The sequence below is a fragment of the Narcine bancroftii genome, chromosome 4 (assembly GCF_036971445.1).
Source record: "Narcine bancroftii isolate sNarBan1 chromosome 4, sNarBan1.hap1, whole genome shotgun sequence".
Lineage (NCBI taxonomy): Eukaryota > Metazoa > Chordata > Chondrichthyes > Torpediniformes > Narcinidae > Narcine > Narcine bancroftii.
The window spans coordinates 161,535,384-161,607,063 of NC_091472.1; positions in this window are offsets into that span (position 1 = coordinate 161,535,384).

Here is a 71,680-nt window from a genome sequence, read left to right on the forward strand (position 1 = left end):
GGAATCAGAGGCGGGGAAACAGAGGCGGGGAATCAGATATGGGGAATCAGAGGTGGGGAATCCGGGGCAGGGAATCAGTGGCAGGGAATCAGACGCGGGGAATCAGAGGCGGGGAATCGGATGCCGCAATTCAGAGGCGGGAAATCAGAGCTGGGGAATCAGAGGAGGGGAATCAGAGTTGGGGAATCAGAGGCGGCGAAGCAGATATGGGGAAAATGAGGCGGGGAATCTGATATGGGGAATCAAAGGCGGGGAATCAGATATGGGGAATCAGAGGCTGGGAATCAGAGGGGGGGAAACAGAGGCGGGGAATAAGATATGGGGAATCAGAGGCGGGGAATCAGAGTTGGGGAATCAGAGGCAGGGAATCAGATATGGGGAATCAGAGGCGGGGAATCAGAGGCGGGGAAACAGGCGGGGAATCAGATATGGGGAATCAGAAGTGGGGAATCAGGGGCAGGGAATCAGTGGCAGGGAATCAGAGGGGGGGAATCAGAGGCGGGGAATCAGAGTAAGGGAATCAGACACGGGGAATCAGAGGCGGGGAATCAGAGATGGGGAATCAGAGGCGGGGAATCAGAGGCAGGGAATCGGACGCCGGGAATCAGAGGCGGGGAATCAGAGCTGTGGAATCAGAGGCGGGGAATCAGAGTTGGGGAATCAGAGGCGGGGAATCAGATATGGGGAAATAGAGTCGGGGAATCAGATATGGGGAATCAGAGGTGTGGAATCAGAGGTTGGGAATCAGAGGCAGGGAATCAGAGGCGGGGAAACAGAGGCGGGGAATCAGATATGGGGAATCAGAGGTGGCGAATCCAAGGCGGTGAAACAGAGATGGGGAATCAGGGCAGGGAATCAGAGGCAGGGAATCAGAGCTGGGGAAACAGAGGCGGGGAATCAGATATGGGGAATCAGAGGTGGGGAATCAGGGGCGGGGAATCAGTGGCAAGGAAAGAGCTGGGGAATCAGAGGTGGGGAATCAGAGCTGGGGAAACAGAGGCGGGGAATCAGATATGGGGAATCAGAGGTGCGGAATCAGGGGCGGGGAATCAGTGGCAGGGAATCAGAGGCCGGGAATAAAAGGTGGGGAATCAGAGCTGGGGAATCAGGGGCGGGGAATCAGTGGCAGGGAATCAGAGGCCGGGAATAAAAGGTGGGGAATCAGAGCTGGGGAATCAGAGGCGGGGAATCAGAGTTGGGGAATCAGAGGAGGGGAATCAGATATGGGGAAACAGAGGCCGGGAATCAGAGGCAGGGAAACAGAGGCGGGGAATCAGATATGGGGAATCAGAGGTGGGGAATTAGAGGTTGCGAATCAGAGGCAGGGAATCAGAGGCGGGGAATCAGAGGCGGGGAATCAGAGGCAGGGAATCGGATGTGCGGAATCAGAGATGGGGAATCAGAGGTGGGGATTCAGAGGTGGTGAATCAAAGAAGGGGAATCAGAGGCGGGGAATCAGAGGCAGGGAATCAGATGCAGGGAATCAGAGGCGGGGAATCATAGCTGGCGAATTAGAGGAGGGGAATCAGAGTTGGGGAATCAGAGGCGGGGAATCAGATATGGGGAAACAGAGGCGGGGAATCAGAGGTGGGGAAACAGAGGCGGGGAATCAGAGATGGGGAATCAGAGGTGGGGAATCAGGGGCAGGGAATCAGTGGCAGGGAATCAGACGCGGGGAATCAGAGGCGGGGAATCAGAGGCGGGGAATCAGAGGCGAGGAATCAGAGGCAGGGAATCGGATGTGCGGAATCAGAGATGGGGAATCAGAGGTGGGGATTCAGAGGTGGTGATTCAGAGAAGGGGAATCAGAGGCTGGGAATCAGAGGCAGGGAATCAGACGCAGGGAATAAGAGGCGGGGAATCATAGCTGGCGAATTAGAGGAGGGGAATCAGAGTTGGGGAATCAGAGGCGGGGAATCATATATGGGGAATCAGAGGTGGGGAATCAGGGGCAGGGAATCAGTGGCAGGGAATCAGAGGCGGGGAATCATAGCTGGCGAATTAGAGCAAGGGAATCAGAGTTGGGGAAACAGAGGCGGGGAATCAGATATGGGGAATCAGAGGTGGGGAATCAGGGGCAGGGAATCAGTGGCAGGGAATCAGACGCGGGGAATCAGAGGCGGGGAATCAGAGGCAGGGAATCAGACACGGGGAATCAGAGGCGTGGAATCAGAGATGGGGAATCAGAGGCGGGGAATCAGAGGCAGGGAATCAGTGGCCGGGAATCAGATGCTGGGAATAAGAGGCCGGGAATCAGAGGTGGGGAAACAGAGGCGGGGAATCAGATATGGGGAATCAGAGGTGGGGAATCAGGGGCGGGGAATCAGTGGCAGGGAATCAGAGGCCGGGAATAAAAGACGGGGAATAAAAGCTGGGGAATCAGAGGCAGGGAATCAGAGGCAGGGAAACAGAGGCGGGGAATCAGATATGGGGAATCAGAGGTGGGGAATTAGAGGTTGCGAATCAGAGGCGGGGAATCAGAGGCGGGGAATCAGAGGCAGGGAATCGGATGTGCGGAATCAGAGATGGGAAATCAGAGGTGGGGATTCAGAGGTGGTGAATCAGAGAAGGGGAATCAGAGGCTGGGAATCAGAGGCATGGAATCAGACGCAGGGAATCAGAGGCGGGGAATCATAGCTGGCGAATTAGAGGAGGGGAATCAGAGTTGGGGAATCAGAGGCGGGGAATCAGATATGGGGAAACAGAGGCGGGGAATCAGAGGCGGGGAAACAGAGGCGGGGAATCAGGTATGGGGAATCAGAGGTGGGGAATCAGAGGCAGGGAATCAGATGTGCGGAATCAGAGATGGGGAATCAGAGGCAGGGAATCAGAATCAGAAGCAGGGAATCAAAGGCCGGGAATCAGAGGCCGGAATCAGATGCTGGGAATCAGAGGCCTGGAATCAGAGGCGGGGAATCAGAGGCAGGGAATCAGATGCGGGGAATCAGAGGCGGGGAATCAGAGCTGGGGAATCAGAGGCAGGGTATTAGAGTTGGGGAATCAGAGGCGGGGAATCAGATATGGGGAAACAGAGGTGGGGAATCAGAAGCGGGGAAACAGAGGCAGGGAATCAGATATGGGGAATCAGAGGCGGGGAATCAGAGGTGGGGAATCATAGGCAGGGAATCGGATGTGCGGAATCAGAGATGGGGTATCAGAGGTGGGGAATCAGAGGTGGTGAGTCAGAGATGGGGAATCAGAGGCGGGGAATCAGAGGCAGGGAATCAGAAACGGGGAATCAGAGGCGGGCAATCATAACTGGCGAATCAGAGGAGGGGAATCAGTGGTGGGGAATCAGAGGCGGGGAATCAGATATGGTGAATCAGAGGTGGGGAATCAGAGGCGGGGAAACAGAGGCCGGGAATCAGATATGTTGTATCAGAGGTGGGGAATCAGAGGCGGGAAATCAGAGCTGGGGAATCAGAGGCGGGGAAATCAGAGTTGGGGAATCAGAGTCCGGGAATCAGAGATGGGAAATCAGAGGAGGGGAATCAAATATGGGGAATCAGAGGCGGGGAATCTGAGTTGGGGAATCAGAGTCCGGGAGTCAGAGATGGGGAATCAGAGGCGGGGAATCAAATATGGGGAATAAGAGGCGGGGAATCAGAGGCGGGGAAACAGAGGCGGTGAATCAGATATGGGCAATCAGAGGTGGCGAATCAGAGGTAGAGAATCAGAGATGGGGAAGCAGAGGTGGGGAATCAGAGGCGGGAAATCAGAGCTGGGGAATCAGAGGCGGGGAATCAGAGTTGGGGAATCAGAGTCCGGGAATCAGAGATGGGGAATCAGAGGCGGGGAATCAAATATGGGGAATCAGAGGCGGGGAATCAGAGGCGGGGAAACAGAGGCGGTGAATCAGATATGGGGAATCAGAGGTGGCGAATCAGAGGTTGAGAATCAGAGATGGGGAAGCAGAGGTGGGGAATCAGATGTGATGAATTAGAGATGGGGAATCAGAGGCGGGGTATCAGAGGCGGCCAATCAGAGGCGGGGAATCAGAGGCGTGGAATCAGATATGGGAAATCAGAGGTGGGGAATCAGAGGCGGGGAAACAGAGGCGGGGAATCAGATATGGGGTATCAGAGGTGGGGAATCAGGGGCGGGGAATCAGTGGCAGGGAATCAGAGGAGGGGATTCAGAGGCGGGGAATCAGAGGCAGGGAATCAGACACTGGGAATCAGAGGCGGTGAATCAGGGATGGGGAATGAGAGGCCGGGAAACAGAGGTGGGGAATCAGAGACCGGGAATCAGAGATGGGGAATCAGAGGCGGGGAATCAGATATGGGGAATCAGAGGCGGGGAATCAGAAGCGTGGAAACAGAGGCGGTGAATCAGATATTCGGAATCAGAGGTTGCGAATCAGAGGTAGAGAATCAGAGATGGGGAAGCAGAGGTGGGGAATCAGATGTGATGAATTAGAGATGGGGAATCAGAGGCGGGGTATCAGAGGTGCCAATCAGAGGCGGTGAAACAGAGGCGGGGAATCAGATATGGGGAAACAGAGGCGGGGAATCAGAGGCAGGGAAACAGAGGCGGGGAATCAGATATGGGGATTCAGAGGTGGGGAATAACAGGTTGCGAATCAGAGGCAGGGAATCAGAGGCGGGGAATCAGAGGCGGGGAATCAGAGGCAGGGATTCGGATGTGCAGAATCAGAGATGGGGAATCAGAGGTGGGGAATCAGAGGTGGTGAATCAGAGATGGGGAATCAAAGGCGTGGAATGAGAGGCAGGGTCAGACACGGGGAATCAGAGGCGGGGAATCAGATGTGGGGAACCAGAGGAGGGGAATCATAGCTGGCGAATCAGAGGCGGGGAATCAGAGCTGGGGAATCATAGGCGGGGAATCAGATATGGGGAATCAGAGCCGGGGAATCAGAGGCGGGGAAACAGAGGCGGGGAATCAGATATGTTGGATCAGAGGTGGGGAATCAGAGGCGGGGAATCAGAGCTGGGGAATCAGAGGCGGGGAATCAGAGTTGGGGAATCAGAGGCAGGGAATCAGATATGGGGAATCAGAGGTGGGGAATCAGAGGCGGGGAAACAGAGGCGGGGAATCAGATATGGGGTATCAGAGGTGGGGAATCAGGAGCGGGGAATCAGTGGCAGGGAATCAGAGGAGGGGATTCAGAGGCGGGGAATCAGAGGCAGGGAATCAGACACTGGGAGTCAGAGGCGGTGAATCAGGGATTGGGAATCAGAGGCCGGGAAACAGAGGTGGGGAATCAGAGACAGGGAATCAGAGATGGGGAATCAGAGGCGGGGAATCAGATATGGGGAATCAGAGGTGGGGAATCAGAGGCAGGGAAACAGAGGCGGTGAATCAGATATTGGGAATCAGAGGTGGCGAATCAGAGGTAGAGAATCGGAGATGGGGAAGCAGAGGTGGGGAATCAGATGTGATGAATTAGAGATGGGGAATCAGAGGCGGGGTATCAGAGGTGCCAATCAGAGGCGGGGAAACAGAGGCGGGGAATCAGAGATGGGGAATCAGAGGCGGGGAATCAGAGGCAGGGAATTGGATGCCGGAAATCAGAGGCGGGAAATCAGAGCTGGGGAATCAGAGGAGGGGAATCAGAGTTGGGGAATCAGAGGCGGCGAAGCAGATATGGGGAAAATGAGGCGGGGAATCAGATATGGGGAATCAAAGGCGGGGAATCAGATATGGGGAATCAGAGGCTAGGAATCAGAGGGGGGGAAACAGAGGCGGGGAATCAGTGGCAGGGAATCAGAGGCCGGGAATAAAAGGCGTGGAATCAGAGCTGGAGAATCAGAGGCGGGGAATCAGAGTTGGGGAATCAGAGGTGGGGAATTAGAGGTTAAGAATCAGAGGCAGGGAATCAGAGGCGGGGAATCAGAGGCGGGGAATCAGAGGCAGGGAATCGGATGTGCGGAATCAGAGATGGGAAATCAGAGGTAGGGATTCAGAGGTGGTGAATCAGAGAAGGGGAATCAGAGGCGGGGAATCAGAGGCAGGGAATCAGACGCAGGGAATCAAAGGCGGGGAATCATAGCTGGCGAATTAGAGGAGGGGAATCAGAGTTGGGGAATCAGAGGCGGGGAATCAGATATGGGGAAACAGAGGCGGGGAATCAGAGGCGGGGAAACAGAGGCGGGAAATCAGATATGGGGAATCAGAGGTGGGGAATCAGGGGCAGGGAATCAGTGGCAGGGAATCAGACGCGGGGAATCAGAGGCGGGGAATCAGATGCAGGGAATCAGACACGGGGAATCAGAGGCGGGGAATCAGAGATGGGGAATCAGAGGCGGGGAATCAGAGGCAGGGAATCGGATGCCGGAAATCAGAGGCGGGAAATCAGAGTTGGGGAATCAGAGGAGGGGAATCAGAGTTGGGGAATCAGAGGCGGCGAAGCAGATATGGGGAAAATGAGGCGGGGAATCAGATATGGGGAATCAAAGGCGGGGAATCAGATATGGGGAATCAGAGGCTAGGAATCAGAGGGGGGGAAACAGAGGCGGGGAATAAGATATGGGGAATCTGAGGCGGGGAATCAGAGTTGGGGAATCAGAGGCAGGGAATCAGATATGGGGAATCAGAGGCGGGGAATCAGAGGCGGGGAAACAGGCGGGGAATCAGATATGGGGAATCAGAAGTGGGGAATCAGGGGCAGGGAATCAGTGGCAGGGAATCAGAGGGGGGGAATCAGAGGCGGGGAATCAGAGTAAGGGAATCAGACACGGGGAATCAGAGGCGGGGAATCAGAGATGGGGAATCAGAGGCGGGGAATCAGATATGGGGAAATAGAGGCGGGGAATCAGATATGGGGAATCAGAGGTGTGGAATCAGAGGTTGGGAATCAGAGGCAGGGAATCAGAGGCGGGGAAACAGAGGCGGGGAATCAGATATGGGGAATCAGAGGTGGCGAATCAAAGGCGGTGAAACAGAGATGGGGAATCATGGCAGGGAATCAGAGGCAGGGAATCAGAGCTGGGGAAACAGAAGGGGGGAATCAGATATGGGGAATCAGAGGTGGGGAATCAGGGGCGGGGAATCAGTGGCAGGGAATCAGAGCTGGGGAATCAGAGGTGGGGAATCAGAGCTGGGGAAACAGAGGCGGGGAATCAGATATGGGGAATCAGAGGTGGGGAATCAGGGGCGGGGAATCAGTGGCAGGGAATCAGATGCCGGGAATAAAAGGCGGGGAATCAGAGCTGGGGAATCAGAGGCGGGGAATCAGAGTTGGGGAATCAGAGGAGGGGAATCAGATATGGGGAAACAGAGGCCGGGAATCAGAGGCAGGGAAACAGAGGCGGGGAATCAGATATGGGGAATCAGAGGTGGGGAATTAGAGGTTGCGAATCAGAGGCAGGGAATCAGAGGCGGGGAATCAGGGGCGGGGAATCAGAGGCGGGGAATCAGAGGCAGGGAGTCGGATGTGCGGAATAAGAGATGGGGAATCAGAGGTTGGGATTCAGAGGTGGTGAATCAGAAAAGGGGAATCAGAGGCGGGGAATCAGAGGCAGGGAATCAGAAGCAGGGAATCAAAGGCGGGGAATCATAGCTGGCGAATTAGAGGAGGGGAATCAGAGTTGGGGAATCAGAGGCGGGGAATCAGATATGGGGAAACAGAGGCGCGGAATCAGAGGCGGGGAAACAGAGGCGGGGAATCAGATATGGGGAATCAGAGGTGGGGAATCCGGGGCAGGGAATCAGTGGCAGGGAATCAGACGCGGGGAATCAGAGGCGGGGAATCGGATGCCGCAATTCAGAGGCGGGAAATCAGAGCTGGGGAATCAGAGGAGGGGAATCAGAGTTGGGGAATCAGAGGCGGCGAAGCAGATATGGGGAAAATGAGGCGGGGAATCTGATATGGGGAATCAAAGGCGGGGAATCAGATATGGGGAATCAGAGGCTGGGAATCAGAGGGGGGGAAACAGAGGCGGGGAATAAGATATGGGGAATCAGAGGCGGGGAATCAGAGTTGGGGAATCAGAGGCAGGGAATCAGATATGGGGAATCAGAGGCGGGGAATCAGAGGCGGGGAAACAGGCGGGGAATCAGATATGGGGAATCAGAAGTGGGGAATCAGGGGCAGGGAATCAGTGGCAGGGAATCAGAGGGGGGGAATCAGAGGCGGGGAATCAGAGTAAGGGAATCAGACACGGGGAATCAGAGGCGGAGAATCAGAGATGGGGAATCAGAGGCGGGGAATCAGAGGCAGGGAATCGGACGCCGGGAATCAGAGGCGGGGAATCAGAGCTGGGGAATCAGAGGCGGGGAATCAGAGTTGGGGAATCAGAGGCGGGGAATCAGATATGGGGAAATAGAGTCGGGGAATCAGATATGGGGAATCAGAGGTGTGGAATCAGAGGTTGGGAATCAGAGGCAGGGAATCAGAGGCGGGGAAACAGAGGCGGGGAATAAGATATGGTGAATCAGAGGTTGCGAATCAAAGGCGGTGAAACAGAGATGGGGAATCAGGGCAGGGAATCAGAGGCAGGGAATCAGAGCTGGGGAAACAGAGGCGGGGAATCAGATATGGGGTATCAGAGGTGGGGAATCAGGGGCGGGGAATCAGTGGCAAGGAATCAGAGCTGGGGAATCAGAGGTGGGGAATCAGAGCTGGGGAAACAGAGGCGGGGAATCAGATATGGGGAATCAGAGGTGGGGAATCAGGGGCGGGGAATCAGTGGCAGGGAATCAGAGGCCGGGAATAAAAGGCGGGGAATCAGAGCTGGGGAATCAGAGGCGGGGAATCAGAGTTGGGGAATCAGAGGAGGGGAATCAGATATGGGGAAACAGAGGCCGGGAATCAGAGGCAGGGAAACAGAGGCGGGGAATCAGATATGGGGAATCAGAGGTGGGGAATTAGAGGTTGCAAATCAGAGGCAGGGAATCAGAGGCGGGGAATCAGAGGCGGGGAATCAGAGGCAGGGAATCGGATGCAGGAAATCAGAGGCGGGGAATCATAGCTGGCGAATTAGAGGAGGGGAATCAGAGTTGGGGAATCAGAGGCGGGGAATCAGATATGGGGAAACAGAGGCGGGGAATCAGAGGCGGGGAAACAGAGGCGGGGAATCAGATATGGGAAATCAGAGGTGGGGAATCAGGGGCAGGGAATCAGACACGGGGAATCAGAGGCGGGGAATCAGAGATAGGGAATCAGAGGCGGGGAATCAGAGGCAGGGAATCGGATGCCGGAAATCAGAGGCGGGAAATCAGAGCTGGGGAATCAGAGGCGGGGAATCAGAGTTGGGGAATCAGAGGCTGGGAATCAGTGGGGGGGAAACAGAGGCGGGGAATAAGATATGGGGAATCAGAGGTGGGGAATCAGGGGCGGCGAATCAGTGGCAGGGAATCAGAGGCGGGGAATCAGAGGCGGGGATTCAGAGGCAGGGAATCAGACACGGGGTATCAGAGCTGGGGAATCAGAGATGGGGAATCAGAGGCGGGGAATCAGAGGCAGGGAATCAGACGCGGGGAATCAGAGGCGGGGAATCAGAGCTGGGGAATCAGAGGCGGGGAATCAGAGCTGGGGAATCAGAGGCGGGGAATCAGAGGCAGGGAATCAGACGCGGGGAATCAGAACTGGGGAATCAGAGGCGGTGAATCAGAGATGGGGAATAAGAGACGGGGAATCAGAGGCAGGAAATCAGACACGGGGATTCAGAGGCTGGGAATCAGACGGGGGGAATCAAAGGCGGGGAATCAGAGCTGGTGAATCAGAGGCAGGGAATCAGAGTTGGGGATTCAGAGGCAGGGAATCAGATATGGGGAAACAGAGGCGGGGAATCAGAGGCGGGCAATCAGAGGTGGTGAATCAGAGATGGGGAATCACAGGCGGGGAATCAGAGGCAGGGAATAGAACGCGGGGAATCAGAGGCAGGGAATCAGAGCTGGGGAATCAGAGGCGGGGAATCAGATATGGGAAAACAGAAGCGGGGAATCAGAGGCGGGGAAACAGAGGCGGGGAATCAGACATGGGGAATCGGATGCGGAGAATCAGAGGTGGGGAATCAGAGCTGGGGAATCAGAGGCGGGGAATCAGAGTTGGGGCATCAGAGGTGGGGAATTAGATATGGGGAAACAGAGGCGGGGAATCAGAGGCGGGGAAACAGAGGCGGGGAATCAGATATGGGGAATCAGAGGTGGGGAATCAGAGGCAGGGAATCAGATGTGCGGAATCAGAGATGGGGAATCAGAGGCAGGGAATCAGAATCAGAAGCGGGGAATCAGAGGCCGGGAATCAGAGACCGGGAATCAGATGCTGGGAATAAGAGGCCGGGAATCAGAGGTGGGGAATCAGTGTCCGGGAATCAGAGATGGGGATTCAGAGGCGGGGAATGAGATATGGAGAATCAGAGGCGGGGAATCAGAGGCGGGGAAACAGAGGTGGTGAATCACATATGGGGAATCAGAGGTGGCGAATCAAAGGCGGTGAATCAGAGATGGGGAATCAGAGGCGCGGAATCAGAGGCAGGGAATCAGATGCGGGGAATCAGAGGAGGCGAATCAGAGCTGGCGAATCAGAGGCGGGGAATAGAGGTGGGCAATCAGAGCCGGGGAATCAGATATGGGGAAACAGAGGCGGGGAATCAGATATGGGGAATAAGAGGTGGGGAATCAGAGGTTGTGAATCAGAGATAGGGAATCAAGGCGGGGAATCAGAGGCAGGGAATCAGATGCGGGGAATCAGAGGCGTGGATTCAGAGCTGGGGAATCAGAGGCGGGGAATCAGAGTTGGGGAATCAGAGGCAGGGAATCAGATATGGGGAATCAGAGGAGGGGTATCAGAGGCGGGAAACAGAGGCGGGGAACAAGATATGGGGAATCAGAGGTGGGGAATCAGGGGCAGGGAATCAGTGGCAGGGAATCAGAGGCGGGGAATCAGAGGCGGGGAATCAAAGGCAGGGAATCAGACACGGGGAATCAGAGGCGGGGAATCAGAGATGGGGAATCAGAGGCGGGGAATCAGAGCTGGGGAATCAGAGGCGGGGAATCAGAGGCAGGGAATCAGACGCGGGGAATCAGAGGTGGGGAATCAGAGGCGGTGAATCAGAGATGGGGAATAAGAGGCGGGGAATCAGAGGCAGGAAATCAGACACGGGGATTCAGAGGCTGGGAATCAGACGCGGGGAATCAGAGGCGGGGAATGAGATATGGAGAATCAGAGGCAGGGAATCAGAGGCGGGGAAACAGAGGTGGTGAATCAGATATGTGGAATCAGAGGTGGCGAATCAAAGGCGGTGAATCAGAGATGGGGAATCAGAGGCGCGGAATCAGAGGCAGGGAATCAGATGCGGGGAATCAGAGGAGGCGAATCAGAGCTGGCGAATCAGAGGCGGGGAATAGAGGTGGGCAATCAGAGCCGGGGAATCAGATATGGGGAAACAGAGGCGGGGAATCAGATATGGGGAATAAGAGGTGGGGAATCAGAGGTTGTGAATCAGAGATGGGGAATCAAGGCGGGGAATCAGAGGCAGGGAATCAGATGCGGGGAATCAGAGGCGTGGATTCAGAGCTGGGGAATCAGAGGCGGGGAATCAGAGTTGGGGAATCAGAGGCAGGGAATCAGATATGGGGAATCAGAGGCGGGGAATCAGAGGCGGGGAAACAGAGGCGGGGAATCAGATATGGGGAATCAGAGGTGGGGAATCAGGGGCAGGGAATCAGTGGCAGGGAATCAGAGGCGGGGAATCAGAGGCGGGGAATCAGAGGCAGGGAATCAGATATGGGGAATCAGAGGCGGGGAATCAGAGATGGGGAATCAGAGGCGGGGAATCAGAGGCAGGGAATCGGACGCCGGGAATCAGAGGCGGGGAATCAGAGGCGGGGAATCAGATATGGGGAAATAGAGGTGGGGAATCAGATATGGAAAATCAGAGGTGTGGAATCAGAGGTTGGGAATCAGAGGCAGGGAATCAGAGGCGGGGAAACAGAGGCGGGGAATCAGATATGGTGAATCAGAGGTGGCGAATCAAAGGCGGTGAAACAGAGATGGGGAATCAGGGCAGGGAATCAGAGGCAGGGAATCAGAGCTGGGGAAACAGAGGCGGGGAATCAGATATGGGGAATCAGAGGTGGGGAATCAGGGGCGGGGAATCAGTGGCAGGGAATCAGAGCTGGGGAATCAGAGGTGGGGATTCAGAGCTGGGGAAACAGAGGCGGGGAATCAGATATGGGGAATCAGAGGTGGGGAATCAGGGGCGGGGAATCAGTGGCAGGGAATCAGAGGCCGGGAATAAAAGGCGGGGAATCAGAGCTGGAGAATCAGAGGCGGGGAATCAGAGTTGGGGAATCAGAGGTGGGGAATTAGAGGCGGCGAAGCAGATATGGGGAAAATGAGGCGGGGAATCAGAGATGGGGAATCAGAGGCGTGGAATCAGATATGGGGAATCAGAGGCGGGGAATCAGAGGCAGGGAATCGGATGCCGGAAATCAGAGGCGGGAAATCAGAGCTGGGGAATCAGAGGAGGGGAATCAGAGTTGGGGAATCAGAGGCGGCGAAGCAGATATGGGGAAAATGAGGCGGGGAATCAGATATGGGGAATCAAAGGCGGGGAATCAGATATGGGGAATCAGAGGCTAGGAATCAGAGGGGGGGAAACAGAGGCGGGGAATAAGATATGGGGAATCAGAGGCGGGGAATCAGAGTTGGGGAATCAGAGGCAGGGAATCAGATATGGGGAATCAGAGGCGGGGAATCAGAGGCGGGGAAACAGGCGGGGAATCAGATATGGGGTATCAGAAGTGGGGAATCAGGGGCAGGGAATCAGTGGCAGGGAATCAGAGGGGGGGAATCAGAGGCGGGGAATCAGAGTAAGGGAATCAGACACGGGGAATCAGAGGAGGGGAATCAGAGATGGGGAATCAGAGGCGGGGAATCAGAGGCAGAGAATCGGACGCCGGGAATCAGAGGCGGGGTATCAGAGCTGTGGAATCAGAGGCGGGGAATCAGAGTTGGGGAATCTGAGGCGGGGAATCAGATATGGGGAAATAGAGTCGGGGAATCAGATATGGGGAATCAGAGGTGTGGAATCAGAGGTTGGGAATCAGAGGCAGGGAATCAGAGGCGGGGAAACAGAGGCGGGGAATCAGATATGGGGAATCAGAGGTGGCGAATCAAAGGCGGTGAAACAGAGATGGGGAATCAGGGCAGGGAATCAGAGGCAAGGAATCAGAGCTGGGGAAACAGAGGCGGGGAATCAGATATGGGGAATCAGAGGTGGGGAATCAGTGGCGGGGAATCAGTGGCAAGGAAAGAGCTGGGGAATCAGAGGTGGGGAATCAGAGCTGGGGAAACAGAGGCGGGGAATCAGATATGGGGAATCAGAGGTGGGGAATCAGGGGCGGGGAATCAGTGGCAGGGAATCAGAGGCCGGGAATAAAAGGCGGGGAATCAGAGCTGGGGAATCAGAGGCGGGGAATCAGAGTTGGGGAATCAGAGGAGGGGAATCAGATATGGGGAAACAGAGGCCGGGAATCAGAGGCAGGGAAACAGAGGCGGGGAATCAGATATGGGGAATCAGAGGTGGGGAATTAGAGGTTGCGAATCAGAGGCAGGGAATCAGATATGGGGAATCAGAGGTGGGGAATTAGAGGTTGCGAATCAGAGGCAGGGAATCAGAGGCGGGGAATCAGAGGCGGGGAATCAGAGGCAGGGAATCGGATGTGCGGAATCAGAGATGGGGAATCAGAGGTGGGGATTCAGAGGTGGTGAATCAGAGAAGGGGAATAAGAGGCGGGGAATCAGAGGCAGGGAATCAGATGCAGGGAATCAGAGGCGGGGAATCATAGCTGGCGAATTAGAGGAGGGGAATCAGAGTTGGGGAATAAGAGGCAGGGAATCAGATATGGGGAAACAGAGGCGGGGAATCAGAGGTGGGGAAACAGAGGCGGGGAATCAGAGATGGGGAATCAGAGGTGGGGAATCAGGGGCAGGGAATCAGTGGCAGGGAATCAGACGCGGGGAATCAGAGGCGGGGAATCAGAGGCGGGGAATCAGAGGCGGGGAATCAGAGGCAGGGAATCGGATGTGCGGATTCAGAGATGGGGAATCAGAGGTGGGGATTCAGAGGTGGTGAATCAGAGAAGGGGAATCAGAGGCTGAGAATCAGAGGCAGGGAATCAGACGCAGGGAATAAGAGGCGGGGAATCATAGCTGGCGAATTAGAGGAGGGGAATCAGAGTTGGGGAATCAGAGGCGGGGAATCATATATGGGGAATCAGAGGTGGGGAATCAGGGGCAGGGAATCAGTGGCAGGGAATCAGAGGCGGGGAATCATAGCTTGCGAATTAGAGGAAGGGAATCAGAGTTGGGGAAACAGAGGCGGGGAATCAGATATGGGGAATCAGAGGTGGGGAATCAGGGGCAGGGAATCAGTGGCAGGGAATCAGACGCGGGGAATCAGAGGCGGGGAATCAGAGGCAGGGAATCAGACACGGGGAATCAGAGGCGTGGAATCAGAGATGGGGAATCAGAGGCGGGGAATCAGAGGCAGGGAATCAGTGGCCGGGAATCAGATGCTGGGTATAAGAGGCCGGGAATCAGAGGTGGGGAAACAGAGGCGGGGAATCAGATATGGGGAATCAGAGGTGGGGAATCAGGGGCGGGGAATCAGTGGCAGGGAATCAGAGGCCGGGAATAAAAGACGGGGAATAAAAGCTGGGGAATCAGAGGCGGGGAATCAGAGTTGGGGAATCAGAGGAGGGGAATCAGATATGGGGAAACAGAGGCCGGGAATCAGAGGCAGGGAAACAGAGGCGGGGAATCAGATATGGGGAATCAGAGGTGGGGAATTAGAGGTTGAGAATCAGAGGCGGGGAATCAGAGGCGGGGAATCAGAGGCAGGGAATCGGATGTGCGGGATGAGAGATGGGGAATCAGAGGAGGGGATTCAGAGGTGGTGAATCAGAGAAGGGGAATCAGAGGCTGGGAATCAGAGGCATGGAATCAGACGCAGGGAATCAGAGGCGGGGAATCATAGCTGGCGAATTAGAGGAGGGGAATCAGAGTTGGGGAATCAGAGGCGGGGAATCAGATATGGGGAAACAGAGGCGGGGAATCAGAGGCGGGGAAACAGAGGCGGGGAATCAGGTATGGGGAATCAGAGGTGGGGAATCAGAGGCAGGGAATCAGATGTGCGGAATCAGAGATGGGGAATCAGAGGCAGGGAATCAGAATCAGAAGCAGGGAATCAGAGGCCGGGAATCAGAGGCCGGAATCAGATGCTGGGAATCAGAGGCCTGGAATCAGAGGCGGGGAATCAGAGGCAGGGAGTCAGATGCGGGGAGTCAGAGGCGGGGAATCAGAGCTGGGGAATCAGAGGCAGGGTATTAGAGTTGGGGAATCAGAGGCGGGGAATCAGATATGGGGAAACAGAGGTGGGGAATCAGAAGCGGGGAAACAGAGGCAGGGAATCAGATATGGGGAATCAGAGGCGGGGAATCAGAGGTGGGGAATCAGAGGCAGGGAATCAGATGCGGGGAATCAGAGGCGGGGAATCAGAGCTGGGGAATCAGAGGCGGGGAATCAGAGCTGGGGAATCAGAGGCGGGGAATCAGAGGCAGGGAATCAGACGCGGGGAATCAGAACTGGGGAATCAGAGGCGGTGAATCAGAGATGGGGAATAAGAGGCGGGGAATCAGAGGCAGGAAATCAGACACGGGGATTCAGAGGCTGGGAATCAGACGGGGGGAATCAAAGGCGGGGAATCAGAGCTGCTGAATCAGAGGCAGGGAATCAGAGTTGGGGATTCAGAGGCAGGGAATCAGATATGGGGAAACAGAGGCGGGGAATCAGAGGCGGGCAAACAGAGGCGGGGAATTAGATATGGGGAATCAGAGGTGGGGAATCAGAGGTGGTGAATCAGAGATGGGGAATCACAAGCGGGGAATCAGAGGCAGGGAATAGAACGCGGGGAATCAGAGGCAGGGAATCAGAGCTGGGGAATCAGAGGCGGGGAATCAGATATGGGAAAACAGAAGCGGGGAATCAGAGGCGGGGAAACAGAGGCGGGGAATCAGACATGGGGAATCGGATGCGGAGAATCAGAGGTGGGGAATCAGAGCTGGGGAATCAGAGGCGGGGAATCAGAGTTGGGGCATCAGAGGTGGGGAATTAGATATGGGGAAACAGAGGCGGGGAATCAGAGGCGGGGAAACAGAGGCGGGGAATCAGATATGGGGAATCAGAGGTGGGGAATCAGAGGCAGGGAATCAGATGTGCGGAATCAGAGATGGGGAATCAGAGGCAGGGAATCATAATCAGAAGCGGGGAATCAGAGGCCGGGAATCAGAGACCGGGAATCAGATGCTGGGAATAAGAGGCCGGGAATCAGAGGTGGGGAATCAGTGTCCGGGAATCAGAGATGGGGATTCAGAGGCGGGGAATGAGATATGGAGAATCAGAGGCGGGGAATCAGAGGCGGGGAAACAGAGGTGGTGAATCACATATGGGGAATCAGAGGTGGCGAATCAAAGGCGGTGAATCAGAGATGGGGAATCAGAGGCGCGGAATCAGGGGCAGGGAATCAGATGCGGGGAATCAGAGGAGGCGAATCAGAGCTGGCGAATCAGAGGCGGGGAATAGAGGTGGGCAATCAGAGCCGGGGAATCAGATATGGGGAAACAGAGGCGGGGAATCAGATATGGGGAATAAGAGGTGGGGAATCAGAGGTTGTGAATCAGAGATAGGGAATCAAGGCGGGGAATCAGAGGCAGGGAATCAGATGCGGGGAATCAGAGGCGTGGATTCAGAGCTGGGGAATCAGAGGCTGGGAATCAGAGTTGGGGAATCAGAGGCAGGGAATCAGATATGGGGAATCAGAGGAGGGGTATCAGAGGCGGGAAACAGAGGCGGGGAACCAGATATGGGGAATCAGAGGTGGGGAATCAGGGGCAGGGAATCAGTGGCAGGGAATCAGAGGCGGGGAATCAGAGGCGGGGAATCAGAGGCAGGGAATCAGACACGGGGAATCAGAGGCGGGGAATCAGAGATGGGGAATCAGAGGCGGGGAATCAGAGCTGGGGAATCAGAGGCGGGGAATCAGAGGCAGGGAATCAGACGCGGGGAATCAGAGGTGGGGAATCAGAGGCGGTGAATCAGAGATGGGGAATAAGAGGCGGGGAATCAGAGGCAGGAAATCAGACACGGGGATTCAGAGGCTGGGAATCAGACGCGGGGAATCAGAGGCGGGGAATGAGATATGGAGAATCAGAGGCGGGGAATCAGAGGCGGGGAAACAGAGGTGGTGAATCAGATATGGGGAATCAGAGGTGGCGAATCAAAGGCGGTGAATCAGAGATGGGGAATCAGAGGCGCGGAATCAGAGGCAGGGAATCAGATGCGGGGAATCAGAGGAGGCGAATCAGAGCTGGCGAATCAGAGGCGGGGAATAGAGGTGGGCAATCAGAGCCGGGGAATCAGATATGGGGAAACAGAGGCGGGGAATCAGATATGGGGAATAAGAGGTGGGGAGTCAGAGGTTGTGAATCAGAGATGGGGAAGCAAGGCGGGGAATCAGAGGCAGGGAATCAGATGCGGGGAATCAGAGGCGTGGATTCAGAGCTGGGGAATCAGAGGCGGGGAATCAGAGTTGGGGAATCAGAGGCAGGGAATCAGATATGGGGAATCAGAGGCGGGGAATCAGAGGCGGGGAAACAGAGGCGGGGAATCAGATATGGGGAATCAGAGGTGGGGAATCAGGGGCAGGGAATCAGTGGCAGGGAATCAGAGGCGGGGAATCTGAGGCGGGGAATCAGAGGCAGGGAATCAGATATCGGGAATCAGAGGCGGGGAATCAGAGATGGGGAATCAGAGGCGGGGAATCAGAGGCAGGGAATCGGACGCCGGGAATCAGAGGCGGGGAATCAGAGGCGGGGAATCAGATATGGGGAAATAGAGGTGGGGAATCAGATATGGAAAATCAGAGGTGTGGAATCAGAGGTTGGGAATCAGAGGCAGGGAATCAGAGGCGGGGAAACAGAGGCGGGGAATCAGATATGGTGAATCAGAGGTGGCGAATCAAAGGCGGTGAAACATAGATGGGGAATCAGGGCAGGGAATCAGAGGCAGGGAATCAGTACTGGGGAAACAGAGGCGGGGAATCAGATATGGGGAATCAGAGGTGGGGAATCAGGGGCGGGGAATCAGTGGCAGGGAATCAGAGCTGGGGAATCAGAGGTGGGGATTCAGAGCTGGGGAAACAGAGGCGGGGAATCAGATATGGGGAATCAGAGGTGGGGAATCAGGGGCGGGGAATCAGTGGCAGGGAATCAGAGGCCGGGAATAAAAGGCGGGGAATCAGAGCTGGAGAATCAGAGGCGGGGAATCAGAGTTGGGGAATCAGAGGTGGGGAATTAGAGGTTAAGAATCAGAGGCAGGGAATCAGAGGCGGGGAAACAGAGGCGGGGAATCAGATATGGGGAATCAGAGGTGGGGAATCAGGGGCAGGGAATCAGTGGCAGGGAATCAGAGGCGGGGAATCAGAGGCGGGGAATCAGAGGCAGGGAATCAGATACGGGGAATCAGAGGCGGGGAATCAGAGATGGGGAATCAAAGGCGGGGAATCAGAGGCAGGGAATCGGACGCCGGGTATCAGAGGCGGGGAATCAGAGCTGGGGAATCAGAGGCGGGGAATCAGAGTTGGGGAATCAGAGGCGGGGAATCAGATATGGGGAAATAGAGGTGGGGAATCATATATGGGGAATGAGAGGTGTGGAATCAGAGGTTGGGAATCAGAGGCAGGGAATCAGAGGCGGGGAAACAGAGGCGGGGAATCAGATATGGTGAATCAGAGGTGGCGAATCAAAAGCGGTGAAACAGAGATGGGGAATCAGGGCAGGGAATCAGAGGCAGGGAATCAGAGCTGGGGAAACAGAGGCGGGGAATCAGATATGGGGAATCAGAGGTGGGGAATCATGGGCGGGGAATCAGTGGCAGGGAATCAGAGCTGGGGAATCAGAGGTGGGGATTCAGAGCTGGGGAAACAGAGGCGGGGAATCAGATATGGGGAATCAGAGGTGGGGAATCAGGGGCGGGGAATCAGTGGCAGGGAATCAGAGGCCGGGAATAAAAGGCGGGGAATCAGAGCTGGAGAATCAGAGGCGGGGAATCAGAGTTGGGGAATCAGAGGTGGGGAATTAGAGGTTAAGAATCAGAGGCAGGGAATCAGAGGCGGGGAATCAGAGGCGGGGAATCAGAGGCAGGGAATCGGATGTGCGGAATCAGAGATGGGGAATCAGAGGTGGGGATTCAGAGGTGGTGAATCAGAGAAGGGGAATCAGAGGCGGGGAATCAGAGGCAGGGAATCAGACGCAGGGAATCAAAGGCGGGGAATCATAGCTGGCGAATTAGAGGAGGGGAATCAGAGTTGGGGAATCAGAGGCGGGGAATCAGATATGGGGAAACAGAGGCGGGGAATCAGAGGCGGGGAAACAGAGGCGGGAAATCAGATATGGGGAATCAGAGGTGGGGAATCAGGGGCAGGGAATCAGTGGCAGGGAATCAGACGCGGGGAATCAGAGGCGGGGAATCAGATGCAGGGAATCAGACACGGGGAATCAGAGGCGGGGAATCAGAGATTGGGAATCAGAGGCGGGGAATCAGAGGCAGGGAATCGGATGCCGGAAATCAGAGGCGGGAAATCAGAGCTGGGGAATCAGAGGAGGGGAATCAGAGTTGGGGAATCAGAGGCGGCGAAGTAGATATGGGGAAAATGAGGCGGGGAATCAGATATGGAGAATCAAAGGCGGGGAATCAGATATGTGGAATCAGAGGCTAGGAATCAGAGGGGGGGAAACAGAGGCGGGGAATAAGATATGGGGAATCAGAGGCGGGGAATCAGAGTTGGGGAATCAGAGGCAGGGAATCAGATATGGGGAATCAGAGGCGGGAATCAGAGGCGGGGAAACAGGCGGGGAATCAGATATGGGGAATCAGAAGTGGGGAATCAGGGGCAGGGAATCAGTGGCAGGGAATCAGAGCGGGGGAATCAGAGGCGGGGAATCAGAGTAAGGGAATCAGACACGGGGAATCAGAGGCGGGGAATCAGAGGTGGGGAATCAGAGGCGGGGAATCAGAGGCAGGGAATCGGACGCCGGGAATCAGAGGCGGGGAATCAGAGCTGTGGAATCAGAGGCGGGGAATCAGAGTTGGGGAATCAGAGGCGGGGAATCAGATATGGGGAAATAGAGTCGGGGAATCAGATATGGGGAATCAGAGGTGTGGTATCAGAGGTTGGGAATCAGAGGCAGGGAATCAGAGGCGGGGAAACAGAGGCGGGGAATCAGATATGGGGAATCAGAGGTGGCGAATCCAAGGCGGTGAAACAGAGATGGGGAATCAGGGCAGGGAATCAGAGGCAGGGAATCAGAGCTGGAGAAACAGAGGCGGGGAATCAGATATGGGGAATCAGAGGTGGGGAATCAGGGGCGGGGAATCAGTGGCAAGGAAAGAGCTGGGGAATCAGAGGTGGGGAATCAGAGCTGGGGAAACAGAGGCGGGGAATCAGATATGGGGAATCAGAGGTGGGGAATCAGGGGCGGGGAATCAGTGGCAGGGAATCAGAGGCCGGGAATAAAAGGCGGGGAATCAGAGCTGGGGAATCAGAGGCGGGGAATCAGAGTTGGGGAATCAGAGGAGGGGAATCAGATATGGGGAAACAGAGGCCGGGAATCAGAGGCAGGGAAACAGAGGCGGGGAATCAGATATGGGGAATCAGAGGTGGGGAATTAGAGGTTGCGAATCAGAGGCAGGGAATCAGAGGCGGGGAATCAGAGGCGGGGAATCAGAGGCAGGGAATCGGATGTGCGGAATCAGAGATGGGGAATCAGAGGTGGGGATTCAGAGGTGGTGAATCAGAGAAGGGGAATCAGAGGCGGGGAATCAGAGGAAGGGAATCAGATGCAGGGAATCAGAGGCGGGGAATCATAGCTGGCGAATTAGAGGAGGGGAATCAGAGTTGGGGAATCAGAGGCGGGGAATCAGATATGGGGAAACAGAGGCGGGGAATCAGAGGTGGGGAAACAGAGGCGGGGAATCAGAGATGGGGAATCAGAGGTGGGGAATCAGGGGCAGGGAATCAGTGGCAGGGAATCAGACGCGGGGAATCAGAGGCGGGGAATCAGAGGCGGGGAATCAGAGGCGGGGAATCAGAGGCAGGGAATCGGATGTGCGGAATCAGAGATGGGGAATCAGAGGTGGGGATTCAGAGGTGGTGATTCAGAGAAGGGGAATCAAAGGCTGGGAATCAGAGGCAGGGAATCAGACGCAGGGAATAAGAGGCGGGGAATCATAGCTGGCGAATTAGAGGAGGGGAATCAGAGTTGGGGAATCAGAGGCGGGGAATCATATATGGGGAATCAGAGGTGGGGAATCAGGGGCAGGGAATCAGTGGCAGGGAATCAGAGGCGGGGAATCATAGCTGGCGAATTAGAGGAAGGGAATCAGAGTTGGGGAAACAGAGGCGGGGAATCAGATATGGGGAATCAGAGGTGGGGAATCAGGGGCAGGGAATCAGTGGCAGGGAATCAGACGCGGGGAATCAGAGGCGGGGAATCAGAGGCAGGGAATCAGACACGGGGAATCAGAGGCGGGGAATCAGAGATGGGGAATCAGAGGCGGGGAATCAGAGGCAGGGAATCAGTGGCCGGGAATCAGATGCTGGGAATAAGAGGCCGGGAATCAGAGGTGGGGAAACAGAGGCGGGGAATCAGATATGGGGAATCAGAGGTGGGGAATCAGGGGCGGGGAATCAGTGGCAGGGAATCAGAGGCCGGGAATAAAAGACGGGGAATAAAAGCTGGGGAATCAGAGGCGGGGAATCAGAGTTGGGGAATCAGAGGAGGGGAATCAGATATGGGGAAACAGAGGCCGGGAATCAGAGGCAGGGAAACAGAGGCGGGGAATCAGATATGGGGAATCAGAGGTGGGGAATTAGAGGTTGCGAATCAGAGGCGGGGAATCAGAGGCGGGGAATCAGAGGCAGGGAATCGGATGTGCGGAATCAGAGATGGGAAATCAGAGGTGGGGATTCAGAGGTGGTGAATCAGAGAAGGGGAATCAGAGGCTGGGAATCAGAGGCATGGAATCAGACGCAGGGAATCAGAGGCGGGGAATCATAGCTGGCGAATTAGAGGAGGGGAATCAGAGTTGGGGAATCAGAGGCGGGGAATCAGATATGGGGAAACAGAGGCGGGGAATCAGAGGCGGGGAAACAGAGGCGGGGAATCAGGTATGGGGAATCAGAGGTGGGGAATCAGAGGCAGGGAATCAGATGTGCGGAATCAGAGATGGGGAATCAGAGGCAGGGAATCAGAATCAGAAGCAGGGAATCAGAGGCCGGGAATCAGAGGCCGGAATCAGATGCTGGGAATCAGAGGCCTGGAATCAGAGGCGGGGAATCAGAGGCAGGGAATCAGATGCGGGGAATCAGAGGCGGGGAATCAGAGCTGGGGAATCAGAGGCAGGGTATTAGAGTTGGGGAATCAGAGGCGGGGAATCAGATATGGGGAAACAGAGGTGGGGAATCAGAAGCGGGGAACCAGAGGCAGGGAATCAGATATGGGGAATCAGAGGCGGGGAATCAGAGGTGGGGAATCATAGGCAGGGAATCGGATGTGCGGAATCAGAGATGGGGTATCAGAGGTGGGGAATCAGAGGTGGTGAGTCAGAGATGGGGAATCAGAGGCGGGGAATCAGAGGCAGGGAATCAGAAACGGGGAATCAGAGGCGGGCAATCATAACTGGCGAATCAGAGGAGGGGAATCAGTGGTGGGGAATCAGAGGCGGGGAATCAGATATGGTGAATCAGAGGTGGGGAATCAGAGGCGGGGAAACAGAGGCCGGGAATCAGATATGTTGTATCAGAGGTGGGGAATCAGAGGCGGGAAATCAGAGCTGGGGAATCAGAGGCGGGGAAATCTGAGTTGGGGAATCAGAGTCCGGGAATCAGAGATGGGAAATCAGAGGAGGGGAATCAAATATGGGGAATCAGAGGCGGGGAATCAGAGTTGGGGAATCAGAGTCCGGGAATCAGAGATGGGGAATCAGAGGCGGGGAATCAAATATGGGGAATAAGAGGCGGGGAATCAGAGGCGGGGAAACAGAGGCGGTGAATCAGATATGGGCAATCAGAGGTGGCGAATCAGAGGTAGAGAATCAGAGATGGGGAAGCATAGGTGGGGAATCAGAGGCGGGAAATCAGAGCTGGGGAGTCAGAGGCGGGGAATCAGAGTTGGGGAATCAGAGTCCGGGAATCAGAGATGGGGAATCAGAGGCGGGGAATCAAATATGGGGAATCAGAGGCGGGGAATCAGAGGCGGGGAAACAGAGGCGGTGAATCAGATATTGGGAATCAGAGGTGGCGAATCAGAGGTTGAGAATCAGAGATGGGGAAGCAGAGGTGGGGAATCAGATGTGATGAATTAGAGATGGGGAATCAGAGGCGGGGTATCAGAGGCGGCCAATCAGAGGCGGGGAATCAGAGGCGTGGAATCAGATATGGGAAATCAGAGGTGGGGAATCAGAGGCGGGGAAACAGAGGCGGGGAATCAGATATGGGGTATCAGAGGTGGGGAATCGGGGGCGGGGAATCAGTGGCAGGGAATCAGAGGAGGGGATTCAGAGGCGGGGAATCAGAGGCAGGGAATCAGACACTGGGAATCAGAGGCGGTGAATCAGGGATGGGGAATGAGAGGCCGGGAAACAGAGGTGGGGAATCAGAGACCGGGAATCAGAGATGGGGAATCAGAGGCGGGGAATCAGATATGGGGAATCAGAGGCGGGGAATCAGAAGCGGGGAAACAGAGGCGGTGAATCAGATATTCGGAATCAGAGGTTGCGAATCAGAGGTAGAGAATCAGAGATGGGGAAGCAGAGGTGGGGAATCAGATGTGATGAATTAGAGATGGGGAATCAGAGGCGGGGTATCAGAGGTGCCAATCAGAGGCGGTGAAACAGAGGCGGGGAATCAGATATGGGGAAACAGAGGCGGGGAATCAGAGGCAGGGAAACAGAGGCGGGGAATCAGATATGGGGATTCAGAGGTGGGGAATAACAGGTTGCGAATCAGAGGCAGGGAATCAGAGGCGGGGAATCAGAGGCGGGGAATCAGAGGCAGGGAATCGGATGTGCAGAATCAGAGATGGGGAATCAGAGGTGGGGAATCAGAGGTGGTGAATCAGAGATGGGGAATCAAAGGCGTGGAATGAGAGGCAGGGTCAGACACGGGGAATCAGAGGCGGGGAAGCAGATGCGGGGAACCAGAGGAGGGGAATCATAGCTGGCGAATCAGAGGCGGGGAATCAGAGGTGGGGAATCATAGGCGGGGAATCAGATATGGGGAATCAGAGGTGGGGAATCAGAGGCGGGGAAACAGAGGCGGGGAATCAGATATGTTGGATCAGAGGTGGGGAATCAGAGGCGGGGAATCAGAGCTGGGGAATCAGAGGCGGGGAATCAGAGTTGGGGAATCAGAGGCAGGGAATCAGATATGGGGAATCAGAGGTGGGGAATCAGAGGCGGGGAAACAGAGGCGGGGAATCAGATATGGGGTATCAGAGGTGGGGAATCAGGAGCGGGGAATCAGTGGCAGGGAATCAGAGGAGGGGATTCAGAGGCGGGGAATCAGAGGCAGGGAATCAGACACTGGGAGTCAGAGGCGGTGAATCAGGGATTGGGAATCAGAGGCCGGGAAACAGAGGTGGGGAATCAGAGACCGGGAATCAGAGATGGGGAATCAGAGGCGGGGAATCAGATATGGGGAATCAGAGGTGGGGAATCAGAGGCAGGGAAACAGAGGCGGTGAATCAGATATTGGGAATCAGAGGTGGCGAATCAGAGGTAGAGAATCGGAGATGGGGAAGCAGAGGTGGGGAATCAGATGTGATGAATTAGAGATGGGGAATCAGAGGCGGGGTATCAGAGGTGCCAATCAGAGGCGGGGAAACAGAGGCGGGGAATCAGATATGGGGAATCAGAGGTGGGGAATAAGAGGTTGCGAATCAGAGGCAGGGAATCAGAGGCGGGGAATCAGAGGCGGGGAATCAGAGGCAGGGAATCGGATGTGCGGAATCAGAGATGGGGTATCAGAGGTGGGGAATCAGAGGTGGCGAGTCAGACATGGGGATTCAGAGGCGGGGAATCAGAGGCAGGGAATCAGAAACGGGGAATCAGAGGCGGGCAATCATAACTAGCGAATCAGAGGAGGGGAATCAGTGGTGGGGAATCAGAGGCGGGGAATCAGATATGGTGAATCAGAGGTGGGGAATCAGAGGCGGGGAAACAGAGGCCCGGAATCAGATATGTTGTATCACAGGTGGGGAATCAGAGGCGGGAAATCAGAGCTGGGGATTCAGAGGCGGGGAAATCAGAGTTGGGGTATCAGAGTCCGGGAATCAGAGATGGGAAATCAGAGGAGGGGAATCAAATATGGGGAATCAGAGGCGGGGAATCAGAGTTGGGGAATGAGTCCGGGAATCAGAGATGGGGAATTAGAGGCGGGGATTCAAATATGGGGAATCAGAGGCGGGGAATCAGATGCGGGGAAACAGAGGCGGTGAATCAGATATGGGCAATCAGAGGTGGCGAATCAGAGGTAGAGAATCAGAGATGGGGAAGCAGAGGTGGGGAATCAGATGTGATGAATTAGAGATGGGGAATCAGAGGCGGGGTATCAGAGGCGGGGAATCAGAGTTGGGGAATCAGAGGAGGGGAATCAGATATGGGGAAACAGAGGCCGGGAATCAGAGGCAGGGAAACAGAGGCGGGGAATCAGATATGGGGAATCAGAGGTGGGGAATTAGAGGTTGCGAATCAGAGGCAGGGAATCAGAGGCGGGGAATCAGAGGCGGGGAATCATAGGCAGGGAATCGGATGAGCGGAATCAGAGATGGGGAATCAGAGGTGGGGAATCAGAGGTGGAGAATCAGAGAAGGGGAATCAGAGGCGGGGAATCAGATGCAGGGAATCAGATGCAGGGAATCAGAGGCGGTGAATCATAGCTGGCGAATCAGAGGAGGGGAATCAGAGTTGGGGAATCAGAGGCGGGGAATCAGATATGGGGAAACAGAGGCGGGGAATCAGAGGCGGGGAAACAGAGGCGGGGAATCAGATATGGGGATTCAGAGGTGGGGAATCAGAGGTTGGGAATCAGAGGCAGGGAATCAGAGGCGGGGAATCAGAGGCAGGGAATCAGATGCGGGGAATCAGAGGCAGGGAATCAGAGCTGGGGAATCAGAGGCGGGGAATCAGAGTTGGGAAATCAGAGGTGGGGAATCAGGGGCGGGGAATCAGTGGCAGGGAATCAGAGGCCGGGAATAAAAGGCGGGGAATCAGAGCTGGAGAATCAGAGGCGGGGAATCAGAGTTGGGGAATCAGAGGTGGGGAATTAGAGGTTAAGAATCAGAGGCAGGGAATCAGAGGCGGGGAATCAGAGGCGGGGAATCAGAGGCAGGGAATCGGATGTGCGGAATCAGAGATGGGGAATCAGAGGTGGGGATTCAGAGGTGGTGAATCAGAGAAGGGGAATCAGAGGCGGGGAATCAGAGGCAGGGAATCAGACGCAGGGAATCAAAGGCGGGGAATCATAGCTGGCGAATTAGAGGAGGGGAATCAGAGTTGGGGAATCAGAGGCGGGGAATCAGATATGGGGAAACAGAGGCGGGGAATCAGAGGCGGGGAAACAGAGGCGGGAAATCAGATATGGGGAATCAGAGGTGGGGAATTAGGGGCAGGGAATCAGTGGCAGGGAATCAGACGCGGGGAATCAGAGGCGGGGAATCAGATGCAGGGAATCAGACACGGGGAATCAGAGGCGGGGAATCAGAGATGGGGAATCAGAGGCGGGGAATCAGAGGCAGGGAATTGGATGCCGGAAATCAGAGGCGGGAAATCAGAGCTGGGGAATCAGAGGAGGGGAATCAGAGTTGGGGAATCAGAGGCGGCGAAGCAGATATGGGGAAAATGAGGCGGGGAATCAGATATGGGGAATCAAAGGCGGGGAATCAGATATGGGGAATCAGAGGCTAGGAATCAGAGGGGGGGAAACAGAGGCGGGGAATCAGTGGCAGGGAATCAGAGGCCGGGAATAAAAGGCGGGGAATCAGAGCTGGAGAATCAGAGGCGGGGAATCAGAGTTGGGGAATCAGAGGTGGGGAATTAGAGGTTAAGAATCAGAGGCAGGGAATCAGAGGCGGGGAATCAGAGGCGGGGAATCAGAGGCAGGGAATCGGATGTGCGGAATCAGAGATGGGGAATCAGAGGTGGGGATTCAGAGGTGGTGAATCAGAGAAGGGGAATCAGAGGCGGGGAATCAGAGGCAGGGAATCAGACGCAGGGAATCAAAGGCGGGGAATCATAGCTGGCGAATTAGAGGAGGGGAATCAGAGTTGGGGAATCAGAGGCGGGGAATCAGATATGGGGAAACAGAGGCGGGGAATCAGAGGCGGGGAAACAGAGGCGGGAAATCAGATATGGGGAATCAGAGGTGGGGAATCAGGGGCAGGGAATCAGTGGCAGGGAATCGGATGCCGGAAATCAGAGGCGGGAAATCAGAGCTGGGGAATCAGAGGAGGGGAATCAGAGTTGGGGAATCAGAGGCGGCGAAGCAGATATGGGGAAAATGAGGCGGGGAATCAGATATGGGGAATCAAAGGCGGGGAATCAGATATGGGGAATCAGAGGCTAGGAATCAGAGGGGGGGAAACAGAGGCGGGGAATAAGATATGGGGAATCAGAGGCGGGGAATCAGAGTTGGGGAATCAGAGGCAGGGAATCAGATATGGGGAATCAGAGGCGGGGAATCAGAGGCGGGGAAACAGGCGGGGAATCAGATATGGGGAATCAGAAGTGGGGAATCAGGGGCAGGGAATCAGTGGCAGGGAATCAGAGGGGGGGAATCAGAGGCGGGGAATCAGAGTAAGGGAATCAGACACGGGGAATCAGAGGCGGGGAATCAGAAATGGGGAATCAGAGGCGGGGAATCAGATATGGGGAAATAGAGGCGGGGAATCAGATATGGGGAATCAGAGGTGTGGAATCAGAGGTTGGGAATCAGAGGCAGGGAATCAGAGGCGGGGAAACAGAGGCGGGGAATCAGATATGGGGAATCAGAGGTGGCGAATCAAAGGCGGTGAAACAGAGATGGGGAATCAGGGCAGGGAATCAGAGGCAGGGAATCAGAGCTGGGGAAACAGAAGGGGGGAATCAGATATGGGGAATCAGAGGTGGGGAATCAGGGGCGGGGAATCAGTGGCAGGGAATCAGAGGCGGGGAATCATAGCTGGCGAATTAGAGGAAGGGAATCAGAGTTGGGGAAACAGAGGCGGGGAATCAGATATGGGGAATCAGAGGTGGGGAATCAGGGGCAGGGAATCAGTGGCAGGGAATCAGACGCGGGGAATCAGAGGCGGGGAATCAGAGGCAGGGAATCAGACACGGGGAATCAGAGGCGGGGAATCAGAGATGGGGAATCAGAGGCGGGGAATCAGAGGCAGGGAATCAGTGGCCGGGAATCAGATGCTGGGAATAAGAGGCCGGGAATCAGAGGTGGGGAAACAGAGGCGGGGAATCAGATATGGGGAATCAGAGGTGGGGAATCAGGGGCGGGGAATCAGTGGCAGGGAATCAGAGGCCGGGAATAAAAGACGGGGAATAAAAGCTGGGGAATCAGAGGCGGGGAATCAGAGTTGGGGAATCAGAGGAGGGGAATCAGATATGGGGAAACAGAGGCCGGGAATCAGAGGCAGGGAAACAGAGGCGGGGAATCAGATATGGGGAATCATAGGCAGGGAATCGGATGAGCGGAATCAGAGATGGGGAATCAGAGGTGGGGAATCAGAGGTGGAGAATCAGAGAAGGGGAATCAGAGGCGGGGAATCAGATGCAGGGAATCAGATGCAGGGAATCAGAGGCAGGGAATCAAACACGGGGAATCAGAGGCGGGGAATCAGAGCTGGGGAATCAGAGGCGGGGAATCAGAGTTGGGGAATCAGAGGCGGGGAATCAGAGCTGGGGAATCAGAGGTGGGGATCAGAGTCGGGGAATCAGAGGCAGGGAATCAGATGTGCGGAATCAGAGATGGGGAATCAGAGGTGGGGAATCAGAGGCTGTGAATCAGAGATGGGGAATCAGAGGCGGGGAATCAGAGGCGGGGAATCAGAGGCGGGGAAACAGAGGCGGGGAATCAAACACGGGGAATCAGAGGTGGGGAATCAGAGGTTGGGAATCAGAGGCAGGGAATCAGAGGCGGGGAATCAGAGGTGGGGAATCAGAGTCCGGGAATCAGAGATGGGGATTCAGAGGCGGGGAATGAGATATGGAGAATCAGAGGCGGGGAATCAGAGGCGGGAAAACAGAGGTGGGGAATCAGATATGGGGAATCAGAGGTGGCGAATCAAAGGTGGTGAATCCGAGATGGGTAATCAGAGGCGGGGAATCAGAGGCAGGGAATCAAACACGGGGAATCAGAGGCGGGGAATCAGAGCTGGGGAATCAGAGGCTGGGAATCAAAGTTGGGGAATCAGAGGCAGGGAATCAGATATGGGGAAACAGGGGCGGGGAATCAGAGGCGGGGAAACAGAGGCGGGGAATCAGATATGGGGAATCAGAGGCGGGGAATTAGAGTTGGGGAATCAGTGGCGGGGAATCAGAGGCGGGGAAACAGAGGCGGGGAATCAAACACGGGGAATCAGAGGTGGGGAATCAGAGGTTGGGAATCAGAGGCAGGGAATCAGAGGCGGGGAATCAGAGGCGGGGAATCAGAGGCAGGGAATCAGATGTGCGGAATCGGAGATAGGGAATCAGAGGCGGGGAATCAGAGGCGGGGAATCAGAGGCCGGGAATCAGATATGGGGAAACAGAGACGGGGAATCAGAGGCGGGGAAACAGAGGCTGGGAATCAGATATGGGGAATCAGAGGTTGGGAATCAGAGGTTGGGAATCAGAGGCAGGGAATCAGAGGCTTGGAATCAGATGCAGGGAATCAGATGCGGGGAATCAGAGGCGGGGAATCAGAGCTGGGGAATCAGAGGTGGGGAATCAGAGTTGGGGAATCAGAGGCGGGGACTTAGATATTGGGAAACAGAGGCAGGGAATCAGAGGCGGGGAATCAGATATGGGGAATCAGAGATGGGGAATCAGAGGCAGGGAATCAGATGTGCGGAATCAGAGATGGGGAATCAAAGGCAGGGAATCAGAATCAGAAGCAGGGAATCAGAGGCCGGGAATCAGAGGCCGGAATCAGATGCCGGGAATAAGAGGCCGGAAATCAGAGGTGGGGAATCAGAGTCCGGGAATCAGAGATGGGGATTCAGAGGCGGGGAATGAGATATGGGGAATCAGAGGCGGGGAATCAGAGGCGGGGAAACAGAGGCGGGGAATCAGATATGGCGAATCAGAGGTGGCGAATTAAAGGCGGTGAATCAGAGATGGGGAATCAGTGGCCGGGAATCAGAGGCTGGGAATCAAACACGGGGAATCAGAGGAGGGGAATCAGAATTGGGGAATCAGAGATGGGGAATCAGAGATGGGGAATCAGAGGCAGGGAATCAGACGCGGGGAATCAGAGGTGGTGAATCAGAGATGTGGAATCAGAGGCGGGGAATCAGAGGCAGGGAATCAGACGCGGGGAATAGGAGGCGGGGAATCATAGCTGGCGAATCAGAGGTGGGGAATCAGAGGTGGGGAATCAGAGGCGGGGAATCAGATATTGGGAATCAGAGGTGGGGAATCAGAGGCGGGGAAACAGAGGCGGGGAATCAGATATGGGGAATCAGAGGTGGGGAATCAGGGGCGGGGAATCAGTGGCAGGGAATCAGAGGCCGGGAATAAAAGACGGGGAATAAAAGCTGGGGAATCAGAGGCGGGGAATCAGAGTTGGGGAATCAGAGGAGGGGAATCAGATATGGGGAAACAGAGGCCGGGAATCAGAGGCAGGGAAACAGAGGCGGGGAATCAGATATGGGGAATCAGAGGCGGGGAATCAGAGGCAGGGAATCGGATGTGCGGAATCAGAGATGGGAAATCAGAGGTGGGGATTCAGAGGTGGTGAATCAGAGAAGGGGAATCAGAGGCTGGGAATCAGAGGCATGGAATCAGACGCAGGGAATCAGAGGCGGGGAATCATAGCTGGCGAATTAGAGGAGGGGAATCAGAGTTGGGGAATCAGAGGCGGGGAATCAGATATGGGGAAACAGAGGCGGGGAATCAGAGTTGGGGAATCAGAGGTGGGGAATTAGAGGTTAAGAATCAGAGGCAGGGAATCAGAGGCGGGGAATCAGAGGCGGGGAATCAGAGGCAGGGAGTCGGATGTGCGGAATCAGAGATGGGGAATCAGAGGTGGGGATTCAGAGGTGGTGAATCAGAGAAAGGGAATCAGAGGCGGGGAATCAGAGGCAGGGAATCAGACGCAGGGAATCAAAGGCGGGGAATCATAGCTGGCGAATTAGAGGAGGGGAATCAGAGTTGGGGAATCAGAGGCGGGGAATCAGATATGGGGAAACAGAGGCGGGGAATCAGAGGCGGGGAAACAGAGGCGGGAAATCAGATATGGGGAATCAGAGGTGGGGAATCAGGGGCAGGGAATCAGTGGCAGGGAATCAGACGCGGGGAATCAGAGGCGGGGAATCAGATGCAGGGAATCAGACACGGGGAATCAGAGGCGGGGAATCAGAGATGGGGAATCAGAGGCGGGGAATCAGAGGCAGGGAATTGGATGCCGGAAATCAGAGGCGGGAAATCAGAGCTGGGGAATCAGAGGAGGGGAATCAGAGTTGGGGAATCAAAGGCGGCGAAGCAGATATGGGGAAAATGAGGCGGGGAATCAGATATGGGGAATCAAAGGCGGGGAATCAGATATGGGGAATCAGAGGCTAGGAATCAGAGGGGGGGAAACAGAGGCGGGGAATCAGTGGCAGGGAATCAGAGGCCGGGAATAAAAGGCGGGGAATCAGAGCTGGAGAATCAGAGGCGGGGAATTAGAGTTGGGGAATCAGAGGTGGGGAATTAGAGGTTAAGAATCAGAGGCAGGGAATCAGAGGCGGGGAATCAGAGGCGGGGAATCAGAGGCAGGGAATCGGATGTGCGGAATCAGAGATGGGGAATCAGAGGTGGGGATACAGAGGTGGTGAATCAGAGAAGGGGAATCAGAGGCGGGGAATCAGAGGCAGGGAATCAGACGCAGGGAATCAAAGGCGGGGAATCATAGCTGGCGAATTAGAGGAGGGGAATCAGAGTTGGGGAATCAGAGGCGGGGAATCAGATATGGGGAAACAGAGGCGGGGAATCAGAGGCGGGGAAACAGAGGCGGGAAATCAGATATGGGGAATCAGAGGTGGGGAATCAGGGGCAGGGAATCAGTGGCAGGGAATCAGACGCGGGGAATCAGAGGCGGGGAATCAGATGCAGGGAATCAGACACGGGGAATCAGAGGCGGGGAATCAGAGATGGGGAATCAGAGGCGGGGAATCAGAGGCAGGGAATCGGATGCCGGAAATCAGAGGCGGGAAATCAGAGCTGGGGAATCAGAGGAGGGGAATCAGAGTTGGGGAATCAGAGGCGGCGAAGCAGATATGGGGAAAATGAGGCGGGGAATCAGATATGGGGAATCAAAGGCGGGGAATCAGATATGGGGAATCAGAGGCTAGGAATCAGAGGGGGGGAAACAGAGGCGGGGAATAAGATATGGGGAATCAGAGGCGGGGAATCAGAGTTGGGGAATCAGAGGCAGGGAATCAGATATGGGGAATCAGAGGCGGGGAATCAGAGGCGGGGAAACAGGCGGGGAATCAGATATGGGGAATCAGAGGCAGGGAATCAGAGGCGGGGAAACAGAGGCGGGGAATCAGATATGGGGAATCAGAGGTGGCGAATCAAAGGCGGTGAAACAGAGATGGGGAATCAGGGCAGGGAATCAGAGGCAGGGAATCAGAGCTGGGGAAACAGAAGGGGGGAATCAGATATGGGGAATCAGAGGTGGGGAATCAGGGGCGGGGAATCAGTGGCAGGGAATCAGAGCTGGGGAATCAGAGGTGGGGAATCAGAGCTGGGGAAACAGAGGCGGGGAATCAGATATGGGGAATCAGAGGTGGGGAATCAGGGGCGGGGAATCAGTGGCAGGGAATCAGATGCCGGGAATAAAAGGCGGGGAATCAGAGCTGGGGAATCAGAGGCGGGGAATCAGAGTTGGGGAATCAGAGGAGGGGAATCAGATATGGGGAAACAGAGGCCGGGAATCAGAGGCAGGGAAACAGAGGAGGGGAATCAGATATGGGGAATCAGAGGTGGGGAATTAGAGGTTGCGAATCAGAGGCAGGGAATCAGAGGCGGGGAATCAGAGGCGGGGAATCAGAGGCGGGGAATCAGAGGCAGGGAATCGGATGTGCGGAATAAGAGATGGGGAATCAGAGGTTGGGATTCAGAGGTGGTGAATCAGAAAAGGGGAATCAGAGGCGGGGAATCAGAGGCAGGGAATCAGACGCAGGGAATCAAAGGCGGCGAATCATAGCTGGCGAATTAGAGGAGGGGAATCAGAGTTGGGGAATCAGAGGCGGGGAATCAGATATGGGGAAACAGAGGCGGGGAATCAGAGGCGGGGAAACAGAGGCGGGGAATCAGATATGGGGAATCAGAGGTGGGGAATCCGGGGCAGGGAATCAGTGGCAGGGAATCAGACGCGGGGAATCAGAGGCGGGGAATCGGATGCCGCAATTCAGAGGCGGGAAATCAGAGCTGGGGAATCAGAGGAGGGGAATCAGAGTTGGGGAATCAGAGGCGGCGAAGCAGATATGGGGAAAATGAGGCGGGGAATCTGATATGGGGAATCAAAGGCGGGGAATCAGATATGGGGAATCAGAGGCTGGGAATCAGAGGGGGGGAAACAGAGGCGGGGAATAAGATATGGGGAATCAGAGGCGGGGAATCAGAGTTGGGGAATCAGAGGCAGGGAATCAGATATGTGGAATCAGAGGCGGGGAATCAGAGGCGGGGAAACAGGCGGGGAATCAGATATGGGGAATCAGAAGTGGGGAATCAGGGGCAGGGAATCAGTGGCAGGGAATCAGAGGGGGGGAATCAGAGGCGGGGAATCAGAGTAAGGGAATCAGACACGGGGAATCAGAGGCGGGGAATCAGAGTAAGGGAATCAGACACGGGGAATCAGAGGCGGAGAATCAGAGATGGGGAATCAGAGGCGGGGAATCCGAGGCAGGGAATCGGACGCCGGGAATCAGAGGCGGGGAATCAGAGCTGGGGAATCAGAGGCGGGGAATCAGAGTTGGGGAATCAGAGGCGGGGAATCAGATATGGGGAAATAGAGTCGGGGAATCAGATATGGGGAATCAGAGGTGTGGAATCAGAGGTTGGGAATCAGAGGCAGGGAATCAGAGGTGGGGAAATAGAGGCGGGGAATAAGATATGGTGAATCAGAGGTTGCGAATCAAAGGCGGTGAAACAGAGATGTGGAATCAGGGCAGGGAATCAGAGGCAGGGAATCAGAGCTGGGGAAACAGAGGCGGGGAATCAGATATGGGGAATCAGAGGTGGGGAATCAGGGGCAGGGAATCAGTGGCAGGGAATCAGAGCTGGGGAATCAGAGGTGGGGAATCAGAGCTGGGGAAACAGAGGCGGGGAATCAGATATGGGGAATCAGAGGTGGGGAATCAGGGGCAGGGAATCAGTGGCAGGGAATCAGAGGCCGGGAATAAAAGGCGGGGAATCAGAGCTGGGGAATCAGAGGCGGGGAATCAGAGTTGGGGAATCAGAGGAGGGGAATCAGATATGGGGAAACAGAGGCCGGGAATCAGAGGCAGGGAAACAGAGGCGGGGAATCAGATATGGGGAATCAGAGGTGGGGAATTAGAGGTTGCAAATCAGAGGCAGGGAATCAGAGGCGGGGAATCAGAGGCGGGGAATCAGAGGCAGGGAATCGGATGCAGGAAATCAGAGGCGGGGAAACATAGCTGGCGAATTAGAGGAGGGGAATCAGAGTTGGGGAATCAGAGGCGGGGAATCAGATATGGGGAAACAGAGGCGGGGAATCAGAGGCGGGGAAACAGAGGCGGGGAATCAGATATGGGAAATCAGAGGTGGGGAATCAGGGGCAGGGAATCAGTGGCAGGGAATCAGACGCGGGGAATCAGAGGCGGGGAATCAGAGGCAGGGAATCAGACACGGGGAATCAGAGGCGGGGAATCAGAGATGGGGAATCAGAGGCGGGGAATCAGAGGCAGGGAATCGGATGCCGGAAATCAGAGGCGGGAAATCAGAGCTGGGGAATCAGAGGCGGGGAATCAGAGTTGGGGAATCAGAGGCGGCGAAGCAGATATGGGGAAAATGAGGCGGGGAATCAGATATGGGGAATCAGAGGCGGGGAATCAGATATGGGGAATCAGAGGCTGGGAATCAGTGGGGGGGAAACAGAGGCGGGGAATAAGATATGGGGAATCAGAGGTGGGGAATCAGGGGCGGGGAATCAGTGGCAGGGAATCAGAGGCGGGGAATCAGAGGCGGGGATTCAGAGGCAGGGAATCAGACACGGGGAATCAGAGCTGGGGAATCAGAGATGGGGAATCAGAGGCGGGGAATCAGAGGCAGGGAATCAGACGCGGGGAATCAGAGGCGGGGAATCAGAGCTGGGGAATCATAGGCGGGGAATCAGAGCTGGGGAATCAGAGGCGGGGAATCAGAGGCAGGGAATCAGACGCGGGGAATCAGAGGTGGGGAATCAGAGGCGGTGAATCAGAGATGGGGAATAAGAGGCGGGGAATCAGAGGCAGGAAATCAGACACGGGGATTCAGAGGCTGGGAATCAGACGGGGGGAATCAAAGGCGGGGAATCAGAGCTGGTGAATCAGAGGCAGGGAATCAGAGTTGGGGATTCAGAGGCAGGGAATCAGATATGGGGAAACAGAGGCGGGGAATCAGAGGCGGGCAAACAGAGGCGGGGAATTAGATATGGGGAATCAGAGGTGGGGAATCAGAGGTGGTGAATCAGAGATGGGGAATCACAGGCGGGGAATCAGAGGCAGGGAATAGAATGCGGGGAATCAGAGGCAGGGAATCAGAGCTGGGGAATCAGAGGCGGGGAATCAGATATGGGAAAATAGAAGCGGGGAATCAGAGGCGGGGAAACAGAGGCGGGGAATCAGACATGGGGAATCGGATGCGGAGAATCAGAGGTGGGGAATCAGAGCTGGGGAATCAGAGGCGGGGAATCAGAGTTGGGGCATCAGAGGTGGGGAATTAGATATGGGGAAACAGAGGCGGGGAATCAGAGGCGGGGAAACAGAGGCGGGGAATCAGATATGGGGAATCAGAGGTGGGGAATCAGAGGCAGGGAATCAGATGTGCGGAATCAGAGATGGGGAATCAGAGGCAGGGAATCAGAATCAGAAGCGGGGAATCAGAGGCCGGGAATCAGAGACCGGGAATCAGATGCTGGGAATAAGAGGCCGGGAATCAGAGGTGGGGAATCAGTGTCCGGGAATCAGAGATGGGGATTCAGAGGCGGGGAATGAGATATGGAGAATCAGAGGCGGGGAATCAGAGGCGGGGAAACAGAGGTGGTGAATCACATATGGGGAATCAGAGGTGGCGAATCAAAGGCGGTGAATCAGAGATGGGGAATCAGAGGCGCGGAATCAGAGGCAGGGAATCAGATGCGGGGAATCAGACACGGGGAATCAGAGGCGGGGAATCAGAGATGGGGAATCAGAGGCGGGGAATCAGAGGCAGGGAATCGGATGCCGGAAATCAGAGGCGGGAAATCAGAGCTGGGGAATCAGAGGCGGGGAATCAGAGTTGGGGAATCAGAGGCGGCGAAGCAGATATGGGGAAAATGAGGCGGGGAATCAGATATGGGGAATCAGAGGCGGGGAATCAGATATGGGGAATCAGAGGCTGGGAATCAGTGGGGGGGAAACAGAGGCGGGGAATAAGATATGGGGAATCAGAGGTGGGGAATCAGGGGCGGGGAATCAGTGGCAGGGAATCAGAGGCGGGGAATCAGAGGCGGGGATTCAGAGGCAGGGAATCAGACACGGGGAATCAGAGCTGGGGAATCAGAGATGGGGAATCAGAGGCGGGGAATCAGAGGCAGGGAATCAGACGCGGGGAATCAGAGGCGGGGAATCAGAGCTGGGGAATCAGAGGCGGGGAATCAGAGCTGGGGAATCAGAGGCGGGGAATCAGAGGCAGGGAATCAGACGCGGGGAATCAGAGGTGGGGAATCAGAGGCGGTGAATCAGAGATGGGGAATAAGAGGCGGGGAATCAGAGGCAGGAAATCAGACACGGGGATTCAGAGGCTGGGAATCAGACGGGGGGAATAAAAGGCGGGGAATCAGAGCTGGTGAATCAGAGGCAGGGAATCAGAGTTGGGGATTCAGAGGCAGGGAATCAGATATGGGGAAACAGAGGCGGGGAATCAGAGGCGGGCAAACAGAGGCGGGGAATTAGATATGGGGAATCAGAGGTGGGGAATCAGAGGTGGTGAATCAGAGATGGGGAATCACAGGCGGGGAATCAGAGGCAGGGAATAGAACGCGGGGAATCAGAGGCAGGGAATCAGAGCTGGGGAATCAGAGGCGGGGAATCAGATATGGGAAAACAGAAGCGGGGAATCAGAGGCGGGGAAACAGAGGCGGGGAATCAGACATGGGGAATCGGATGCGGAGAATCAGAGGTGGGGAATCAGAGCTGGGGAATCAGAGGCGGGGAATCAGAGTTGGGGCATCAGAGGTGGGGAATTAGATATGGGGAAACAGAGGCGGGGAATCAGAGGCGGGGAAACAGAGGCGGGGAATCAGATATGGGGAATCAGAGGTGGGGAATCAGAGGCAGGGAATCAGATGTGCGGAATCAGAGATGGGGAATCAGAGGCAGGGAATCAGAATCAGAAGCGGGGAATCAGAGGCCGGGAATCAGAGACCGGGAATCAGATGCTGGGAATAAGAGGCCGGGAATCAGAGGTGGGGAATCAGTGTCCGGGAATCAGAGATGGGGATTCAGAGGCGGGGAATGAGATATGGAGAATCAGAGGCGGGGAATCAGAGGCGGGGAAACAGAGGTGGTGAATCACATATGGGGAATCAGAGGTGGCGAATCAAAGGCGGTGAATCAGAGATGGGGAGTCAGAGGCGCGGAATCAGAGGCAGGGAATCAGATGCGGGGAATCAGAGGAGGCGAATCAGAGCTGGCGAATCAGAGGCGGGGAATAGAGGTGGGCAATCAGAGCCGGGGAATCAGATATGGGGAAACAGAGGCGGGGAATCAGATATGGGGAATAAGAGGTGGGGAATCAGAGGTTGTGAATCAGAGATAGGGAATCAAGGCGGGGAATCAGAGGCAGGGAATCAGATGCGGGGAATCAGAGGCGTGGATTCAGAGCTGGGGAATCAGAGGCGGGGAATCAGAGTTGGGGAATCAGAGGCAGGGAATCAGATATGGGGAATCAGAGGAGGGGTATCAGAGGCGGGAAACAGAGCCGGGGAACCAGATATGGGGAATCAGAGGTGGGGAATCAGGGGCAGGGAATCAGTGGCAGGGAATCAGAGGCGGGGAATCAGAGGCGGGGAATCAGAGGCAGGGAATCAGACACGGGGAATCAGAGGCGGGGAATCAGAGATGGGGAATCAGAGGCGGGGAATCAGAGCTGGGGAATCAGAGGCGGGGAATCAGAGGCAGGGAATCAGACGCGGGGAATCAGAGGTGGGGAATCAGAGGCGGTGAATCAGAGATGGGGAATAAGAGGCGGGGAATCAGAGGCAGGAAATCAGACACGGGGATTCAGAGGCTGGGAATCAGACGCGGGGAATCAGAGGCGGGGAATGAGATATGGAGAATCAGAGGCGGGGAATCAGAGGCGGGGAAACAGAGGTGGTGAATCAGATATGGGGAATCAGAGGTGGCGAATCAAAGGCGGTGAATCAGAGATGGGGAATCAGAGGCGCGGAATCAGAGGCAGGGAATCAGATGCGGGGAATCAGAGGAGGCGAATCAGAGCTGGCGAATCAGAGGCGGGGAATAGAGGTGGGCAATCAGAGCCGGGGAATCAGATATGGGGAAACAGAGGCGGGGAATCAGATATGGGGAATAAGAGGTGGGGAATCAGAGGTTGTGAATCAGAGATGGGGAATCAAGGCGGGGAATCAGAGGCAGGGAATCAGATGCGGGGAATCAGAGGCGTGGATTCAGAGCTGGGGAATCAGAGGCGGGGAATCAGAGTTGGGGAATCAGAGGCAGGGAATCAGATATGGGGAATCAGAGGCGGGGAATCAGAGGCAGGGAATCAGACGCAGGGAATCAAAGGCGGGGAATCATAGCTGGCGAATTAGAGGAGGGGAATCAGAGTTGGGGAATCAGAGGCGGGGAATCAGATATGGGGAAACAGAGGCGGGGAATCAGAGGCGGGGAAACAGAGGCGGGGAATCAGATATGGGGAATCAGAGGTGGGGAATCCGGGGCAGGGAATCAGTGGCAGGGAATCAGACGCGGGGAATCAGAGGCGGGGAATCGGATGCCGCAATTCAGAGGCGGGAAATCAGAGCTGGGGAATCAGAGGAGGGGAATCAGAGTTGGGGAATCAGAGGCGGCGAAGCAGATATGGGGAAAATGAGGCGGGGAATCTGATATGGGGAATCAAAGGCGGGGAATCAGATATGGGGAATCAGAGGCTGGGAATCAGAGGGGGGGAAACAGAGGCGGGGAATAAGATATGGGGAATCAGAGGCGGGGAATCAGAGTTGGGGAATCAGAGGCAGGGAATCAGATATGTGGAATCAGAGGCGGGGAATCAGAGGCGGGGAAACAGGCGGGGAATCAGATATGGGGAATCAGAAGTGGGGAATCAGGGGCAGGGAATCAGTGGCAGGGAATCAGAGGGGGGGAATCAGAGGCGGGGAATCAGAGTAAGGGAATCAGACACGGGGAATCAGAGGCGGGGAATCAGAGTAAGGGAATCAGACACGGGAAATCAGAGGCGGAGAATCAGAGATGGGGAATCAGAGGCGGGGAATCCGAGGCAGGGAATCGGACGCCGGGAATCAGAGGCGGGGAATCAGAGCTGGGGAATCAGAGGCGGGGAATCAGAGTTGGGGAATCAGAGGCGGGGAATCAGATATGGGGAAATAGAGTCGGGGAATCAGATATGGGGAATCAGAGGTGTGGAATCAGAGGTTGGGAATCAGAGGCAGGGAATCAGAGGTGGGGAAATAGAGGCGGGGAATAAGATATGGTGAATCAGAGGTTGCGAATCAAAGGCGGTGAAACAGAGATGTGGAATCAGGGCAGGGAATCAGAGGCAGGGAATCAGAGCTGGGGAAACAGAGGCGGGGAATCAGATATGGGGAATCAGAGGTGGGGAATCAGGGGCAGGGAATCAGTGGCAGGGAATCAGAGCTGGGGAATCAGAGGTGGGGAATCAGAGCTGGGGAAACAGAGGCGGGGAATCAGATATGGGGAATCAGAGGTGGGGAATCAGGGGCAGGGAATCAGTGGCAGGGAATCAGAGGCCGGGAATAAAAGGCGGGGAATCAGAGCTGGGGAATCAGAGGCGGGGAATCAGAGTTGGGGAATCAGAGGAGGGGAATCAGATATGGGGAAACAGAGGCCGGGAATCAGAGGCAGGGAAACAGAGGCGGGGAATCAGATATGGGGAATCAGAGGTGGGGAATTAGAGGTTGCAAATCAGAGGCAGGGAATCAGAGGCGGGGAATCAGAGGCGGGGAATCAGAGGCAGGGAATCGGATGCAGGAAATCAGAGGCGGGGAAACATAGCTGGCGAATTAGAGGAGGGGAATCAGAGTTGGGGAATCAGAGGCGGGGAATCAGATATGGGGAAACAGAGGCGGGGAATCAGAGGCGGGGAAACAGAGGCGGGGAATCAGATATGGGAAATCAGAGGTGGGGAATCAGGGGCAGGGAATCAGTGGCAGGGAATCAGACGCGGGGAATCAGAGGCGGGGAATCAGAGGCAGGGAATCAGACACGGGGAATCAGAGGCGGGGAATCAGAGATGGGGAATCAGAGGCGGGGAATCAGAGGCAGGGAATCGGATGCCGGAAATCAGAGGCGGGAAATCAGAGCTGGGGAATCAGAGGCGGGGAATCAGAGTTGGGGAATCAGAGGCGGCGAAGCAGATATGGGGAAAATGAGGCGGGGAATCAGATATGGGGAATCAGAGGCGGGGAATCAGATATGGGGAATCAGAGGCTGGGAATCAGTGGGGGGGAAACAGAGGCGGGGAATAAGATATGGGGAATCAGAGGTGGGGAATCAGGGGCGGGGAATCAGTGGCAGGGAATCAGAGGCGGGGAATCAGAGGCGGGGATTCAGAGGCAGGGAATCAGACACGGGGAATCAGAGCTGGGGAATCAGAGATGGGGAATCAGAGGCGGGGAATCAGAGGCAGGGAATCAGACGCGGGGAATCAGAGGCGGGGAATCAGAGCTGGGGAATCATAGGCGGGGAATCAGAGCTGGGGAATCAGAGGCGGGGAATCAGAGGCAGGGAATCAGACGCGGGGAATCAGAGGTGGGGAATCAGAGGCGGTGAATCAGAGATGGGGAATAAGAGGCGGGGAATCAGAGGCAGGGAATCAGACGGGGGGAATCAAAGGCGGGGAATCAGAGCTGGTGAATCAGAGGCAGGGAATCAGAGTTGGGGATTCAGAGGCAGGGAATCAGATATGGGGAAACAGAGGCGGGGAATCAGAGGCGGGCAAACAGAGGCGGGGAATTAGATATGGGGAATCAGAGGTGGGGAATCAGAGGTGGTGAATCAGAGATGGGGAATCACAGGCGGGGAATCAGAGGCAGGGAATAGAACGCGGGGAATCAGAGGCAGGGAATCAGAGCTGGGGAATCAGAGGCGGGGAATCAGATATGGGAAAACAGAAGCGGGGAATCAGAGGCGGGGAAACAGAGGCGGGGAATCAGACATGGGGAATCGGATGCGGAGAATCAGAGGTGGGGAATCAGAGCTGGGGAATCAGAGGCGGGGAATCAGAGTTGGGGCATCAGAGGTGGGGAATTAGATATGGGGAAACAGAGGCGGGGAATCAGAGGCGGGGAAACAGAGGCGGGGAATCAGATATGGGGAATCAGAGGTGGGGAATCAGAGGCAGGGAATCAGATGTGCGGAATCAGAGATGGGGAATCAGAGGCAGGGAATCAGAATCAGAAGCGGGGAATCAGAGGCCGGGAATCAGAGACCGGGAATCAGATGCTGGGAATAAGAGGCCGGGAATCAGAGGTGGGGAATCAGTGTCCGGGAATCAGAGATGGGGATTCAGAGGCGGGGAATGAGATATGGAGAATCAGAGGCGGGGAATCAGAGGCGGGGAAACAGAGGTGGTGAATCACATATGGGGAATCAGAGGTGGCGAATCAAAGGCGGTGAATCAGAGATGGGGAATCAGAGGCGCGGAATCAGAGGCAGGGAATCAGATGCGGGGAATCAGACACGGGGAATCAGAGGCGGGGAATCAGAGATGGGGAATCAGAGGCGGGGAATCAGAGTTGGGGAATCAGAGGCGGCGAAGCAGATATGGGGAAAATGAGGCGGGGAATCAGATATGGGGAATCAGAGGCGGGGAATCAGACACGGGGAATCAGAGGCGGGGAATCAGAGATGGGGAATCAGAGGCGGGGAATCAGAGTTGGGGAATCAGAGGCGGCGAAGCAGATATGGGGAAAATGAGGCGGGGAATCAGATATGGGGAATCAGAGGCGGGGTATCAGAGGCGGGGAATCAGAGTTGGGGAATCAGAGGAGGGGAATCAGATATGGGGAAACAGAGGCCGGGAATCAGAGGCAGGGAAACAGAGGCGGGGAATCAGATATGGGGAATCAGAGGTGGGGAATTAGAGGTTGCGAATCAGAGGCAGGGAATCAGAGGCGGGGAATCAGAGGCGGGGAATCATAGGCAGGGAATCGGATGAGCGGAATCAGAGATGGGGAATCAGAGGTGGGGAATCAGAGGTGGAGAATCAGAGAAGGGGAATCAGAGGCGGGGAATCAGATGCAGGGAATCAGATGCAGGGAATCAGAGGCGGTGAATCATAGCTGGCGAATCAGAGGAGGGGAATCAGAGTTGGGGAATCAGAGGCGGGGAATCAGATATGGGGAAACAGAGGCGGGGAATCAGAGGCGGGGAAACAGAGGCGGGGAATCAGATATGGGGATTCAGAGGTGGGGAATCAGAGGTTGGGAATCAGAGGCAGGGAATCAGAGGCGGGGAATCAGAGGCAGGGAATCAGATGCGGGGAATCAGAGGCAGGGAATCAGAGCTGGGGAATCAGAGGCGGGGAATCAGAGTTGGGAAATCAGAGGTGGGGAATCAGGGGCGGGGAATCAGTGGCAGGGAATCAGAGGCCGGGAATAAAAGGCGGGGAATCAGAGCTGGAGAATCAGAGGCGGGGAATCAGAGTTGGGGAATCAGAGGTGGGGAATTAGAGGTTAAGAATCAGAGGCAGGGAATCAGAGGCGGGGAATCAGAGGCGGGGAATCAGAGGCAGGGAATCGGATGTGCGGAATCAGAGATGGGGAATCAGAGGTGGGGATTCAGAGGTGGTGAATCAGAGAAGGGGAATCAGAGGCGGGGAATCAGAGGCAGGGAATCAGACGCAGGGAATCAAAGGCGGGGAATCATAGCTGGCGAATTAGAGGAGGGGAATCAGAGTTGGGGAATCAGAGGCGGGGAATCAGATATGGGGAAACAGAGGCGGGGAATCAGAGGCGGGGAAACAGAGGCGGGAAATCAGATATGGGGAATCAGAGGTGGGGAATTAGGGGCAGGGAATCAGTGGCAGGGAATCAGACGCGGGGAATCAGAGGCGGGGAATCAGATGCAGGGAATCAGACACGGGGAATCAGAGGCGGGGAATCAGAGATGGGGAATCAGAGGCGGGGAATCAGAGGCAGGGAATTGGATGCCGGAAATCAGAGGCGGGAAATCAGAGCTGGGGAATCAGAGGAGGGGAATCAGAGTTGGGGAATCAGAGGCGGCGAAGCAGATATGGGGAAAATGAGGCGGGGAATCAGATATGGGGAATCAAAGGCGGGGAATCAGATATGGGGAATCAGAGGCTAGGAATCAGAGGGGGGGAAACAGAGGCGGGGAATCAGTGGCAGGGAATCAGAGGCCGGGAATAAAAGGCGGGGAATCAGAGCTGGAGAATCAGAGGCGGGGAATCAGAGTTGGGGAATCAGAGGTGGGGAATTAGAGGTTAAGAATCAGAGGCAGGGAATCAGAGGCGGGGAATCAGAGGCGGGGAATCAGAGGCAGGGAATCGGATGTGCGGAATCAGAGATGGGGAATCAGAGGTGGGGATTCAGAGGTGGTGAATCAGAGAAGGGGAATCAGAGGCGGGGAATCAGAGGCAGGGAATCAGACGCAGGGAATCAAAGGCGGGGAATCATAGCTGGCGAATTAGAGGAGGGGAATCAGAGTTGGGGAATCAGAGGCGGGGAATCAGATATGGGGAAACAGAGGCGGGGAATCAGAGGCGGGGAAACAGAGGCGGGAAATCAGATATGGGGAATCAGAGGTGGGGAATCAGGGGCAGGGAATCAGTGGCAGGGAATCGGATGCCGGAAATCAGAGGCGGGAAATCAGAGCTGGGGAATCAGAGGAGGGGAATCAGAGTTGGGGAATCAGAGGCGGCGAAGCAGATATGGGGAAAATGAGGCGGGGAATCAGATATGGGGAATCAAAGGCGGGGAATCAGATATGGGGAATCAGAGGCTAGGAATCAGAGGGGGGGAAACAGAGGCGGGGAATAAGATATGGGGAATCAGAGGCGGGGAATCAGAGTTGGGGAATCAGAGGCAGGGAATCAGATATGGGGAATCAGAGGCGGGGAATCAGAGGCGGGGAAACAGGCGGGGAATCAGATATGGGGAATCAGAAGTGGGGAATCAGGGGCAGGGAATCAGTGGCAGGGAATCAGAGGGGGGGAATCAGAGGCGGGGAATCAGAGTAAGGGAATCAGACACGGGGAATCAGAGGCGGGGAATCAGAAATGGGGAATCAGAGGCGGGGAATCAGATATGGGGAAATAGAGGCGGGGAATCAGATATGGGGAATCAGAGGTGTGGAATCAGAGGTTGGGAATCAGAGGCAGGGAATCAGAGGCGGGGAAACAGAGGCGGGGAATCAGATATGGGGAATCAGAGGTGGCGAATCAAAGGCGGTGAAACAGAGATGGGGAATCAGGGCAGGGAATCAGAGGCAGGGAATCAGAGCTGGGGAAACAGAAGGGGGGAATCAGATATGGGGAATCAGAGGTGGGGAATCAGGGGCGGGGAATCAGTGGCAGGGAATCAGAGGCGGGGAATCATAGCTGGCGAATTAGAGGAAGGGAATCAGAGTTGGGGAAACAGAGGCGGGGAATCAGATATGGGGAATCAGAGGTGGGGAATCAGGGGCAGGGAATCAGTGGCAGGGAATCAGACGCGGGGAATCAGAGGCGGGGAATCAGAGGCAGGGAATCAGACACGGGGAATCAGAGGCGGGGAATCAGAGATGGGGAATCAGAGGCGGGGAATCAGAGGCAGGGAATCAGTGGCCGGGAATCAGATGCTGGGAATAAGAGGCCGGGAATCAGAGGTGGGGAAACAGAGGCGGGGAATCAGATATGGGGAATCAGAGGTGGGGAATCAGGGGCGGGGAATCAGTGGCAGGGAATCAGAGGCCGGGAATAAAAGACGGGGAATAAAAGCTGGGGAATCAGAGGCGGGGAATCAGAGTTGGGGAATCAGAGGAGGGGAATCAGATATGGGGAAACAGAGGCCGGGAATCAGAGGCAGGGAAACAGAGGCGGGGAATCAGATATGGGGAATCATAGGCAGGGAATCGGATGAGCGGAATCAGAGATGGGGAATCAGAGGTGGGGAATCAGAGGTGGAGAATCAGAGAAGGGGAATCAGAGGCGGGGAATCAGATGCAGGGAATCAGATGCAGGGAATCAGAGGCAGGGAATCAAACACGGGGAATCAGAGGCGGGGAATCAGAGCTGGGGAATCAGAGGCGGGGAATCAGAGTTGGGGAATCAGAGGCGGGGAATCAGAGCTGGGGAATCAGAGGTGGGGATCAGAGTCGGGGAATCAGAGGCAGGGAATCAGATGTGCGGAATCAGAGATGGGGAATCAGAGGTGGGGAATCAGAGGCTGTGAATCAGAGATGGGGAATCAGAGGCGGGGAATCAGAGGCGGGGAATCAGAGGCGGGGAAACAGAGGCGGGGAATCAAACACGGGGAATCAGAGGTGGGGAATCAGAGGTTGGGAATCAGAGGCAGGGAATCAGAGGCGGGGAATCAGAGGTGGGGAATCAGAGTCCGGGAATCAGAGATGGGGATTCAGAGGCGGGGAATGAGATATGGAGAATCAGAGGCGGGGAATCAGAGGCGGGAAAACAGAGGTGGGGAATCAGATATGGGGAATCAGAGGTGGCGAATCAAAGGTGGTGAATCCGAGATGGGTAATCAGAGGCGGGGAATCAGAGGCAGGGAATCAAACACGGGGAATCAGAGGCGGGGAATCAGAGCTGGGGAATCAGAGGCTGGGAATCAAAGTTGGGGAATCAGAGGCAGGGAATCAGATATGGGGAAACAGGGGCGGGGAATCAGAGGCGGGGAAACAGAGGCGGGGAATCAGATATGGGGAATCAGAGGCGGGGAATTAGAGTTGGGGAATCAGTGGCGGGGAATCAGAGGCGGGGAAACAGAGGCGGGGAATCAAACACGGGGAATCAGAGGTGGGGAATCAGAGGTTGGGAATCAGAGGCAGGGAATCAGAGGCGGGGAATCAGAGGCGGGGAATCAGAGGCAGGGAATCAGATGTGCGGAATCGGAGATAGGGAATCAGAGGCGGGGAATCAGAGGCGGGGAATCAGAGGCCGGGAATCAGATATGGGGAAACAGAGACGGGGAATCAGAGGCGGGGAAACAGAGGCTGGGAATCAGATATGGGGAATCAGAGGTTGGGAATCAGAGGTTGGGAATCAGAGGCAGGGAATCAGAGGCTTGGAATCAGATGCAGGGAATCAGATGCGGGGAATCAGAGGCGGGGAATCAGAGCTGGGGAATCAGAGGTGGGGAATCAGAGTTGGGGAATCAGAGGCGGGGACTTAGATATTGGGAAACAGAGGCAGGGAATCAGAGGCGGGGAATCAGATATGGGGAATCAGAGATGGGGAATCAGAGGCAGGGAATCAGATGTGCGGAATCAGAGATGGGGAATCAAAGGCAGGGAATCAGAATCAGAAGCAGGGAATCAGAGGCCGGGAATCAGAGGCCGGAATCAGATGCCGGGAATAAGAGGCCGGAAATCAGAGGTGGGGAATCAGAGTCCGGGAATCAGAGATGGGGATTCAGAGGCGGGGAATGAGATATGGGGAATCAGAGGCGGGGAATCAGAGGCGGGGAAACAGAGGCGGGGAATCAGATATGGCGAATCAGAGGTGGCGAATTAAAGGCGGTGAATCAGAGATGGGGAATCAGTGGCCGGGAATCAGAGGCTGGGAATCAAACACGGGGAATCAGAGGAGGGGAATCAGAATTGGGGAATCAGAGATGGGGAATCAGAGATGGGGAATCAGAGGCAGGGAATCAGACGCGGGGAATCAGAGGTGGTGAATCAGAGATGTGGAATCAGAGGCGGGGAATCAGAGGCAGGGAATCAGACGCGGGGAATAGGAGGCGGGGAATCATAGCTGGCGAATCAGAGGTGGGGAATCAGAGGTGGGGAATCAGAGGCGGGGAATCAGATATTGGGAATCAGAGGTGGGGAATCAGAGGCGGGGAAACAGAGGCGGGGAATCAGATATGGGGAATCAGAGGTGGGGAATCAGGGGCGGGGAATCAGTGGCAGGGAATCAGAGGCCGGGAATAAAAGACGGGGAATAAAAGCTGGGGAATCAGAGGCGGGGAATCAGAGTTGGGGAATCAGAGGAGGGGAATCAGATATGGGGAAACAGAGGCCGGGAATCAGAGGCAGGGAAACAGAGGCGGGGAATCAGATATGGGGAATCAGAGGCGGGGAATCAGAGGCAGGGAATCGGATGTGCGGAATCAGAGATGGGAAATCAGAGGTGGGGATTCAGAGGTGGTGAATCAGAGAAGGGGAATCAGAGGCTGGGAATCAGAGGCATGGAATCAGACGCAGGGAATCAGAGGCGGGGAATCATAGCTGGCGAATTAGAGGAGGGGAATCAGAGTTGGGGAATCAGAGGCGGGGAATCAGATATGGGGAAACAGAGGCGGGGAATCAGAGTTGGGGAATCAGAGGTGGGGAATTAGAGGTTAAGAATCAGAGGCAGGGAATCAGAGGCGGGGAATCAGAGGCGGGGAATCAGAGGCAGGGAATCGGATGTGCGGAATCAGAGATGGGGAATCAGAGGTGGGGATTCAGAGGTGGTGAATCAGAGAAAGGGAATCAGAGGCGGGGAATCAGAGGCAGGGAATCAGACGCAGGGAATCAAAGGCGGGGAATCATAGCTGGCGAATTAGAGGAGGGGAATCAGAGTTGGGGAATCAGAGGCGGGGAATCAGATATGGGGAAACAGAGGCGGGGAATCAGAGGCGGGGAAACAGAGGCGGGAAATCAGATATGGGGAATCAGAGGTGGGGAATCAGGGGCAGGGAATCAGTGGCAGGGAATCAGACGCGGGGAATCAGAGGCGGGGAATCAGATGCAGGGAATCAGACACGGGGAATCAGAGGCGGGGAATCAGAGATGGGGAATCAGAGGCGGGGAATCAGAGGCAGGGAATTGGATGCCGGAAATCAGAGGCGGGAAATCAGAGCTGGGGAATCAGAGGAGGGGAATCAGAGTTGGGGAATCAGAGGCGGCGAAGCAGATATGGGGAAAATGAGGCGGGGAATCAGATATGGGGAATCAAAGGCGGGGAATCAGATATGGGGAATCAGAGGCTAGGAATCAGAGGGGGGGAAACAGAGGCGGGGAATCAGTGGCAGGGAATCAGAGGCCGGGAATAAAAGGCGGGGAATCAGAGCTGGAGAATCAGAGGCGGGGAATTAGAGTTGGGGAATCAGAGGTGGGGAATTAGAGGTTAAGAATCAGAGGCAGGGAATCAGAGGCGGGGAATCAGAGGCGGGGAATCAGAGGCAGGGAATCGGATGTGCGGAATCAGAGATGGGGAATCAGAGGTGGGGATACAGAGGTGGTGAATCAGAGAAGGGGAATCAGAGGCGGGGAATCAGAGGCAGGGAATCAGACGCAGGGAATCAAAGGCGGGGAATCATAGCTGGCGAATTAGAGGAGGGGAATCAGAGTTGGGGAATCAGAGGCGGGGAATCAGATATGGGGAAACAGAGGCGGGGAATCAGAGGCGGGGAAACAGAGGCGGGAAATCAGATATGGGGAATCAGAGGTGGGGAATCAGGGGCAGGGAATCAGTGGCAGGGAATCAGACGCGGGGAATCAGAGGCGGGGAATCAGATGCAGGGAATCAGACACGGGGAATCAGAGGCGGGGAATCAGAGATGGGGAATCAGAGGCGGGGAATCAGAGGCAGGGAATCGGATGCCGGAAATCAGAGGCGGGAAATCAGAGCTGGGGAATCAGAGGAGGGGAATCAGAGTTGGGGAATCAGAGGCGGCGAAGCAGATATGGGGAAAATGAGGCGGGGAATCAGATATGGGGAATCAAAGGCGGGGAATCAGATATGGGGAATCAGAGGCTAGGAATCAGAGGGGGGGAAACAGAGGCGGGGAATAAGATATGGGGAATCAGAGGCGGGGAATCAGAGTTGGGGAATCAGAGGCAGGGAATCAGATATGGGGAATCAGAGGCGGGGAATCAGAGGCGGGGAAACAGGCGGGGAATCAGATATGGGGAATCAGAGGCAGGGAATCAGAGGCGGGGAAACAGAGGCGGGGAATCAGATATGGGGAATCAGAGGTGGCGAATCAAAGGCGGTGAAACAGAGATGGGGAATCAGGGCAGGGAATCAGAGGCAGGGAATCAGAGCTGGGGAAACAGAAGGGGGGAATCAGATATGGGGAATCAGAGGTGGGGAATCAGGGGCGGGGAATCAGTGGCAGGGAATCAGAGCTGGGGAATCAGAGGTGGGGAATCAGAGCTGGGGAAACAGAGGCGGGGAATCAGATATGGGGAATCAGAGGTGGGGAATCAGGGGCGGGGAATCAGTGGCAGGGAATCAGATGCCGGGAATAAAAGGCGGGGAATCAGAGCTGGGGAATCAGAGGCGGGGAATCAGAGTTGGGGAATCAGAGGAGGGGAATCAGATATGGGGAAACAGAGGCCGGGAATCAGAGGCAGGGAAACAGAGGAGGGGAATCAGATATGGGGAATCAGAGGTGGGGAATTAGAGGTTGCGAATCAGAGGCAGGGAATCAGAGGCGGGGAATCAGAGGCGGGGAATCAGAGGCGGGGAATCAGAGGCAGGGAATCGGATGTGCGGAATAAGAGATGGGGAATCAGAGGTTGGGATTCAGAGGTGGTGAATCAGAAAAGGGGAATCAGAGGCGGGGAATCAGAGGCAGGGAATCAGACGCAGGGAATCAAAGGCGGGGAATCATAGCTGGCGAATTAGAGGAGGGGAATCAGAGTTGGGGAATCAGAGGCGGGGAATCAGATATGGGGAAACAGAGGCGGGGAATCAGAGGCGGGGAAACAGAGGCGGGGAATCAGATATGGGGAATCAGAGGTGGGGAATCCGGGGCAGGGAATCAGTGGCAGGGAATCAGACGCGGGGAATCAGAGGCGGGGAATCGGATGCCGCAATTCAGAGGCGGGAAATCAGAGCTGGGGAATCAGAGGAGGGGAATCAGAGTTGGGGAATCAGAGGCGGCGAAGCAGATATGGGGAAAATGAGGCGGGGAATCTGATATGGGGAATCAAAGGCGGGGAATCAGATATGGGGAATCAGAGGCTGGGAATCAGAGGGGGGGAAACAGAGGCGGGGAATAAGATATGGGGAATCAGAGGCGGGGAATCAGAGTTGGGGAATCAGAGGCAGGGAATCAGATATGTGGAATCAGAGGCGGGGAATCAGAGGCGGGGAAACAGGCGGGGAATCAGATATGGGGAATCAGAAGTGGGGAATCAGGGGCAGGGAATCAGTGGCAGGGAATCAGAGGGGGGGAATCAGAGGCGGGGAATCAGAGTAAGGGAATCAGACACGGGGAATCAGAGGCGGGGAATCAGAGTAAGGGAATCAGACACGGGGAATCAGAGGCGGAGAATCAGAGATGGGGAATCAGAGGCGGGGAATCCGAGGCAGGGAATCGGACGCCGGGAATCAGAGGCGGGGAATCAGAGCTGGGGAATCAGAGGCGGGGAATCAGAGTTGGGGAATCAGAGGCGGGGAATCAGATATGGGGAAATAGAGTCGGGGAATCAGATATGGGGAATCAGAGGTGTGGAATCAGAGGTTGGGAATCAGAGGCAGGGAATCAGAGGTGGGGAAATAGAGGCGGGGAATAAGATATGGTGAATCAGAGGTTGCGAATCAAAGGCGGTGAAACAGAGATGTGGAATCAGGGCAGGGAATCAGAGGCAGGGAATCAGAGCTGGGGAAACAGAGGCGGGGAATCAGATATGGGGAATCAGAGGTGGGGAATCAGGGGCAGGGAATCAGTGGCAGGGAATCAGAGCTGGGGAATCAGAGGTGGGGAATCAGAGCTGGGGAAACAGAGGCGGGGAATCAGATATGGGGAATCAGAGGTGGGGAATCAGGGGCAGGGAATCAGTGGCAGGGAATCAGAGGCCGGGAATAAAAGGCGGGGAATCAGAGCTGGGGAATCAGAGGCGGGGAATCAGAGTTGGGGAATCAGAGGAGGGGAATCAGATATGGGGAAACAGAGGCCGGGAATCAGAGGCAGGGAAACAGAGGCGGGGAATCAGATATGGGGAATCAGAGGTGGGGAATTAGAGGTTGCAAATCAGAGGCAGGGAATCAGAGGCGGGGAATCAGAGGCGGGGAATCAGAGGCAGGGAATCGGATGCAGGAAATCAGAGGCGGGGAAACATAGCTGGCGAATTAGAGGAGGGGAATCAGAGTTGGGGAATCAGAGGCGGGGAATCAGATATGGGGAAACAGAGGCGGGGAATCAGAGGCGGGGAAACAGAGGCGGGGAATCAGATATGGGAAATCAGAGGTGGGGAATCAGGGGCAGGGAATCAGTGGCAGGGAATCAGACGCGGGGAATCAGAGGCGGGGAATCAGAGGCAGGGAATCAGACACGGGGAATCAGAGGCGGGGAATCAGAGATGGGGAATCAGAGGCGGGGAATCAGAGGCAGGGAATCGGATGCCGGAAATCAGAGGCGGGAAATCAGAGCTGGGGAATCAGAGGCGGGGAATCAGAGTTGGGGAATCAGAGGCGGCGAAGCAGATATGGGGAAAATGAGGCGGGGAATCAGATATGGGGAATCAGAGGCGGGGAATCAGATATGGGGAATCAGAGGCTGGGAATCAGTGGGGGGGAAACAGAGGCGGGGAATAAGATATGGGGAATCAGAGGTGGGGAATCAGGGGCGGGGAATCAGTGGCAGGGAATCAGAGGCGGGGAATCAGAGGCGGGGATTCAGAGGCAGGGAATCAGACACGGGGAATCAGAGCTGGGGAATCAGAGATGGGGAATCAGAGGCGGGGAATCAGAGGCAGGGAATCAGACGCGGGGAATCAGAGGCGGGGAATCAGAGCTGGGGAATCATAGGCGGGGAATCAGAGCTGGGGAATCAGAGGCGGGGAATCAGAGGCAGGGAATCAGACGCGGGGAATCAGAGGTGGGGAATCAGAGGCGGTGAATCAGAGATGGGGAATAAGAGGCGGGGAATCAGAGGCAGGAAATCAGACACGGGGATTCAGAGGCTGGGAATCAGACGGGGGGAATCAAAGGCGGGGAATCAGAGCTGGTGAATCAGAGGCAGGGAATCAGAGTTGGGGATTCAGAGGCAGGGAATCAGATATGGGGAAACAGAGGCGGGGAATCAGAGGCGGGCAAACAGAGGCGGGGAATTAGATATGGGGAATCAGAGGTGGGGAATCAGAGGTGGTGAATCAGAGATGGGGAATCACAGGCGGGGAATCAGAGGCAGGGAATAGAACGCGGGGAATCAGAGGCAGGGAATCAGAGCTGGGGAATCAGAGGCGGGGAATCAGATATGGGAAAACAGAAGCGGGGAATCAGAGGCGGGGAAACAGAGGCGGGGAATCAGACATGGGGAATCGGATGCGGAGAATCAGAGGTGGGGAATCAGAGCTGGGGAATCAGAGGCGGGGAATCAGAGTTGGGGCATCAGAGGTGGGGAATTAGATATGGGGAAACAGAGGCGGGGAATCAGAGGCGGGGAAACAGAGGCGGGGAATCAGATATGGGGAATCAGAGGTGGGGAATCAGAGGCAGGGAATCAGATGTGCGGAATCAGAGATGGGGAATCAGAGGCAGGGAATCAGAATCAGAAGCGGGGAATCAGAGGCCGGGAATCAGAGACCGGGAATCAGATGCTGGGAATAAGAGGCCGGGAATCAGAGGTGGGGAATCAGTGTCCGGGAATCAGAGATGGGGATTCAGAGGCGGGGAATGAGATATGGAGAATCAGAGGCGGGGAATCAGAGGCGGGGAAACAGAGGTGGTGAATCACATATGGGGAATCAGAGGTGGCGAATCAAAGGCGGTGAATCAGAGATGGGGAATCAGAGGCGCGGAATCAGAGGCAGGGAATCAGATGCGGGGAATCAGACACGGGGAATCAGAGGCGGGGAATCAGAGATGGGGAATCAGAGGCGGGGAATCAGAGGCAGGGAATCGGATGCCGGAAATCAGAGGCGGGAAATCAGAGCTGGGGAATCAGAGGCGGGGAATCAGAGTTGGGGAATCAGAGGCGGCGAAGCAGATATGGGGAAAATGAGGCGGGGAATCAGATATGGGGAATCAGAGGCGGGGAATCAGATATGGGGAATCAGAGGCTGGGAATCAGTGGGGGGGAAACAGAGGCGGGGAATAAGATATGGGGAATCAGAGGTGGGGAATCAGGGGCGGGGAATCAGTGGCAGGGAATCAGAGGCGGGGAATCAGAGGCGGGGATTCAGAGGCAGGGAATCAGACACGGGGAATCAGAGCTGGGGAATCAGAGATGGGGAATCAGAGGCGGGGAATCAGAGGCAGGGAATCAGACGCGGGGAATCAGAGGCGGGGAATCAGAGCTGGGGAATCAGAGGCGGGGAATCAGAGCTGGGGAATCAGAGGCGGGGAATCAGAGGCAGGGAATCAGACGCGGGGAATCAGAGGTGGGGAATCAGAGGCGGTGAATCAGAGATGGGGAATAAGAGGCGGGGAATCAGAGGCAGGAAATCAGACACGGGGATTCAGAGGCTGGGAATCAGACGGGGGGAATAAAAGGCGGGGAATCAGAGCTGGTGAATCAGAGGCAGGGAATCAGAGTTGGGGATTCAGAGGCAGGGAATCAGATATGGGGAAACAGAGGCGGGGAATCAGAGGCGGGCAAACAGAGGCGGGGAATTAGATATGGGGAATCAGAGGTGGGGAATCAGAGGTGGTGAATCAGAGATGGGGAATCACAGGCGGGGAATCAGAGGCAGGGAATAGAACGCGGGGAATCAGAGGCAGGGAATCAGAGCTGGGGAATCAGAGGCGGGGAATCAGATATGGGAAAACAGAAGCGGGGAATCAGAGGCGGGGAAACAGAGGCGGGGAATCAGACATGGGGAATCGGATGCGGAGAATCAGAGGTGGGGAATCAGAGCTGGGGAATCAGAGGCGGGGAATCAGAGTTGGGGCATCAGAGGTGGGGAATTAGATATGGGGAAACAGAGGCGGGGAATCAGAGGCGGGGAAACAGAGGCGGGGAATCAGATATGGGGAATCAGAGGTGGGGAATCAGAGGCAGGGAATCAGATGTGCGGAATCAGAGATGGGGAATCAGAGGCAGGGAATCAGAATCAGAAGCGGGGAATCAGAGGCCGGGAATCAGAGACCGGGAATCAGATGCTGGGAATAAGAGGCCGGGAATCAGAGGTGGGGAATCAGTGTCCGGGAATCAGAGATGGGGATTCAGAGGCGGGGAATGAGATATGGAGAATCAGAGGCGGGGAATCAGAGGCGGGGAAACAGAGGTGGTGAATCACATATGGGGAATCAGAGGTGGCGAATCAAAGGCGGTGAATCAGAGATGGGGAGTCAGAGGCGCGGAATCAGAGGCAGGGAATCAGATGCGGGGAATCAGAGGAGGCGAATCAGAGCTGGCGAATCAGAGGCGGGGAATAGAGGTGGGCAATCAGAGCCGGGGAATCAGATATGGGGAAACAGAGGCGGGGAATCAGATATGGGGAATAAGAGGTGGGGAATCAGAGGTTGTGAATCAGAGATAGGGAATCAAGGCGGGGAATCAGAGGCAGGGAATCAGATGCGGGGAATCAGAGGCGTGGATTCAGAGCTGGGGAATCAGAGGCGGGGAATCAGAGTTGGGGAATCAGAGGCAGGGAATCAGATATGGGGAATCAGAGGAGGGGTATCAGAGGCGGGAAACAGAGGCGGGGAACCAGATATGGGGAATCAGAGGTGGGGAATCAGGGGCAGGGAATCAGTGGCAGGGAATCAGAGGCGGGGAATCAGAGGCGGGGAATCAGAGGCAGGGAATCAGACACGGGGAATCAGAGGCGGGGAATCAGAGATGGGGAATCAGAGGCGGGGAATCAGAGCTGGGGAATCAGAGGCGGGGAATCAGAGGCAGGGAATCAGACGCGGGGAATCAGAGGTGGGGAATCAGAGGCGGTGAATCAGAGATGGGGAATAAGAGGCGGGGAATCAGAGGCAGGAAATCAGACACGGGGATTCAGAGGCTGGGAATCAGACGCGGGGAATCAGAGGCGGGGAATGAGATATGGAGAATCAGAGGCGGGGAATCAGAGGCGGGGAAACAGAGGTGGTGAATCAGATATGGGGAATCAGAGGTGGCGAATCAAAGGCGGTGAATCAGAGATGGGGAATCAGAGGCGCGGAATCAGAGGCAGGGAATCAGATGCGGGGAATCAGAGGAGGCGAATCAGAGCTGGCGAATCAGAGGCGGGGAATAGAGGTGGGCAATCAGAGCCGGGGAATCAGATATGGGGAAACAGAGGCGGGGAATCAGATATGGGGAATAAGAGGTGGGGAATCAGAGGTTGTGAATCAGAGATGGGGAATCAAGGCGGGGAATCAGAGGCAGGGAATCAGATGCGGGGAATCAGAGGCGTGGATTCAGAGCTGGGGAATCAGAGGCGGGGAATCAGAGTTGGGGAATCAGAGGCAGGGAATCAGATATGGGGAATCAGAGGCGGGGAATCAGAGGCAGGGAATCAGACGCAGGGAATCAAAGGCGGGGAATCATAGCTGGCGAATTAGAGGAGGGGAATCAGAGTTGGGGAATCAGAGGCGGGGAATCAGATATGGGGAAACAGAGGCGGGGAATCAGAGGCGGGGAAACAGAGGCGGGGAATCAGATATGGGGAATCAGAGGTGGGGAATCCGGGGCAGGGAATCAGTGGCAGGGAATCAGACGCGGGGAATCAGAGGCGGGGAATCGGATGCCGCAATTCAGAGGCGGGAAATCAGAGCTGGGGAATCAGAGGAGGGGAATCAGAGTTGGGGAATCAGAGGCGGCGAAGCAGATATGGGGAAAATGAGGCGGGGAATCTGATATGGGGAATCAAAGGCGGGGAATCAGATATGGGGAATCAGAGGCTGGGAATCAGAGGGGGGGAAACAGAGGCGGGGAATAAGATATGGGGAATCAGAGGCGGGGAATCAGAGTTGGGGAATCAGAGGCAGGGAATCAGATATGTGGAATCAGAGGCGGGGAATCAGAGGCGGGGAAACAGGCGGGGAATCAGATATGGGGAATCAGAAGTGGGGAATCAGGGGCAGGGAATCAGTGGCAGGGAATCAGAGGGGGGGAATCAGAGGCGGGGAATCAGAGTAAGGGAATCAGACACGGGGAATCAGAGGCGGGGAATCAGAGTAAGGGAATCAGACACGGGAAATCAGAGGCGGAGAATCAGAGATGGGGAATCAGAGGCGGGGAATCCGAGGCAGGGAATCGGACGCCGGGAATCAGAGGCGGGGAATCAGAGCTGGGGAATCAGAGGCGGGGAATCAGAGTTGGGGAATCAGAGGCGGGGAATCAGATATGGGGAAATAGAGTCGGGGAATCAGATATGGGGAATCAGAGGTGTGGAATCAGAGGTTGGGAATCAGAGGCAGGGAATCAGAGGTGGGGAAATAGAGGCGGGGAATAAGATATGGTGAATCAGAGGTTGCGAATCAAAGGCGGTGAAACAGAGATGTGGAATCAGGGCAGGGAATCAGAGGCAGGGAATCAGAGCTGGGGAAACAGAGGCGGGGAATCAGATATGGGGAATCAGAGGTGGGGAATCAGGGGCAGGGAATCAGTGGCAGGGAATCAGAGCTGGGGAATCAGAGGTGGGGAATCAGAGCTGGGGAAACAGAGGCGGGGAATCAGATATGGGGAATCAGAGGTGGGGAATCAGGGGCAGGGAATCAGTGGCAGGGAATCAGAGGCCGGGAATAAAAGGCGGGGAATCAGAGCTGGGGAATCAGAGGCGGGGAATCAGAGTTGGGGAATCAGAGGAGGGGAATCAGATATGGGGAAACAGAGGCCGGGAATCAGAGGCAGGGAAACAGAGGCGGGGAATCAGATATGGGGAATCAGAGGTGGGGAATTAGAGGTTGCAAATCAGAGGCAGGGAATCAGAGGCGGGGAATCAGAGGCGGGGAATCAGAGGCAGGGAATCGGATGCAGGAAATCAGAGGCGGGGAAACATAGCTGGCGAATTAGAGGAGGGGAATCAGAGTTGGGGAATCAGAGGCGGGGAATCAGATATGGGGAAACAGAGGCGGGGAATCAGAGGCGGGGAAACAGAGGCGGGGAATCAGATATGGGAAATCAGAGGTGGGGAATCAGGGGCAGGGAATCAGTGGCAGGGAATCAGACGCGGGGAATCAGAGGCGGGGAATCAGAGGCAGGGAATCAGACACGGGGAATCAGAGGCGGGGAATCAGAGATGGGGAATCAGAGGCGGGGAATCAGAGGCAGGGAATCGGATGCCGGAAATCAGAGGCGGGAAATCAGAGCTGGGGAATCAGAGGCGGGGAATCAGAGTTGGGGAATCAGAGGCGGCGAAGCAGATATGGGGAAAATGAGGCGGGGAATCAGATATGGGGAATCAGAGGCGGGGAATCAGATATGGGGAATCAGAGGCTGGGAATCAGTGGGGGGGAAACAGAGGCGGGGAATAAGATATGGGGAATCAGAGGTGGGGAATCAGGGGCGGGGAATCAGTGGCAGGGAATCAGAGGCGGGGAATCAGAGGCGGGGATTCAGAGGCAGGGAATCAGACACGGGGAATCAGAGCTGGGGAATCAGAGATGGGGAATCAGAGGCGGGGAATCAGAGGCAGGGAATCAGACGCGGGGAATCAGAGGCGGGGAATCAGAGCTGGGGAATCATAGGCGGGGAATCAGAGCTGGGGAATCAGAGGCGGGGAATCAGAGGCAGGGAATCAGACGCGGGGAATCAGAGGTGGGGAATCAGAGGCGGTGAATCAGAGATGGGGAATAAGAGGCGGGGAATCAGAGGCAGGAAATCAGACACGGGGATTCAGAGGCTGGGAATCAGACGGGGGGAATCAAAGGCGGGGAATCAGAGCTGGTGAATCAGAGGCAGGGAATCAGAGTTGGGGATTCAGAGGCAGGGAATCAGATATGGGGAAACAGAGGCGGGGAATCAGAGGCGGGCAAACAGAGGCGGGGAATTAGATATGGGGAATCAGAGGTGGGGAATCAGAGGTGGTGAATCAGAGATGGGGAATCACAGGCGGGGAATCAGAGGCAGGGAATAGAACGCGGGGAATCAGAGGCAGGGAATCAGAGCTGGGGAATCAGAGGCGGGGAATCAGATATGGGAAAACAGAAGCGGGGAATCAGAGGCGGGGAAACAGAGGCGGGGAATCAGACATGGGGAATCGGATGCGGAGAATCAGAGGTGGGGAATCAGAGCTGGGGAATCAGAGGCGGGGAATCAGAGTTGGGGCATCAGAGGTGGGGAATTAGATATGGGGAAACAGAGGCGGGGAATCAGAGGCGGGGAAACAGAGGCGGGGAATCAGATATGGGGAATCAGAGGTGGGGAATCAGAGGCAGGGAATCAGATGTGCGGAATCAGAGATGGGGAATCAGAGGCAGGGAATCAGAATCAGAAGCGGGGAATCAGAGGCCGGGAATCAGAGACCGGGAATCAGATGCTGGGAATAAGAGGCCGGGAATCAGAGGTGGGGAATCAGTGTCCGGGAATCAGAGATGGGGATTCAGAGGCGGGGAATGAGATATGGAGAATCAGAGGCGGGGAATCAGAGGCGGGGAAACAGAGGTGGTGAATCACATATGGGGAATCAGAGGTGGCGAATCAAAGGCGGTGAATCAGAGATGGGGAATCAGAGGCGCGGAATCAGAGGCAGGGAATCAGATGCGGGGAATCAGACACGGGGAATCAGAGGCGGGGAATCAGAGATGGGGAATCAGAGGCGGGGAATCAGAGGCAGGGAATCGGATGCCGGAAATCAGAGGCGGGAAATCAGAGCTGGGGAATCAGAGGCGGGGAATCAGAGTTGGGGAATCAGAGGCGGCGAAGCAGATATGGGGAAAATGAGGCGGGGAATCAGATATGGGGAATCAGAGGCGGGGAATCAGATATGGGGAATCAGAGGCTGGGAATCAGTGGGGGGGAAACAGAGGCGGGGAATAAGATATGGGGAATCAGAGGTGGGGAATCAGGGGCGGGGAATCAGTGGCAGGGAATCAGAGGCGGGGAATCAGAGGCGGGGATTCAGAGGCAGGGAATCAGACACGGGGAATCAGAGCTGGGGAATCAGAGATGGGGAATCAGAGGCGGGGAATCAGAGGCAGGGAATCAGACGCGGGGAATCAGAGGCGGGGAATCAGAGCTGGGGAATCAGAGGCGGGGAATCAGAGCTGGGGAATCAGAGGCGGGGAATCAGAGGCAGGGAATCAGACGCGGGGAATCAGAGGTGGGGAATCAGAGGCGGTGAATCAGAGATGGGGAATAAGAGGCGGGGAATCAGAGGCAGGAAATCAGACACGGGGATTCAGAGGCTGGGAATCAGACGGGGGGAATAAAAGGCGGGGAATCAGAGCTGGTGAATCAGAGGCAGGGAATCAGAGTTGGGGATTCAGAGGCAGGGAATCAGATATGGGGAAACAGAGGCGGGGAATCAGAGGCGGGCAAACAGAGGCGGGGAATTAGATATGGGGAATCAGAGGTGGGGAATCAGAGGTGGTGAATCAGAGATGGGGAATCACAGGCGGGGAATCAGAGGCAGGGAATAGAACGCGGGGAATCAGAGGCAGGGAATCAGAGCTGGGGAATCAGAGGCGGGGAATCAGATATGGGAAAACAGAAGCGGGGAATCAGAGGCGGGGAAACAGAGGCGGGGAATCAGACATGGGGAATCGGATGCGGAGAATCAGAGGTGGGGAATCAGAGCTGGGGAATCAGAGGCGGGGAATCAGAGTTGGGGCATCAGAGGTGGGGAATTAGATATGGGGAAACAGAGGCGGGGAATCAGAGGCGGGGAAACAGAGGCGGGGAATCAGATATGGGGAATCAGAGGTGGGGAATCAGAGGCAGGGAATCAGATGTGCGGAATCAGAGATGGGGAATCAGAGGCAGGGAATCAGAATCAGAAGCGGGGAATCAGAGGCCGGGAATCAGAGACTGGGAATCAGATGCTGGGAATAAGAGGCCGGGAATCAGAGGTGGGGAATCAGTGTCCGGGAATCAGAGATGGGGATTCAGAGGCGGGGAATGAGATATGGAGAATCAGAGGCGGGGAATCAGAGGCGGGGAAACAGAGGTGGTGAATCACATATGGGGAATCAGAGGTGGCGAATCAAAGGCGGTGAATCAGAGATGGGGAATCAGAGGCGCGGAATCAGAGGCAGGGAATCAGATGCGGGGAATCAGAGGAGGCGAATCAGAGCTGGCGAATCAGAGGCGGGGAATAGAGGTGGGCAATCAGAGCCGGGGAATCAGATATGGGGAAACAGAGGCGGGGAATCAGATATGGGGAATAAGAGGTGGGGAATCAGAGGTTGTGAATCAGAGATAGGGAATCAAGGCGGGGAATCAGAGGCAGGGAATCAGATGCGGGGAATCAGAGGCGTGGATTCAGAGCTGGGGAATCAGAGGCGGGGAATCAGAGTTGGGGAATCAGAGGCAGGGAATCAGATATGGGGAATCAGAGGAGGGGTATCAGAGGCGGGAAACAGAGGCGGGGAACCAGATATGGGGAATCAGAGGTGGGGAATCAGGGGCAGGGAATCAGTGGCAGGGAATCAGAGGCGGGGAATCAGAGGCGGGGAATCAGAGGCAGGGAATCAGACACGGGGAATCAGAGGCGGGGAATCAGAGATGGGGAATCAGAGGCGGGGAATCAGAGCTGGGGAATCAGAGGCGGGGAATCAGAGGCAGGGAATCAGACGCGGGGAATCAGAGGTGGGGAATCAGAGGCGGTGAATCAGAGATGGGGAATAAGAGGCGGGGAATCAGAGGCAGGAAATCAGACACGGGGATTCAGAGGCTGGGAATCAGACGCGGGGAATCAGAGGCGGGGAATGAGATATGGAGAATCAGAGGGGGGGAATCAGAGGCGGGGAAACAGAGGTGGTGAATCAGATATGGGGAATCAGAGGTGGCGAATCAAAGGCGGTGAATCAGAGATGGGGAATCAGAGGCGCGGAATCAGAGGCAGGGAATCAGATGCGGGGAATCAGAGGAGGCGAATCAGAGCTGGCGAATCAGAGGCGGGGAATAGAGGTGGGCAATCAGAGCCGGGGAATCAGATATGGGGAAACAGAGGCGGGGAATCAGATATGGGGAATAAGAGGTGGGGAATCAGAGGTTGTGAATCAGAGATGGGGAATCAAGGCGGGGAATCAGAGGCAGGGAATCAGATGCGGGGAATCAGAGGCGTGGATTCAGAGCTGGGGAATCAGAGGCGGGGAATCAGAGTTGGGGAATCAGAGGCAGGGAATCAGATATGGGGAATCAGAGGCGGGGAATCAGAGGCGGGGAAACAGAGGCGGGGAATCAGATATGGGGAATCAGAGGTGGGGAATCAGGGGCAGGGAATCAGTGGCAGGGAATCAGAGGCGGGGAATCAGAGGCGGGGAATCAGAGGCAGGGAATCAGATATGGGGAATCAGAGGCGGGGAATCAGAGATGGGGAATCAGAGGCGGGGAATCAGAGGCAGGGAATCGGACGCCGGGAATCAGAGGCGGGGAATCAGAGGCGGGGAATCAGATATGGGGAAATAGAGGTGGGGAATCAGATATGGAAAATCAGAGGTGTGGAATCAGAGGTTGGGAATCAGAGGCAGGGAATCAGAGGAGGGGAAACAGAGGCGGGGAATCAGATATGGTGAATCAGAGGTGGCGAATCAAAGGCGGTGAAACAGAGATGGGGAATCAGGGCAGGGAATCAGAGGCAGGGAATCAGAGCTGGGGAAACAGAGGCGGGGAATCAGATATGGGGAATCAGAGGTGGGGAATCAGGGGCGGGGAATCAGTGGCAGGGAATCAGAGCTGGGGAATCAAGGTGGGGATTCAGAGCTGGGGAAACAGAGGCGGGGAATCAGATATGGGGAATCAGAGGTGGGGAATCAGGGGCGGGGAATCAGTGGCAGGGAATCAGAGGCCGGGAATAAAAGGCGGGGAATCAGAGCTGGAGAATCAGAGGCGGGGAATCAGAGTTGGGGAATCAGAGGTGGGGAATTAGAGGTTAAGAATCAGAGGCAGGGAATCAGAGGCGGGGAATCAGAGGCGGGGAATCAGAGGCAGGGAATCGGATGTGCGGAATCAGAGATGGGGAATCAGAGGTGGGGATTCAGAGGTGGTGAATCAGAGAAGGGGAATCAGAGGCGGGGAATCAGAGGCAGGGAATCAGACGCAGGGAATCAAAGGCGGGGAATCATAGCTGGCGAATTAGAGGAGGGGAATCAGAGTTGGGGAATCAGAGGCGGGGAATCAGATATGGGGAAACAGAGGCGGGGAATCAGAGGCGGGGAAACAGAGGCGGGAAATCAGATATGGGGAATCAGAGGTGGGGAATCAGGGGCAGGGAATCAGTGGCAGGGAATCAGACGCGGGGAATCAGAGGCGGGGAATCAGATGCAGGGAATCAGACACGGGGAATCAGAGGCGGGGAATCAGAGATTGGGAATCAGAGGCGGGGAATCAGAGGCAGGGAATCGGATGCCGGAAATCAGAGGCGGGAAATCAGAGCTGGGGAATCAGAGGAGGGGAATCAGAGTTGGGGAAACAGAGGCGGCGAAGCAGATATGGGGAAAATGAGGCGGGGAATCAGATATGGGGAATCAAAGGCGGGGAATCAGATATGGGGAATCAGAGGCTAGGAATCAGAGGGGGGGAAACATAGGCGGGGAATAAGATATGGGGAATCAGAGGCGGGGAATCAGAGTAAGGGAATCAGACACGGGGAATCAGAGGCGGGGAATCAGAGATGGGGAATCAGAGGCGGGGTATCAGAGGCAGGGAATCGGACGCCGGGAATCAGAGGCGGGGAATCAGAGCTGTGGAATCAGAGGCGGGGAATCAGAGTTGGGGAATCAGAGGCGGGGAATCAGATATGGGGAAATAGAGTCGGGGAATCAGATATGGGGAATCAGAGGTGTGGAATCAGAGGTTGGGAATCAGAGGCAGGGAATCAGAGGCGGGGAAACAGAGGCGGGGAATCAGATATGGGGAATCAGAGGTGGGGAATCAGGGGCGGGGAATCAGTGGCAAGGAAAGAGCTGGGGAATCAGAGGTGGGGAATCAGAGGTGGGGAATCAGGGGCGGGGAATCAGGGGCGGGGAATCAGTGGCAGGGAATCAGAGGCCGGGAATAAAAGGCGGGGAATCAGAGCTGGGGAATCAGAGGCGGGGAATCAGAGTTGGGGAATCAGAGGAGGGGAATCAGATATGGGGAAACAGAGGCCGGGAATCAGAGGCAGGGAAACAGAGGCGGGGAATCAGATATGGGGAATCAGAGGTGGGGAATTAGAGGTTGCGAATCAGAGGCAGGGAATCAGAGGCGGGGAATCAGAGGCGGGGAATCAGAGGCAGGGAATCGGATGTGCGGAATCAGAGATGGGGAATCAGAGGTGGGGATTCAGAGGTGGTGAATCAGAGAAGGGGAATCAGAGGCGGGGAATCAGAGGCAGGGAATCAGATGCAGGGAATCAGAGGCGGGGAATCATAGCTGGCGAATTAGAGGAGGGGAATCAGAGTTGGGGAATCAGAGGCGGGGAATCAGATATGGGGAAACAGAGGCGGGGAATCAGAGGTGGGGAAACAGAGGCGGGGAATCAGAGATGGGGAATCAGAGGTGGGGAATCAGGGGCAGGGAATCAGTGGCAGGGAATCAGACGCGGGGAATCAGAGGCGGGGAATCAGAGGCGGGGAATCAGAGAAGGGGAATCAGAGTTGGGGAATCAGAGGCGGGGAATCATATATGGGGAATCAGAGGTGGGGAATCAGGGGCAGGGAATCAGTGGCAGGGAATCAGAGGCGGGGAATCATAGCTGGCGAATTAGAGGAAGGGAATCAGAGTTGGGGAAACAGAGGCGGGGAATCAGATATGGGGAATCAGAGGTGGGGAATCAGGGGCAGGGAATCAGTGGCAGGGAATCAGACGCGGGGAATCATAGCTGGCGAATTAGAGGAAGGGAATCAGAGTTGGGGAAACAGAGGCGGGGATTCAGAGGTGGTGAATCAGAGAAGGGGAATCAGAGGCTGGGAATCAGAGGCAGGGAATCAGACGCAGGGAATAAGAGGCGGGGAATCATAGCTGGCGAATTAGAGGAGGGGAATCAGAGTTGGGGAATCAGAGGCGGGGAATCATATATGGGGAATCAGAGGTGGGGAATCAGGGGCAGGGAATCAGTGGCAGGGAATCAGAGGCGGGGAATCATAGCTGGCGAATTAGAGGAAGGGAATCAGAGTTGGGGAAACAGAGGCGGGGAATCAGATATGGGGAATCAGAGGTGGGGAATCAGGGGCAGGGAATCAGTGGCAGGGAATCAGACGCGGGGAATCAGAGGCGGGGAATCAGAGGCAGGGAATCGGATGTGCGGAATCAGAGATGGGGAATCAGAGGTGGGGATTCAGAGGTGGTGAATCAGAGAAGGGGAATCAGAGGCTGGGAATCAGAGGCAGGGAATCAGACGCAGGGAATAAGAGGCGGGGAATCATAGCTGGCGAATTAGAGGAGGGGAATCAGAGTTGGGGAATCAGAGGCGGGGAATCATATATGGGGAATCAGAGGTGGGGAATCAGGGGCAGGGAATCAGTGGCAGGGAATCAGAGGCGGGGAATCATAGCTGGCGAATTAGAGGAAGGGAATCAGAGTTGGGGAAACAGAGGCGGGGAATCAGATATGGGGAATCAGAGGTGGGGAATCAGGGGCAGGGAATCAGTGGCAGGGAATCAGACGCGGGGAATCAGAGGCGGGGAATCAGAGGCAGGGAATCAGACACGGGGAATCAGAGGCGGGGAATCAGAGATGGGGAATCAGAGGCGGGGAATCAGAGGCAGGGAATCAGTGGCCGGGAATCAGATGCTGGGAATAAGAGGCCGGGAATCAGAGGTGGGGAAACAGAGGCGGGGAATCAGATATGGGGAATCAGAGGTGGGGAATCAGGGGCGGGGAATCAGTGGCAGGGAATGAGGCCGGGAATAAAAGACGGGGAATAAAAGCTGGGGAATCAGAGGCGGGGAATCAGAGTTGGGGAATCAGAGGAGGGGAATCAGATATGGGGAAACAGAGGCCGGGAATCAGAGGCAGGGAAACAGAGGCGGGGAATCAGATATGGGGAATAAGAGGTGGGGAATTAGAGGTTGCGAATCAGAGGCGGGGAATCAGAGGCGGGGAATCAGAGGTGGTGAATCAGAGAAGGGGAATCAGAGGCGGGGAATCAGATATGGGGAATCAGAGGTGGGGAATCAGGGGCGGGGAATCAGTGGCAGGGAATCAGAGGCCGGGAATAAAAGACGGGGAATAAAAGCTGGGGAATCAGAGGCGGGGAATCAGAGTTGGGGAATCAGAGGAGGGGAATCAGATATGGGGAAACAGAGGCCGGGAATCAGAGGCAGGGAAACAGAGGCGGGGAATCAGATATGGGGAATAAGAGGTGGGGAATTAGAGGTTGCGAATCAGAGGCGGGGAATCAGAGGCGGGGAATCAGAGGTGGTGAATCAGAGAAGGGGAATCAGAGGCGGGGAATCAGAGGCAGGGAATCAGACGCAGGGAATCAAAGGCGGGGAATCATAGCTGGCGAATTAGAGGAGGGGAATCAGAGTTGGGGAATCAGAGGCGGGGAATCAGAGGCAGGAAATCAGACACGGGGATTCAGAGGCTGGGAATCAGACGGGGGGAATCAAAGGCAGGGAATCAGATATGGGGAAACAGAGGCGGGGAATCAGAGGCGGGCAAACAGAGGCTGGGAATTAGATATGGGGAATCAGAGGTGAGGAATCAGAGGAGGTGAATCAGAGATGGGGAATCACAGGCGGGGAATCAGAGGCAGGGAATAGAACGCGGGGAATCAGAGGCAGGGAATCAGAGCTGGGGAATCAGAGGCGGGGAATCAGATATGGGAAAACAGAAGCGGGGAATCAGAGGCGGGGAAACAGAGGCGGGGAATCAGACATGGGGAATCGGATGCGGAGAATCAGAGGTGGGGAATCAGAGCTGGGGAATCAGAGGCGGGGAATCAGAGTTGGGGCATCAGAGGTGGGGAATTAGATATGGGGAAACAGAGGCGGGGAATCAGAGGCGGGGAAACAGAGGCGGGGAATCAGATATGGGGAATCAGAGGTGGGGAATCAGAGGCAGGGAATCAGATGTGCGGAATCAGTGATGGGGAATCAGAGGCAGGGAATCAGAATCAGAAGCGGGGAATCAGAGGCCGGGAATCAGAGACCGGGAATCAGATGCTGGGAATAAGAGGCCGGGAATCAGAGGTGGGGAATCAGTGTCCGTGAATCAGAGATGGGGATTCAGAGGCGTGGAATGAGATATGGAGAATCAGAGGCGGGGAATCAGAGGCGGGGAAACAGAGGTGGTGAATCAGATATGGGGAATCAGAGGTGGCGAATCAAAGGCGGTGAATAAGAGATGGGGAATCAGAGGCGCGGAATCAGAGGCAGGGAATCAGATGCGGGGAATCAGAGGAGGCGAATCAGAGCTGGCGAATCAGAGGCGGGGAATAGAGGTGGGCAATCAGAGCCGGGGAATCAGAAATGGGGAAACAGATGCGGGGAATCAGATATGGGGAATAAGAGGTGGGGAATCAGAGGTTGTGAATCAGAGATAGGGAATCAAGGCGGGGAATCAGAGGCAGGGAATCAGATGCGGGGAATCAGAGGCGTGGATTCAGAGCTGGGGAATCAGAGGCGGGGAATCAGAGTTGGGGAATCAGAGGCAGGGAATCAGATATGGGGAATCAGAGGAGGGGTATCAGAGGCGGGAAACAGAGGCGGGGAACCAGATATGGGGAATCAGAGGTGGGGAATCAGGGGCAGGGAATCAGTGGCAGGGAATCAGAGGCGGGGAATCAGAGGCGGGGAATCAGAGGCAGGGAATCAGACACGGGGAATCAGAGGCGGGGAATCAGAGATGGGGAATCAGAGGCGGGGAACCAGAGCTGGGGAATCAGAGGCGGGGAATCAGAGGCAGGGAATCAGACGCGGGGAATCAGAGGTGGGGAATCAGAGGCGGTGAATCAGAGATGGGGAATAAGAGGCGGGGAATCAGAGGCAGGAAATCAGACACGGGGATTCAGAGGCTGGGAATCAGACGCGGGGAATCAGAGGCGGGGAATGAGATATGGAGAATCAGAGGTGGGGAATCAGAGGCGGGGAAACAGAGGTGGTGAATCAGATATGGGGAATCAGAGGTGGCGAATCAAAGGCGGTGAATCAGAGATGGGGAATCAGAGGCACGGAATCAGAGGCAGGGAATCAGATGCGGGGAATCAGAGGAGGCGAATCAGAGCTGGCGAATCAGAGGCGGGGAATAGAGGTGGGCAATCAGAGCCGGGGAATCAGATATGGGGAAACAGAGGCGGGGAATCAGATATGGGGAATAAGAGGTGGGGAATCAGAGGTTGTGAATCAGAGATGGGGAATCAAGGCGGGGAATCAGAGGCAGGGAATCAGATGCGGGGAATCAGAGGCGTGGATTCAGAGCTGGGGAATCAGAGGCGGGGAATCAGAGTTGGGGAATCAGAGGCAGGGAATCAGATATGGGGAATCTGAGGCGGGGAATCAGAGGCGGGGAAACAGAGGCGGGGAATCAGATATGGGGAATCAGAGGTGGGGAATCAGGGGCAGGGAATCAGTGGCAGGGAATCAGAGGCGGGGAATCAGAGGCGGGGAATCAGAGGCAGGGAATCAGATACGGGGAATCAGAGGCGGGGAATCAGAGATGGGGAATCAGAGGCGGGGAATCAGAGGCAGGGAATCGGACGCCGGGTATCAGAGGCGGGGAATCAGAGCTGGGGAATCAGAGGCGGGGAATCAGAGTTGGGGAATCAGAGGCGGGGAATCAGATATGGGGAAATAGAGGTGGGGAATCAGATATGGAAAATCAGAGGTGTGGAATCAGAGGTTGGGAATCAGAGGCAGGGAATCAGAGGCGGGGAAACAGAGGCGGGGAATCAGATATGGTGAATCAGAGGTGGCGAATCAAAGGTGGTGAAACAGAGATGGGGAATCAGGGCAGGGAATCAGAGGCAGGGAATCAGAGCTGGGGAAACAGAGGCGGGGAATCAGATATGGGGAATCAGAGGTGTGGAATCATGGGCGGGGAATCAGTGGCAGGGAATCAGAGCTGGGGAATCAGAGGTGGGGATTCAGAGCTGGGGAAAGAGAGGCGGGGAATCAGATATGGGGAATCAGAGGTGGGGAATCAGGGGCGGGGAATCAGTGGCAGGGAATCAGAGGCCGGGAATAAAAGGCGGGGAATCAGAGCTGGAGAATCAGAGGCGGGGAATCAGAGTTGGGGAATCAGAGGTGGGGAATTAGAGGTTAAGAATCAGAGGCAGGGAATCAGAGGCGGGGAATCAGAGGCGGGGAATCAGAGGCAGGGAATCGGATGTGCGGAATCAGAGATGGGGAATCAGAGGTGGGGATTCAGAGGTGGTTAATCAGAGAAGGGGAATCAGAGGCGGGGAATCAGAGGCAGGGAATCAGACGCAGGGAATCAAAGGCGGGGAATCATAGCTGGCGAATTAGAGGAGGGGAATCAGAGTTGGGGAATCAGAGGCGGGGAATCAGATATGGGGAAACAGAGGCGGGGAATCTGAGGCGGGGAAACAGAGGCGGGAAATCAGATATGGGGAATCAGAGGTGGGGAATCAGGGGCAGGGAATCAGTGGCAGGGAATCAGACGCGGGGAATCAGAGGCGGGGAATCTGATGCAGGGAATCAGACACGGGGAATCAGAGGCGGGGAATCAGAGATTGGGAATCAGAGGCGGGGAATCAGAGGCAGGGAATCGGATGCCGGAAATCAGAGGCGGGAAATCAGAGCTGGGGAATCAGAGGAGGGGAATCAGAGTTGGGGAATCAGAGGCGGCAAAGCAGATATGGGGAAAATGAGGCGGGGAATCAGATATGGAGAATCAAAGGCGGGGAATCAGATATGGGGAATCAGAGGCTAGGAATCAGAGGGGGGGAAACAGAGGCGGGGAATAAGATATGGGGAATCAGAGGCGGGGAATCAGAGTTGGGGAATCAGAGGCAGGGAATCAGAGATGGGGAATCAGAGGCGGGGATTCAGAGGCGGGGAAACAGGCGGGGAATCAGATATGGGGAATCAGAAGTGGGGAATCAGGGGCAGGGAATCAGTGGCAGGGAATCAGAGGGGGGAATCATAGGCGGGGAATCAGAGTAAGGGAATCAGACACGGGGAATCAGAGGAGGGGAATCAGAGATGGGGAATCAGAGGCGGGGAATCAGAGGCAGGGCATCGGACGCCGGGAATCAGAGGCGGGGAATCAGAGCTGTGGAATCAGAGGCGGGGAATCAGAGTTGGGGAATCAGAGGCGGGGAATCAGATATGGGGAAATAGAGTCGGGGAATCAGATATGGGGAATCAGAGGTGTGGAATCAGAGGTTGGGAATCAGAGGCAGGGAATCAGAGGCGGGGAAACAGAGGCGGGGAATCAGATATGGGGAATCAGAGGTGGCGAATCCAAGGCGGTGAAACAGAGATGGGGAATCAGGGCAGGGAATCAGAGGCAGGGAATCAGAGCTGGGGAAACAGAGGCGGGGAATCAGATATGGGGAATCAGAGGTGGGGAATCAGAGGCGGGGAATCAGTGGCAAGGAAAGAGCTGGGGAATCAGAGGTGGGGAATCAGAGCTGGGGAAACAGAGGCGGGGAATCAGATATGGACAATCAGAGGTGGGGAATCAGGGGCGGGGAATCAGTGGCAGGGAATCAGAGGCCGGGAATAAAAGGCGGGGAATCAGAGCTGGGGAATCAGAGGCGGGGAATCAGAGTTGGGGAATCAGAGGAGGGGAATCAGATATGGGGAAACAGAGGCCGGGAATCAGAGGCAGGGAAACAGAGGCGGGGAATCAGATATGGGGAATCAGAGGTGGGGAATTAGAGGTTGCGAATCAGAGGCAGGGAATCAGAGGCGGGGAATCAGAGGCGGGGAATCAGAGGCAGGGAATCGGATGTGCGGAATCAGAGATGGGGAATCAGAGGTGGGGATTCAGAGGTGGTGAATCAGAGAAGGGGAATCAGAGGCGGGGAATCAGAGGCAGGGAATCAGATGCAGGGAATCAGAGGCGGGGAATCATAGCTGGCGAATTAGAGGAGGGGAATCAGAGTTGGGGAATCAGAGGCGGGGAATCAGATATGGGGAAACAGAGGCGGGGAATCAGAGGTGGGGAAACAGAGGCGGGGAATCAGAAATGGGGAATCAGAGGTGGGGAATCAGGGGCAGGGAATCAGTGGCAGGGAATCAGACGCGGGGAATCAGAGGCGGGGAATCAGAGGCGGGGAATCAGAGGCGGGGAATCAGAGGCAGGGAATCGGATGTGCGGAATCAGAGATGGGGAATCAGAGGTGGGGATTCAGAGGTGGTGATTCAGAGAAGGGGAATCAGAGGCTGGGAATCAGAGGCAGGGAATCAGACGCAGGGAATAAGAGGCGGGGAATCATAGCTGGCGAATTAGAGGAGGGGAATCAGAGTTGGGGAATCAGAGGCGGGGAATCATATATGGGGAATCAGAGGTGGGGAATCAGGGGCAGGGAATCAGTGGCAGGGAATCAGAGGCGGGGAATCATAGCTGGCGAATTAGAGGAAGGGAATCAGAGTTGGGGAAACAGAGGCGGGGAATCAGATATGGGGAATCAGAGGTGGGGAATCAGGGGCAGGGAATCAGTGGCAGGGAATCAGACGCGGGGAATCAGAGGCGGGGAATCAGAGGCAGGGAATCAGACACGGGGAATCAGAGGCGGGGAATCAGAGATGGGGAATCAGAGGCGGGGAATCAGAGGCAGGGAATCAGTGGCCGGGAATCAGATGCTGGGAATAAGAGGCCGGGAATCAGAGGTGGGG